This window comes from Mya arenaria, chromosome 6 (assembly GCF_026914265.1).
Source record: "Mya arenaria isolate MELC-2E11 chromosome 6, ASM2691426v1".
Taxonomy (NCBI): Eukaryota; Metazoa; Mollusca; class Bivalvia; order Myida; family Myidae; genus Mya; species Mya arenaria.
Window position 1 is genome coordinate 21,703,249 of NC_069127.1, and position 72,089 is coordinate 21,775,337.

The following is a 72,089-nucleotide window of genomic DNA, read 5'->3' on the forward strand; positions in this document are numbered from 1 at the left end:
TTTTTTATCAAACAAAAAAAAGTATCGTGTGGAAACATACATGTATCCCGTTTTCATTTATTTTGCGGGAACACGCTTTTTTGAATCTTGCAAGAAATTGAAAATAAAGCGTAAAAAAAATCAAAACAATGAAATACGAGGACAATAACACATGTATTAGTGCAATAGCATTATAAGACATCGATATCAGATAAGTGGACATAAACTTGATCATTTACCTATTTATGGACGGACACTACCACATTCGCGGAACTTAACCACGACAAGACATTTTGTCTGATGAGGAAACTCCTTTCACATTAGGGCATTTTTTAAGTAAATACACTTTGTTTTTTATCGGTGCATTTCATTTGTCTGATAAGCAATCACACTTCTTGTTATATGGGAATATATATGGTCTTATAAGCAAGTAATTTGAATTGTTATCGGGGCATTTGTTTCTTCTGATAAGCAAATTATCTTCGTTGCAAAAAGGGCATTTAGATGGTCTTAAAAACATCCGATTTCTTTGTTAGGGGTCTTATGTTAGGTCTGAAAGGCGAAAACACTTCTTTGATGCATTTTTTGGTTTGATAATCAATTTCACTTCTTTCTTATAACAGCGTTTGTTTGGTCTAATAAATAATTATTCTAATAAATAAGCATACACACTTCGTTGTTATGGTTGCATTTTTTGGTCTGATAATCAAGTTCAATTATTTCTTACAACGGCATTTGTTTGGTGTAATGAATAATTATTCTAATAAAAGCCAGCGCTTTTTTATGCATTTATTGTGTCTGAAAAGCAACCACTCGTCTTTGTTATGATGGCATTTGTTAGGTCTGATAAGGAAGCACACTTATATGTAATGGGGCATTTTTTGGACTTATACGCCAGTACAATTATATTTAAAAAGGCACTATTTTTAGCCGGATAACCAAATACACGTATTTGTAAAGGGGGGTTTTGTTGTGTTTCGCTTATAATCAGCAAGCACTCGTCTTTGTAATGGGAGCATTTGTTTGGTAGATAAGCAAAGACACTGGTTTGTTATGAGGCATTTGTTTTCTCTGTTATCAATCACTCTTCATTGTCATTGTGGCATTCACTTGGTCTGATGAGCAAAAACACTTATTTGTATTGGGAGCAATTGTTTGGCCTGAAAATCAAGTAAACGTCCTTGTTAGATGAAGGCATTTTTTATGCGTTGGATTGGCAAGCACTTTTCTTGCAGAGGGGTATTCGTCTGGTCCGATAAAAAGGGCATTTTCTTTGTTACGAGGGCTTTTATTTGATCTTATAAGTAATCACACTTCTTTGTTATGAGGAATTTGTTTGATCCGATAAGAGATACTCATTTTTGCCATGAGGGCATTTGTTGTATGTGATAAGCAAACACAATGCGTCGTTGTGGATGAATTGGTTTGGTCTGATAGTCAAGGACATTTCTCTGTTCTGCTGGAATTTGTTTGGTCAGTTTAGTTAGTATTCTTCGTTGTGCATTTGTTTGGTCTAATAACCAGATATACTTAGTTTAGTCTGATACGTAGAAACACTTAATATGGTGGCATTTGTTTTTTTGTTCTGATGCGTAAACACACTTTGTTGTTATGAGAGCATGTTTTGGTCTAATGCGTCATGAGAGCATCAATTCTTTCTTAACGTAAGACTCCGAATTATTTTTTTCTCAAGTAGCGTAAGGTTATAACTTCAAATAAATATTGTGATAAGGTAATGTGTTTGTAAATACTAACTTTGATAAAATACTTCAACCAGGAAAGAAAAGACACGACAGTTTCGCTACATACAAGAATGATCGCAAAATGTCACCACAAAAAGCCACTCATACAAAGTCAGGTCAGACAAGTGTATTTTCATGTAATGATCTTTTAATTAATGGCCCATACCGAGGCACACGCACGTATTAATATCGATGAATACTTTTAAAGTAATGAATTTGCGCAATTTCATAAGTCATTTATTTACAATACATAATCGGTTATCAACGTATTGTTCACGATATAAAGAGACATACTGGTTTAAGATCGCCAAATGATAGAGTACAACGGGATACTGCAGTCATCCTTGTGTAAGCGTCCGTGTTATTGCACCGCTAACGTTCAGGACTGATTTTAAAAAATCCATCGACATTCAATAAAAAAATAGTCAAACGTTCTCTTTCCGGATAATTTATGTTGTACGCTAGCGCTTCTTGTTCATTTGCTCGCTTGCCCTACTGCGTTCATACAGTGAAAATGCATGAAAAAATGCGATCAATACTTATTTTTAGATTTTAAACAATTATTGATTATGATTTAAAATTAAAACCTCATGTAACCGACCTTTGTTTAAAGAAATAGCTGATTTTTGTAACGTCGTATATAATTGGTTAAATTACGGTGCACAAATCCAATCGGAACGCAATATTGAAACAAACAATGACATCATATCTACTTGCGTGTTATACAATATGAACGTCGGGTGTTATCTCGTCACCTTAGTGCAATAACTCAATAGCTGCTTCTATTTCTATTTGCAGTTATTGAGTTATTGCACTAAGGTGAGGATCTATACCCTAGTATTGATTGAAATTGATTCAAAATACGTCTCATTAAAATTTGTTGTTTCGAAGTGATTACGCAAGCGCAAGGGTATGCATAAAATCCATGGTGTCCCTTACCGCCACCCCTTTCCCTTTCAAGCAGTATCAACGAGTTGATGGTATTTCATAAAATTTCCAAGGCCTATGAGATCTCAAAATGTAGTACTTATTTTGAAAACCTCTCCTGGGTACGAAATTATTCATGAATATGAGTTTTGAGTAAATATGTTCCGCGGATCATCCAGAAATTTGAAATAATAATAATTACAAAAAACTTAATTTTTCAAAGGCATTCTGACAAATTTTATAAATAAGACTTAGATGTGTCATTATGCGCAAATTATGTTTCACCAAGTTGTACTCAATATACACGTGTATTGTTGTGCTTATACCACTATAATACATGTAACTTTCCGTTTTATTACTTAAACCAGGAAAACAACAGATTGACAGAAATGCCACTGCTAAAGATGGGCAGAGGGATAAGATAGCACAACAGCCTTTCCGAATGAGCACCCGGAAAACACAGAGAAGTAAGCTCACAAATTTTCCTAGGCATTAATATAGCGTTAACAGACATACTGTTTGATAAGAAAATAGTGTTGAAAATACGATTATCGATAAAACTTTTAAAACTATTTTATTTACTAATATACGTTAATCTAAATCATGGTAATCAAGCAACCATACATGTTCGGTATTTTTAATAAGCCTACGATAAGTAAAAGAAGCTCAAGTGTTATCTACATGAATTTTCCTATAATTAGTGAGTAACAAATTAACAAATTAAAAATCATACCTTTTATGTATATGTGTTTTATAATCTAGGTATTCTGCTTGTGATTTAAATCATCAAAATTCTGACGAAATAACTTTTTTACTAGTTCAATGTATGCTTTACAATCATAAATGGTACTGTATAAACACACATACAATGTGAAAATATTTTATTGATGCAAGTGGAATTGTGTATATAGAGAAATCTCTTTCCGCGTTCAAGTCTGCGTATAATAAAGCATTGGTAGCCGCTGACGTCGCTATGTTTTATTCGAATTAAACCATCTTTGCTGAATCAAGTTAAACATATAAAACCACACATACTGATGTGTTGTAGTTGAAGCCAGTATAACATTTATTGATATTAGCGCATGTTTGATACTAAAACAATGATTCAATCAGTGATGAAAAATGGTCAATCATAACTGTTTTTCTTGTCGACAAGTAGGCTAAACATACCATAACATACATTTTAAACTTCAGAACATGACGAAATTTACTACGATAAATTTCATAACTATATCGCATTGCAAAACTAAGTAATTTAAGAATGATCCGCTATGTCATTGCGATGGCCGAATAGTTAGCGAAAAGTGAATAAGTGAATATTCTAGTAATCGATGTTATCTTTTCTTCAAGGTTTTGGACCAAGTGAACCAGTACTCCGAAATCGTTTTCAAGTGTTGGTGGACCCTGTGTAGAACAATGACTTTGTATTTCGAACTTTTGTCCTTCTTTTGAGAACCAGAATCATCCTATAAATGAATTTATATACAGTGGGAATTGTGTAAATGTTATTATATTATAGTAATGTGATTTAAACCTTTATGTATTAAGCTGCTACACACACACACACACATGTACATGCCTCTAATGAATAGTATTTATTTTAAAAGCGGATAAAAATTGAATATTAATATGTTTCCATTAATAATATAAATATTATGATACAAACCATCTTTGCCCTTGGTAAAACTCTTAATTTAAGTGTCTTATTCATAAACAAAACCACTTGGTCTACATAAGCATCGCATTTTTAGTACTATGTGCAACATTAGACTGTCAATTTATTTATCTAGTTGATTTTCGTTACAAAATAGTATTATTTATTTGAAGACACTGTATCATAATAATTGTGTGTATATGTATTTTGTTTAGTAAATCATAGTATTGGTCCGTCCGGATTGTTTAGTATCGCTTAGCTCCAATGAGGCATATATTTTAATTATATTATTATTGGTAAATGATGGGACTAGTGTAAAGTTGTGAGCACAAAACAATTTAAAATTACAGAGTAAACTCGTGTTCCAGTGAACTCGTGTTCTAGTGAACTAGTGTTCCAGTAAACTCGTGTTCCAGTAAACACGTATTCCAGTGAATATTTATTCTAACTAACTCGTGTTCCAGTTAACACGTATTTCAGTAAATTCGTTTCCAGTAAACTCGTGTTCCAATAGATACGTAGTTCAATGAACACGTATTCCAGCTAACTCGTGTTCCAATAAACTCGTATTTAAGTAAACTCGTGTTTCAGTTAACACCAATTCCAGTGAACTCGTGTTCCTGTTAAATCGTTTCCCAGTAAACTTGTGTTTCGGTAAACTCATGTTTCAGTTAACACCTATTCCAGTTAACACATGTTACGGAAAAACTCGTGTTTCAGTTTACACTTGTTCCGGTGAACATGTATTCAAGCAAACACGTATTCCAGAGAACTCGTATTCTAGTGATCTCGTGATCCAAAAAAGTCATGTTCCGGTAAAATCGCGTTTCAGTAAACGCGTATTCCAGTGAACTCGTGCTACAGTGAACACGTGTTCCAGTAACATCGTGTTTAAGTAAACAGTAACCTCGAGTTTCAGTTAACACTTGTTCCAGTGAACACGAGTTCCAGTTAACTCGTGTTTCAGTTTACACCTATTCCAGTGAACTCCCGCCAAAGTAAACTCGTGTTCTGGTAAACTCGTGTTTGAGTTAACGCCTATTCCATTGAACTCGTGTTCCAGTAACCTCGTGTTCCAGTAAACACCTATTCCACTGAACACGTGTTCCAGTTACCTCGTGTTTCAGTTAACACCTATTCCAGAGAACACGTATTCCGATGAACTCGTATTGTAGTGATCTCGTGATCCAATAAAGTCGTGTTCCTGTAAAGTCGTGTTTCAGTTAACACGTATTCCTGTGAACTTGTGTTCAAGTAAACTCGTGTTCTGGTAAAGTCATGTCTCTGTTAACACCTATTCCAGTGATCTCGTGCTACAGTACACTCGTGTTCCGGATAACTCGTGTTTCAGTTATCAGCTATTCCAGTGAACTCGTGCTACAGTGAACACGTGTTCAAGTAACCTCGTGTTTAATTTAGCACCTATTCCAGTGAAGTCGTGTTCCAGTTACCAAATATTTCAGTAAACACCTGTTCCATTTAACTCGTGTTTCAGTTAACACCTATTCCAGTGAATACGTGTTCCAGTAAACTTGTGTTTCAGTTAACAACTATTCCAGTGAACACGTGTTCCAATAAACTCGTGTTTCAGTTTATACCTATTCTAGTAAAATCCTGCCAAAGTAAACTCTCGTTCCGGTAAACTCGTGTTTGAGTTAACACCTATTCAAGTGAACTCGTGTTCCAGTAGCCTCGTGATCCAGTTAACACCTATTTTAGTGAACACGTGTTCCAGTTACCTAGTGTACCAGTTAACACCTATTCCAGTGAACTTGTGTTCCAGTAAACTCGTGTTTAAGTTAACAACTCTTCCAATGAACACGTTTTTCAGTAGACTCGTGATTTAGTTCACACATACTCCAGTGAACACGTGTCCTAGTAAAATTGTGTTTCAGTTAACACCTATTCCAGTGAAATCCGGCCACAGTAAACTCGTGTTCCGGTAAACTCGTGTTTGTGTTTATACCTATTCAACTGAACTCGTGTTTCAGAAGCCTCGTGTTCCAGTTAATACCTATTCCAGTGAGCAGGTGTTCCAGTTACCTCGTGTTCCAGTTAAGACCTATTCAAGTAAACTCGTGTTCCAATAAACTCGTGTTTCAGTTAACAACTATTCCAGTGAACACGTGTTCCTGTAGCTTCGTGTTTCAGTTAACACCTATTCCAGTGAACACGTGTTCCAGTAAACTCGTGTTTCAGTTAACACCTATTCCAGTGAATTCGTGTTCTAGTAAAGTCGTGTTTCAGTTAACAACTATTCCAGTGAACACGTGATCCAGTAAACTCGTGTTTCAGTTAACACCTATTCCAGTGAACACATGTTCCAGTAACCTGGTGTTACAGTCAACACCTATTTCAGTGAACACGTATTCCGGTGAACTCGTATTCTAGTGATCTCGTGACACGGTAAAGTCGTGTTTCAGTCTACACTTATTTCTGTGATCTCGTGTTCCAGTAAAGTCGTGTTCCGGTAAAGTCGTGTTCTGGTAAAGTCATGTTTCTGTTAACACATAGTGCAGTAAACTCGTGCTACAGTAAACTCGTGTTCCAGTAAAGTCGTGTTTTTGTTAACACATATTGCAGTAAACTCGTGTTCCAGTAAACACGTGTTCCGGATAACTCGTGTTTCAGTTAACACCTATTCCAGTGAACACGTGCTACAGTGAACACGTGTTCCAGTAACCTCGTATATATATATATAAATAAACGATTATGAAAGTGTTATGCTACTATTTACCTTATGTTACTGACAGTATTTGGTAGTGTTTAGACAAAAGTTACCTGATCAATGAGAACAAAAGCTTACTTTCATAGGAATATCATGAACAGTATTGATAAAATATTGACGTTAAATATGTCAAACTCGCTAAGGATGCCAGGTGTCATGAGCCTGTGGTCAAGGACGGAGAACAGCCTCATACCCAAAAATAATTAAAATGAACAAACAGCGTTAAAAAAGTAGGTAATGATTTCTATTGCCAAAAAGAGATTCAAGAAATATTCAATTCATTCCACCAACTGAGCTGATTGAATACTTTTGTCAGTTTCTCTTATCTGTTAGAAAACAAAATGGCGTTTAGTATTAACCAAAAAGTCTAACAAGCGTTGTAAGCTCTGTCAAAAGACATCTTAGATGTGAAAACACAAAGTTATCCGTTATTCATGATGTTTGCTAAAGTGAGACACGTCTTGAAAAGCAAACAGAAAAATCTGAATATGATGGGCAAAGGCAACAAGCCACTTGCAGCCGAGACTCTCACTGACACATATCTGTGCGGATGTATCAGGCCCACACTTTTGGTGATGCCAGTGCACAATCCCTCATCCATTCCATGTTTTTCACATGTACCACATTTTTTGTTATGAGGACTGGAGCGGAAATAGGTTACATGAGGTTGGGTGACGTTTACGTGGGTTTAGACCCTAACACTGGCCATGAGTTCATTGAACTTATTATTGAAAGACAAACAAAAACAATGACTGGTGAAAATGCTTGAAATGTTAGTTGCTGAGGTTTTTTTTCAAATACAGAACCACCCTGGTTCAATAAAAAGTGAATTAAATTTGAATAAAACAACAACGTTCAATTCATTTTTCAAAGATAATTATGCAAATGCTGATGCAAAGTTAGAAAAAACAGCCTCTTGTGTACGCCACAGAGGGTGAGCAACGCCGAGATCCTGTTCATTTATTCAAAGTGTATAGGGACAGACGCCCTGTGGAATCTCTGGACCCTGAAAGCCAGTTTCGTTTTTTTTTAATTTTTATTTTTATTTTGTGTATTTGTAATGGCCAGCAGAAAGGATTGGTCGAGTATTGAGCCATGGGGATCAACTCTATCAGCATAGTGACCAACGTGAAGGCAGATGCTGGAAGAGGGGCTCCTCGCATCACGCCATATAAGTATTAATTGCCCTTATCAAATTATGCATTATGTTTTAATAAAACACAATTTTTTACGATTTATTTAACTATTAAAAAATAATGAACTTGTCATTTTATGAATGAATATTTCATGGAATATACTGTTTTAATTTTCCCACTTGGCAGGTATCAGGTACATATTGACTTGGCCACATGCGCTAGTACTAGAGTTGTAGATTAGGTCGGGCCTCTCAAAGATTCAAAGCCTCAATGCCGTATAAAATGGCTTGGTGGTGAGCTCTTACAAGCTTGGGGGCTACAAAGTTGCCCCAACGGTTGTATCGTGAGTTATTTGCATCATCTTCTTAACTTGCTGCTGGCATAATTCCTTCCGTTTCAGTTCTCACCATTCACATCTGATCCTCCATGGTTGTCTGAGTTTGCACAGGCACGCCTTGACTTTCAGCCCTCGCAACTCTGTAACAACCCCTTGACCCCTTTTTTGTGATAAAGCACACACTTCGCGACACGGACTTTTTTGTTCCTCGGAATGCCCTGGCACTATTATCCTCGTTTGGATCAAGGGGAAATCACCTCCTCATCAATGTTATTGCTGACCTTATGTAGCTTCCGTGAGTCAGTTATTCGTATGTTAGTGGTATGACATAATAAATCTCACTTCTTCTGACACCAGAAAATTAGGGTAACTGCTCGTTTGGACAGCTACGCCATGCGGTTATGAATCTCCTTTATCAGTTCCAAGCTATGAAGATGCGTTTACCTTTAAACTTACTTTGTCCTTTGTGGTAGCTTTGTGTAGTTGAATAATAGAGACCAGTCGAATACTATTAACATGTTATATTGTTTACAGAGAATACAGTAGTTAACAACCGAGTGCAATAATTTGATAGTTTAAATCAATAAAACGTTATTTAACACACAAACATCGATTCCCCTTGATGTGCAAGTATCCGTACTTTTAAATTAGTAATCGTTAATTCAAGTATTAGATCTATCATGCCAAGGCATCTTATTTCTGAAACAAAAGTTTCAAAATAAATTATCAAAACGGCATATGTATTTGATCTAGTAGTTGCAGTAAGCGAGTTAACACGAGATATTTTCGTGCAATTTACTCAAGTTTGTTATCGCCCTTTTCCGCTGAAATAAACATGTAGGTAGTCGTATATCTATTAATCATTATATGTCCTAATTCATCATTGGACAAAAATAGTGTTAATGTATATAAACTTGCCAATATATAAATTGTGCAAATTGAAATAAATAATCTCATATTATAGTTTATTCTCTGTTAATTTCCAAAATTTGATTGTAAATCAGATTGTTAAAAAATGATATAATTATAATCGCACCAGTGGTAAGGTAAGGACTCATAATTAGACGTGTACACGTTAATGAAAGTGAGCGTTAAACGATTAAGTCGTTTTAAACTTATTAAGACCAAAACACACTAAAATTTGTCAGTGCCAGGTTGGGTAAAGTATTAAGTAAGTTTTAATTTTGGTAATAATAGAGTCAGTTGATATGTGTTTACCAATCAATAGATCGTTTGAACAAATGTCTATGGAAAGTGGTTAATATTGTATATAACTTTGCTTAATCGTTAAGTGTATTTTTTATAAATAAAGTAAATAAGATTGCTTACAGTAATTTCCTAAAAAAACATTTAAAAAAGAATGTCAGTATATCATACATGTCAAAAGTTACATTTTTGAGTCAAATCAATCGTAAATATATCGGAGACATATGACCTTGATACATCATCTTCTGACAAAAGTAAACACAGAACATAAGTTATCAGCAAATAAGAGTTCAGTTTGACAGGTTATAACAGATTACAATATATTAATACTGATGGGCTTAACACTATTTCCATCTTTATTTTATTTTTGTAAAGGACAAGTCTTGGTGGGAAGTAAATAAAAAACCTCAAAATTATTATTATTTGAAATATTTGTCTCATATGCAAGAAAAAAGGTGTTTGAATTTACACGTTCCCGTAATAACGATTATATCTCGTATAGTGTTAAAACAACATTATCAGCATTTTAAATATGACCTGCATGTTAATAGATACTGAAATATGCACTTAAGATGCTAAATTTTGCCAAAGAGCGTTAGTGTTGCTATTGGAAATTAGAGGATGTTCACATTTGAAAGCTGTCAGGATTTTTGTCACTTAAATTATTAAAAAAAAACAATATCAACAATAGTTTTAAAACCTTTGTGACCAGACCAGTATGAAATATATGTTATTTGAATTGAATAGAAACAATAACAATACTTATTACAATACATATATAACTATTCTTGTAATATAAACATAATAAAGTAAACAAAGAATATATGATATTACACATACGCCAAGTTATTGTCTAGTGGCGTTATAATGACATATCACAAACAATGACATGACAATGTACATAGCATGCATGTACACAGGCATGTACAAAACAGTTGACATCAATCACCTACCAAGACTGAGGGACTGAACTCCTCACTCTCAATTACACATGTCTCAGGTGAATGCCGCTCATGCTGGTTATAACTGAAAACACAAAACCATGAATGCTATATTAAAGGATAAGAACAATTAGCAGATATTGCTATAGTGAAACCAATCCTCAAAAGTCTAATACCATGAAAATACATAATTCAGCCTTACAAATCTACCAAATACATGATTACATTTGCAACACATTGCAAACGCAAATACAATAGTTAAAAGATTAAATTCAAACAATAGTTACCATAACAGTTTCCTTTACTTCGACCAAATCAAATTAAAAGATTCCACAACTTCTCAAACATTTTCAATACTGGAGGAAAAATCTTTGCAACGATGATAATTACAGTCACCTGACCAATTTCAAAGAAATCACTGAGATCATAGATCATGGTCTAAGCGGAACAATAAGCAATAACAGGAAAAAAAGTAAAATCAATCTGCACGAATTGTCTCCCTTAAACTATCAAAATTTCAACTGAGCTACATCATTGCAATACGGTGCATATAAACTGATTTGTATACGTTTGATATCGTTTCTCCTTACGTATATAGAAATATAATTGTCTTCCGAGAGTTCGATGAACCGAGCCATTCTTTAAGATCGTCAAAAGTGCCCATTGTTACGCGTTCATCTGAATGCAATTTGTGACAGTTCTACCTTATTGAAAAGATGAGATATTGTCAGTGAGTTATCTAAACAGTCATGGGTGTCCTTTCCATTTGGAACAATTTGAAGAATTTGTACATGAACAAACAATTTCAATAACACTCGGTGTACCTACGACAAACGTTAATTATGGATGTGTATACACCATTTAACCTTTTTTGTTAATTTCTGATCGCGTGATTTTATGATTTACCATAAGGGGGCAACTCAAATTGATTTGTAAGCCCGGGCGCACTGGAGTATGCCTTTGTACGCCCATAACAACATTGTGTTGCAAACAAAAGTCGCATGCCTAGTAGTCAGTCTTTAAATATTCTCTGAAAAAAATATTCGGAATCGTAAACCACAGCAAGATCTAACGTTATTTTATAAGCTTATCAGGTTTCATCCCACTACTAAACTATTCCTAAATAGAAAACCAGAGCACTGCAGACAAAATCGACTCCCACCACACGATGCGATGTCAAGTGCAAGAGGAACTTTCTACTCGGTCACCGGCTGCTCACATAAAGCACGAGGCAAAAATCACATGCACACCCGCAAATTGTAATAATCCGGCACTCGTTTTTTTACCAAAAAAGCTGTAAATGCATTATCTTGTAAAGTAGACCATGAAGATGATAAACACGTTCTTAACCTTCTGTAATACGTTAAACTACAAGGTAAGAATGATGCTTATCAAGGAGCCCGAATTTTGCCTTCGGTTTGAGCATTGTTTGCTCGATCACTTAAACCTGTCCCTGAAATCAACTAAGGAATTACTGATAGGGACTACTAGATATCGTAAGACTACTGCATATTCAAAATTGTGCAATACAGATCCCATTTCCTCTTTCAATATGGTGCAATCTATATGTGGCAAGGGTATATTCTTCAAACGAAAACAACTCCTTCGCTACCTCGGTTTTCTTATAATCCTACCATAAACTGACATCAACCTGAACCCCGGACCAACACAGTGCAAATTTAAGTTCCCTTGTTGCGTCTGAGAAACATGCCGCCATTGGAATCAGACGGACATACGCTGTTAATGTGAAACATGGTAAAACGCCAAGTAAATACAATCGAATATTGCTGTTTCTTACCTTTCGCTAAATCTGACAACGATATGAGCTTGATGTGTTATTGTGGTATCCACAACTTCTCTCTAAGCCTATTTGACTCTGTCTACATCCACCAGAATGACACAGATCAAACAAGTCCAAATAGAAGTCTACACTATGTTTTCAGCAGCGACATCGCGGATCGTGAGACCATGTCCAGCGTCATCATATTATACATATTCATAGTTCAAGGTCGACCAACAGCACCTCCACTACCGAAACATCCCGGCGTCATGCTCAAGTCCACAAAACACTTTCACGCACAAACAACGCGCCAACAACATCCGCGTTTGATTGAATAGAAGATTGAATATTCAAAGTGTCACCAGCTCAAGATAGATAAGCAAACTTTATTGAATTTTCTCGTGTTTGTCAACTGCAATATCATATTTGGCTATGTTACATGGCTAAACCAAACAATCTTTGACGCTGTAACAGCAACTTCACCATTCACCGTAAGGATAGACACCTGGGGGAGCATTACGGAAAGAATGTCAGTCAACCAGTCGACGTAAACACCCCGTGTGACATCACATTCTTGAAAATTGAATGTATCAATAATGAGACTCAGCTAACAGACCAACTAATGTTGACCTATATTGTTCAGATCAAGTTCTACAGTACCCCAGCCATCTCAAACATTTTTTACAAATTGAAGAACGCTACCATCTGAATTGCAGGTGTCTTCAATCTACAAGATATTGATCGGTCTAACCACTTCACAAAAATAGACATTAATATGGAACGGCCATAAATGAAAACTATATTCTATTAGAACCTGAACTAGGACTCACACTTATTGTTGTCTGTACAACTTGGCATACATCGATTGTAAACAGAAAGCTTAACTTCTAAATTACCACTTTACTTCTGTCTTCACCGAAGAAGATATCGCTCATCGTTCTTCTGTTTTACCACGCCGTCTACTAACTCTTAATCCTCTATCCACACAAAGGTCTGGGCCCAGGCACGATATCCACTGGAGTACTTAAACTTGCCTCAGCAGAGTTGTCCCAAGGCCTAGCAAAACCGTTTCAACTATCTCTGAACCAAGGTCAACCCACGTGACTGAAAAACCACCATTGCCCCACTTCAAAAAGGAAAATCGTTCCTGACCGTGCAGCTACAGACCCATCTATGTAATTTAAGTCTCCTGCAAGGTTTTGAAACGCATTATCTTCAGTCACATAATGTTTCACTTTGACTCGAACAACATTCTTTCTGACCAACATTGGTTAAAAAAACGCTCCTGTTATACTTAACACCGGATACCCATCAATGACTTCGCTAAATGATAGATAATAGATATTGAATAGATAACAACTATCAAATTGATGCTGTTCCGCTCGACTTTTCCAAAACATTCGTTTAAGCCACACTGTCGTCTACTTAGGAAACTGGCCTATTATAAAATAAGAGGCACAACCCGCTCCTGGATTGAATACATTCTCTTGTCGCACACACAACAGGTTATCCGTGAGGGCTCTATCTCAGCTACCATACCTTTCATCTCTGGCGTCCCACGTCCTTGGCCCTCGTTTCTCCTGGCCTACGTCAATCATCTATCCACCAAAGTCAAATCTACGGCTTGTCTCTTCGCCGGTGATTGCCTCCTGTATCGAATCATCCGTAGCCGTGACGAATCACTCGAGTTTAAACATAACCTTGTAAGTCTCCATTCCTGAGAGAATGATTTGCAGATGCCTTTCAATCCTAACAAATGTGAAGTTATCCACATCTATACAAAAAAGGAAACCTAAACCTATAGTATTAACGGCAAAGTACTCAAAACCTCCGATCATGCAAAATATCATGGTGTTACCTTTTTTTAATCCTCTCCGACATTGATAGCATCACCAAAAAAAGCTGATTACACCATATCCTTCATCAGGCGAAACGTACGTTATAGCTCTCAGAGCGAAATATGATGTGATCAAGGCGTACCTTCGACCTTCTGTTTAATACGCCTTATTTGTCTGGTCAACTCATTCAACCAACTAGAAATGGTCCAACTTCGCGCTGCAAGATTCGTGAAACATGACTACGCCCGAACATGTAGTGTCACCGACATGCTTATCGACGTCAAATGGAACTCCTTCCAACATCGGCGCAATATCAAGAGATTAACCATGCTATCCAGGATAATTCGCAGCATTTTGGATAAAACACAATCAATGCAAAGTCTACCAGAGGACACAATCAACGCTTCAGCCAAACTTAAGGCCGCACTTCCATCTACCAAAACAGTTCTTTCCTGCAACTATTGTACCTTGGAGACAAATGCCCCAAGACGTTGTTGTTAAGCTCTGGTCAGCCGACATATAAACTAATAGAAACTCGGATATGTTTTTATTCTTTTCAAAAGTAATTGTAAATAGTCGGATTGTTTTTGAAAAAAAGAAAGTCAGTCCTACCTGCTGCATATGTTTATACGGTTTTAGCTATTTGCGAGTATACTTCTTGCGGACTGATGCAATCTCTTGAAATGATGATAATGATGATGACATATATTTTAAAGATTACAAATGCAATGTCATGCTTTTACAGAGAGGTAATTCAGATTGCACATCAACTCTTAGGATTGTATTGAAAAGAAGGTTAATCGTTATCGCCTCTGCTTGTCATATCTTTTTCTATGCTTTGCCATAGAGACCGTGGCTAACCCATTGGACGTCATCTTCTGGAAAGCTTTCCTCAGCTAATCAGTTGCACAATTGATGGATTTATTTCGCTCGGATTAAGGAATTTAGTATAAAACATTTATCATATGCATAAGCTTAGGCCGGAATAAATCACTCAGCAGCGCCGAAGATTTTAACGTTATAAATATATCATTAAAACGACTTTTGACTGTCAATTCGTGTATTATTTGAATTTTGTGTAACTTTAGTTCTTCTTTTCTCGAACCAATGTTAATACTCCAAGCCCTTATATTCCCGTAGGAAAAAGAGTTAACTGAAAAGTCTGGTGTACATTTCTTCCTATTAGTTGAGCTATGTATAGCAAATTTGGGAATACAGACAATTTAGAACACCAAGGTCTTATTATCATAACGTATCGCGCAGTTTAGTCAGATTGATACTGTCCTGTCTCATCATACACGCGTGTGATTCAACCGATTGCTGGATGACTTATAATTTACCATTTGTTGTGATTGAGGGAATTTTAGATTTATCTTCAGGTTTGCGTACTTGGATATTTTGCTTGTTTACTTTAATTTCACATCTCATAATACGGTAAAACTATTCATACATTTTACCGGGGTTTTATTCTAATGTTACATTAAAATAAACACCGGTAAAATGTATGAATAGTTACATGAATTATGTACATTAATATTAGTTCAAAGATATGGATTTTTAGATATACATCTAATTCGATTATTAACATGTATTGTGGAATTGTTGCATTGTTTTTTTTCTTCTTTTTTTATTTACTTACTGACTTATTCAGTTCGATTACTTTTTGTATTGCTGGCGTAAACATGACTGTTTTGGTCAATTTGCACTTCATTTTAAATACTGTGACACAGTGGTTTGAGGATAAATGAGCAATTTTAGGCCAAATCATAGTGTATATATCCTATGTACATATAAATCAAGTATAGCAATATATGACAAATGGCAATATATGACAAGAGTCAAAAATCATCTAAGGCTGTTTATTAGTAGACACATTATAGTTTCAGGAGATTTGGGACTTGAGACTTAATCAATTTTCAAGTTTCGTGAGTGCTTATGACTTACAAGATCTGATTTATGTGTAAAGGTGTATACAATATAATTTGAGTTTTTACCATTGATTAAGGCCTCCAATTGCTCTCTTATCATCAATCAACTGTGCTGCAATACATTATTGACCTAAATTATACTTGTGTAGTTGTGGTACAGCGCTTGTATATTTATGATTTTTTTTAATCTAAGAAAGTTTGATTTGAAGTTTAAAAATGTCGTATTTGATTTTAAGCTCACCTGACCACGAATTGATCCAATGTTGTATTTCTAAAATAAATATGCATAACCATGCTGTATTGGTCAAGTTAGATTATATGTCAAATCTTAGTACGAGGGTTGTCCGGAAATTTTTTGAGATTGGTTTCATTAATCAGAGGGACATGATGGCCATAAAATGCTCAATAGAGTTGTGTTTAAACATTTTAACAACTCGATAATGTTACACACATAATATCGTATCTCTAGGCCTTTCAGGTTCAGGTCGTCATGATCCTCGGCTGGTGTTTGTTTGCAAAACTGTACACATGGTCCAAATGTCATTGCTGTAACTTCAAACATAAGAAAGTATGTCTAAGGTTTAGAGTCAATGCCATTAAAAAACTTTATTGTTATTTGTTTTGAAAATGATCACATAGTCCAAATTTTATTTATGTCGATTCAATATTAAAAAGTAGTTCAAAAGGTCACATTTTAACCCATGCAATAATATCATTGGTATATTTTTTCAAGCCTGTATACATGGTCCGAATTTCAGTGTTGTAGCTTCACAAGAAAGAAAGTAGGTCAAAAGGTCACAGTCAAGGTCCTTTTCAGAAAATTAATTTTAAAAGTAAAAAAGTTAGTCAAAGGATCAATCAAGTGTCAATATCAGTGTCATCCGAGGACAACTTCGATATTTGTTTTCAAAACTGTACACATAATCGACGTTGTTTATCTGTTGCTTTAACGATATAACGTATGTCAAAAGATCAGAGACAATGTCATCCGTATGCAAAAAATATCACATCTGATAATAAAAACATTTCTAAAATATATTGCGTGATAAGCTTCTTGATAAGTTTTGAGAATTATTATCGGTTGTAACTTAATTTGAACGATATTTTTACAAAACGTCGGAAGCATTCATTACACATTACTTATAAATATATTGCTTATATAAAGTGAGGTTAATAATTGTGTTTGTCAATTGTAATTTAAGGACAAGCAATGACAATAACCCTTTTATTAATTAGCCCATGACAAGTTAAATAATCCAGCTGTTTCGAATGATGCAATACTGAAAATCCCATTACCAAACATATACACACACCTGGGATTCCACTTGAAGTTTCCTAATTGTATTGGCTGTCAAAACACAGTTCAGTTCGACTTAAAGTGGAATCCTTGCTGAGTTTTGGAGAAGCTAGAATTTTAGATTGATCTGCAGTTTTGTGGACTTGGATATATTGCTTGTCTTCCTTGATTTCAAAATTTCTAATACAGGTAGAACTATTGACACTGGTATATTTAACTGGTTTATATCTGATTAATTCTTTTTTCATTTAAGACATGCTGGGAAATGTATTTAATTTTATGATATACACGTTTTATGGATTCGTAGCATTCTTATCTGATTTATTTGGTTGATTTTTTTATTTGTTGACTTGTTTGAATAAACATGTTTTGAATGTGTAAACCACGTTTCAAGTTGAATATTAAATTCAACTTGAAATACTTCTTTTTTTCATTTGAACTTCATAACTTATATTCAGTGACACATTTGTCAGAGGACGGTTGGGCGATTTAGGGCTTTAACGACACTCTTGAAAAACCGAAAATCTATTTTAAGTACACTGACACATAAATCAAAACAAGACATGCATAAACATTGGCTAAATACGCAATTTGATTGAGACAGGGTATATTGGGTTAAACCAGTTTAAGTAGTAGTAGTTTAATAGTCATTGTGATCTTAATAGACATTTGTATTCATAAACCAATCAAATAACATAACTCTATCAGATTTCAGCTGATTTATCAGTTCATCGTTAACCACAAGAGGGATCACATGAGTTTAAATTGTGTATTCAGGCGATATTATTAGTAACACATTGGTTTAAAGCAGACGACAGTATTTCGGTTGATCGTTTCATAAACCAACCTGCCTTCCATGTGTTTGATGTAAGTTGAAATTTCTCATAAAAACAATACTAAACAAATATAAAACTACATTTTCTATTTACAAATTTTGTCTATACGAGCATTCAATATACCGTATAGTGTTAAACAATATTAACACACTTTACATATCGAATATCACTTTATAAACTTGATCATATTCTCATAAACTGCAAAAACATGTGCCCTTATTAAACATTCGATATCGATGTCATGCTTGTAAACATGATTTGATGTTTGCAATCCACAGATCATTCTTTTATGTACAATCGCACTGTCGATAAATAGGTTATATACACTATTGAAGCCGTGAATGACTATGAAACATTAAACTATTGGTTGGTTGTTTTAACCTAGATGTGTGTTTGATTCTACTAGAATCCAAATATTACAAGAAAACTTCTCCATTTTACAGCATACATATAGTACTGCGTAGGGACACAGCTGTATCATTAATGCTAAAATTAAATAGCGCTATGCCCATTTTATTATATAAAGGTTTAATAAAGAGTAACATTCAAAATTTAAGTAGTACTCGTAAAAACCTGCGGGAAAAAATATTTGTTAGAAATCCGATAACGTCATGCACGAGCGATTTAAAAAAATCTATTCTATCTGACTTACCCTCCCGGCCTTGACTGCTTATGTAGCAGTCTTAACGTAAATCTGTTCTCCAAAAACGTTCTCGTTAACCCCATTGCCATAACGGAGAATTTGAGGATACAAAACTGTTACTTTCTCACCTGTCCGATACATCATGCTCACATATATAATCTATTTGACCAGTTATCCGTGTTCAGGCCCATGTCTCTCCAAAACACTATTGGTTTTAGGAAACCACTCGTCATACATGCATACTGATATTCAGACAGATTCAGCGCTATATTCAAACTGAACGATTTTGACTTCCTCCAAGTAGAAGAAAGTCAACGAATCGACCATTGACCTGTCCTGGCAACTCCCTTTTCCTTAAATTATTCCATATAATCAAATACTCCACTTCACCATTCTCTTGCCTCATATCCTTCTATCTCATTTTTGGTTAATATTTTATTAAACACAACAGCCTGTACTAATAATATATGTCATGTGTTTCCGGTCCGGATAGGAAAATCTGAGCCGAGGGTACCTGCGTTGCCACGCTTGCTGAGTTACCGGCTATGCGGCGTGACCGAGGGTCGGATTTTTTCATCCGGACCGAACACACATGATTGATATTTTTCAAGTTTTCCTTGATTTACTTTTTTGTGAAAAAATAAATAGAAAAAAAACGTTTTTTTTTTGCATTTCACAAAAAAAGCTCGTGCGATGATGTTTACTGACGTCATAACGCGAATATAGAGTTTTCCACCACGGCCGAATTAATCTGAAATGCCTTAACGGTGTGCCAGACATTATCAGGAGCATGCCAGGATGACAGAAACGAGACTTAGTATGAGCTTCTTAGCTTTTGTTTTATTTTGTATATTCATTATTTTTTTTCATATAATGTTACCTAGGTAAATAAGTTGTCTTTCTGCTAATATATATTGTTTAAACCAAGGGCACGCATTGTATGGCCTTGATTTATAGAAATATACAACTCAACTTCTGAACACAAAAGGAAGTTTATTTTTTATCGAAGCATAACAAATCAAACTCAGCTTTATAGGTAAAGTTTGAATTAACGATGTGTGGGGTAGAATAAGTACATAAGCTCAAATCATTGAAATATATAATGAACACAATATCAATGTCATGGCCGGATTTGCATATATTAGGTGGGCTTTGCTGACACATAACAACATTCTGTCTTTCAACTAATAAAGGCAGTTCCATATACAGGTCAGAGTTCGTTTGACTGGAAACGTGGTGAAAAAGGTAGTACAATGTGACATTTACGTGAGTGTACAAACAGACATAATGAATAATAGAAAGAAATACCACAGGGAAACGCAAAGTAATCATGAAATCAAATATTGACCCTTCTTAGAGGCACAAACTACACTGAAATATCTGTATCGATAAATGAAGGGAATATTGCCTTAAGCCAAATTAAAATCCTGATAGTTACTCTGAATTTAGCTGTGAATAATGTATGATCTAAATGCGGGCTCAATTTATCTGTTGCAGGTCCATTTTCTGAAAATCTAATAATAATATGTATTTCACGTTCAAATTTGATGTAAAATGACAAAAGAAACTGATTGTTTGTTAAATAAATTGTAAATTTCTGTTAATGTTTTGTTATCTTCATTTAACAGTGTTCAACAGAAAGAGTACATTTTCAGAACCTGTACCCTCTTTATACCGAGAGTAAAAAAGAATGAACAAGTTCAGCATGCTCCTTCAGTTGATCTTGGTGAGTATTAACCAAAACCTTATATTAGAGATTTTCATTATACCTACCATTACCTAATGTATATTCCTACTAATCATGTTGCATATTTAGCATACCGACATAAACAATCCATTTAACTAAACACCGTTGAGTATCACTTAATGTCAAGTACATTGGACGAACAACATTGCCGCAAAAATCGTCGCTTCTACGGAGAAAAAAGGTTTGCGTTTTATCTGTATTTAGGATTGTTGGGATAAGATTGTGGTTTGTGCACATAAACTGTTTTAAACCCCCAGTAAATTTACATTTTACTGACAGTTCCATGGCGGTACCCAAAACTCCTTGATAAACATACCTAGTTTTTAGCTCACCTGATAATAATAGCTATTGTGATCGCCCTATGTCCGTCGTCCGTCGTCGTCCTTCGTCCTCGTCCATCGTCCGTCGTCAACAATTTGACTGTTAACACTCTAGAGGTCACAATTTGGGCACAATCTTGATGAAACTTCGTCAGAATGTTACCCTTCATAAAATCTTGGAGGAATTCGATATTTGGTCATCTGGGGTTAAAAACTAGGTCACCAGGTCAAATTAAAGGAAAAGCTTGTTAACACTGTAGAGGTCACATTTATGACTTTATCTTCAGGAATCTTGGTCAGAATGTTAATATTATTACTCTCTAGAAAAAGTTTGATTCTGGGTCATGTGCGGATAAAAACTAGGTCACCAGGTCAAATTGAAGGAAAATCTTGTTGACACTCTAGAGGTATTATTTATGACTGTATCTTCATGAAATTTGGTCAGAATGTTTATATTAATACTCTTTAGGTCAAGTTTAAATCTAGGTCATGTACGAATAAAAACTAGGTCACCAGTTAAAATCATAAGAAAAGCTTGTTAGCACTCTAGATGTTACATTTATGACTGTATGTTTATGAAACTTAGTCAGAATGTTTATTTTGATTAGCTCTAGGCCCAGTTTGAATCTGGGTCATGTGCGGTCAAAAACTAGGTCACCAGGTCAAATAATAGGAAAAGTATTTTAACTCTCTAGAGGCCACATTTATGACCATATGTTTATGGAACTTGATCAAAAAGTTATTGTTGATGATCTTTATTGGATCAGGTTAGCGTTTCAGGGCCTTCAGTGCCCTCTTGTTTATTTATATTATGTATACACTGAGCTGCTTGTGGAGTGCTGTGCTGTTCTTCCATGTTTCTTGTTTGTGATTTTATGTTCTATGTCTTTGGCGTTTACCCAGTGCCATTAAACCGGGTTTATGTTTAAACGTTTTGCTACTGAGCTTGTTTCTGTAGCTTTTGGCATAAATGTTACTAATGATTTAGGATTGTTGTTGTATTTTTTTAAAGGTCTGCCCGAGCATATTGCCTGCTTAATGGCTTGACACCACCGTATATGCACTCACGACTCACGTTTATTTTAATACTCAAAGGCACATGAGTTATAAGTGATTGCAATTTCTAGTGATACATTTGAATTTTTTGTAATAGTTCAACTGAAATAATCTTAATTCAAAATGTAGTCTTATCTATGAACTCACCATAAAATGTTTTACATTTCTTTGGCCATGGCTAGAATTACGGATTTATATTTTTTTTATTTTCATATTTTGTATGCTTAATTTATCAATGACTTACGATCTTCAGAATATATTGTTATATAAATATCTTAGCTGACAACCACCTTGATCCTTTATACGGTAATAAGAAAAGGTAATGGTTTATTTTTACTACATCAGTTCAGGAAAAATATAAAAATGGGGGAAAAATGAACAGAAATTATTTTAGGGGATTTGTGACATATTAGGCACCACATTTGACATACTAAAAGTAAAGAACAATCACACGGTGCAAAATGTGATTTTCTATGTAAAATGTTTGAAAAATTCAATAAAAGTGAGAACTTCTTGAATTTGGCAAGAACGGTGTTAAATTTTGCAACAAAATTACCAGAATTTCTTAATTTATTAGACATTATATTGCAGAATAATATACATTAAGACTGGTATAAAAACACCGTATTTTGTAAAATATGATTTTTGGGGACAATTGTTTGAATAATTAAATTGAAATGAGAAGTTTCTGGAATTTGCCAGTAACTTTGTACAATTTTGCAAAAAAGTTACCAGAATTACCGCAATTATTAGGTAAAATAGTGCGGTATAATACCCTTCAAGTATAGAAACTACCAGATGTTCTGAAACGTGATTTGTGAGGTAAAATGTTTAAGAATTAAATGAGAATCTCTGAAATTGGCCAATAACTTTGTAAGATTTTGCAACAAAATGACCAGATTTGCTGAATTGAATAGATAGGACATTATAGTATAACATACCTGAAGGATAGAACCGTCGTGTTCTATGCAATTTGTTTTTGAGGGTTAAACATAAGAAAAACATTACAAAAAATAGAATTTTTGGATTCAGTCGATATCCTGTTCAATTAACATACGGGTATACAACTTTCACAATAGTTATTTAAATGTATGTTATATTGCAAATTAATTTACATAAAAATATGTAAAAACAGCTTATGTGGCTGAATGTAATGTAAGATATAACAGAAAAGAAATGATAAAAGAAATATATTTGCAATATTCTGGTATTTGCCTATACCTGGATCAAGAAATGCACCAGACAATCAATGTTACAACATTATATCTAACAAATCAAAAATAAGTTGTTTGACAGGCATGGTGAGACTGCCACCCTAGACATTGACTTGGTCAGATTTATTCGGTCTATAAGCCTGAAACATCTGCATCCTAAAGAACTTTCCCTGCTTCAAGGGAGGGATTTAGATATGTCTTAGTATTGGGTGAGTCCCACTTGCCTTTGAGCAAAACCAACACTCACAGGTGTCTTATAATAGTCTTGTTTCAGCGGAAACATACTATTTGTGCTATTATCACTCGCAATATATGTGTGCTAAATGTGTTTGTGGTTTTATATTTTTACAGGCGGTTGCTTGCTTCAAATACACAAATCGACCTTTGCACATTTTCATTCATTTGGTGTATACATGTGCCTTTTTGTATCTATTAACAGATGTTGGCATGTATGGTTTTTGGAATTGCTGCTTCTGCTTTTTCGAAGTTTGGTAAGAACTACAAGTACCATATTAAACAGTGTAAACTGCTTGGCGATTGTAAAAGCAATTTCTAAATTTAAATAGAAAAGGAAGACATATATTCAGCTTCCAGCCCACTAAATGTTCAATGAATTATCTTTTATTTTTTGCTAAGTACTTAGTACATTTAACATCATGGTAAAGGTTTTTGGCTACTGGGTGCTTCCATGCAGTTTCCATTGGGTTACAGTATCATACATATGGCTGGCTGTATTTGTGTATAATATTTAGATACTTTGCTCGTGTATTTATAAATCAAAATATAACATATATAAGTACTTCACATGCTTCACAAGTTAATATCTCAGTTTAGTTCTCAATTGATTTTATCTAGACATCACGTTTTCTGTTGGACTTTTATTATATATATATATATATATATATATATATATATATATATATATATATATATATATATATATAAAAACGTACATGATATAAAAATTATCTTTGATGCTCACACAACATCAATGCCACCAGGAACATCCTCTTCGCAGTCTGCAACGACCCCATCACCATATTAAACGCTTACTGAGAAGGCCAGTCCTCACAGAAGGTTACATAGATAGTTCTTATACATTTGGTTCACATTGTCATCATAATTATAACATTGACTTGAGTTAATTCGTTTTTCCTGAGCCAGAATTGATTTCATTGTAATATATATGTTAAAAAGATTTGCTCAAAGATTGCATTTTTTTTAGAAATGAAAGCTGATGTTTAAGATGATCCTTTCAGGGCCCATTGTATTTTGTTTTCAATAACAATTTTCATTCATGACTCGGCACTAACCCTGAAATTGGATGATTCTGCTGTTTTAACTAGGTTAGCTTTTCTGATGAGCCAAATGTGTCTATCATGATTTTTATATTGAAAGACTGAAAGACTAACCACAATTTCGTTCAACGACATCGTAGCAGTGTTGTTTTCGTAAACGAGAGAAAACACCAACACAATAAATCCTTAAAATGATTCATATCTCATACACATCAAACGCATACATAAGAATACATTAACAAAGATTGTTTAAACTGTCATCAATCATTTCAACATTCTGCATCAAGCACTTTGAAGAAAAAGAAATTCAACAATTTCCTAACGTATTGCATTAAAGAAAACTCCTAGTTTCAACCATTTACCAAGAAAAATTACAAAAACTGAAAGAATTAAACACATGCGTTTCCACTACCAATCAGATTGCCCCTTCAATAACCTTTTTATGCGTAACGCAATAGTATCGAAGAAAAATATGTTAGTTCTTTATATACTCATACTTATAGTTTAAATAAATTGCAAAAAGTATATACATATAAATCTCGCTTGATATAAACTTACCATGCTGCATGGTATACGTCCGACCCCTTATAGATGTGATAGCAGATTAAATAATGATTATTGTAGTATTACTTAAGACCGAGACCGCGTGTGTAATGTAATGTATTCACCGGTGTTGAATGTACTGGATGATTATTAGTTTAATCCCTTTTAGAAACACTTTTCTTGTACATCAGATATGAAGTAGACACGTATTGGCTATTAAAGCACGTTTTTAAACTTTAAATATGGCTATTGAGAATACATATAAACATTATCAAATACATTTATACACAAGCATGATCATGGGCAAACATTAATTTAAACAGTAAAATACGTGAACTGTACACGTGTAGGTGCGGTGTACTTCCGCCCGGGTTTTAGTTATAGCAATATGAAATAAACTTTTCTCTTTAATAAGGTCGTTAACGGTTCCGAGTGAAACCAGATTCCGTTTATATGGAAGAGCTGATATATGGCGGACGGATACGACAGTCGTTGGATTCTTTTGTTTAGTGGACACACTTTTGTGTTCTCAGTAGCACTCTAATCTTACCATTTAACTAGACTACATATTATGTCTCTTACTAGAAACCTTTCATCAACATCAAATTTGTAATATTTGTTTTAACTGTTTTTCAGATGAAACAAACTGTACCGTGAGAGTTTATCAGGGTTCTGTGTTTTTTAAAATAAGTTCGTCAGACCCAAAAGACATAATAAACATCCAGGCAAATGGGAAATGGGTAGCAGACTATAACACAGAGGCTGTACTCAGGGACGAAGACGATAAAAAGTATTTTCATGTGTCTTTGACTCCTAGCGGAGCATGTGTTTTTATAATTTATAATTTCGATGGAAATATCTTTAGTGTTAGTATTACATCAGCTACATCGACCTTGACAGAAGTCTCAATTCAAGGAATACCTATCACAAGCTGCTTCAGCCCTTCGCTCGTTGCTTTAAATCTGAAAGGTAGGTTTTACGCAACGATCTATGCACATGTTTTAATACCATGCCACATACGCACGAAAACAATTTATAAATACTATGATAAAGAAAACTTTTACTGGTTATGTCAATTTATAAGATGCGCTATTTCGGCGTTTAGAGTTATTTTTATTTATTTTTTAGTTTAAGAACAGGAGTATTGTTAACAATTATATAAGTCGTGCCAATTAAATCTAGGATCAAACTTCTGAAGACTGTATCCAAATTTCTGCGAGAAAGCTGTTTTTGCCAGTCCCGTGAATAAACATTGTGTCTGCTAAAAGTAATATTTCCGATCTATTAATTCTAGGGAAAGTAGAGTGCCACCAAAAGAAACCCGGAACGATGACGGATGACGGATTACCAGTTTGGGTTATAGTTCTGCTTGTATTGCAATTTGTGGCAATACTTATTTGTATTGCAATTGTTGCAATTGTGGTTTATAAAGGTTAGTTTTAAGCTTTGCTTACTTCCAATTAACTAAATAACAAAATGTTTACATGAACGTTTTATAATAAATAAAATATTGTGAAAGGACTGTATTCGTAACGATAAAAATACGGCTTTGTTGAGTTATTATCGTTTTCAAATGATGTGTTAAATACATTCGACAAAGAGATTAACATCCATTTGAGATTCTTATAGTGACATATCTCTTTTACTGTCGAAATCTTAGTCAAAGGTTCATAAATATATATCCTAATTTTTAAAAACAAAGTATGACATATGGTGTAATCAGGCTGATTGATTTGCACGAAATAAAGTAGTCCCATATAAAACATCAACAATAAGAAGCATAAATCATTTTAAATTTTTTAGAGTCACTGTCGCTAACAGTGCCGTGGATTATTCCTGGACGATAATTACATCAATATTGCCATTTTGTGAATGTGCACATGGATATTACCCTCGTAAATACGAGTAATACATACAATGTTGTTAAAAAAAACCCGTAAAAGTGAGATCAATATCAGGTCGAGATTCTTACATTCTGCACCATTTCTTTCATAGGCGAGTTTAATTTATTGAAGCCTACTGCATTTCTTTTGAACCAATTATCCCGAGGCCTAGCTAAATGAAGACTTGTTACAAAATGCTACACGGATGACCAGGGCCTGTGGATCCAATACGTCATTTATAAACATTGATGTTGTACTTTTTGACAGAACATAGTTCCGGTTTTGTAGTGTTTGCCCAGTCGATGTTTGCTTTTAGCCTTACATTCCTTAGATTTCCTCTGACATTGTTTGTTGTATTGCTGCATACGCTAGATATTCAACACATATCTTTATATTTGACTGGAAACCTTTTCATAATGCACCGGTTCAACTTGTTTATTGAAATATCTGTTAAAAAACTACAATACTTTTGACTTGACATTAAAGCACAAGGTTTATGAAAATTGTGTCAACAGTTACTCTGCGGAGTGAAAGGCAACGATATGTCTGCATTTTTCAGTCGAACAAGGGGCACAACTTGACAATTTTAAAGCCAGATTCATAGACCTAATTATACATATGCTTTAGTGTGTTGTATGATGTATATACATACCAAGTGTAATAATAAAATCCTAAACGATCTTTTAAGTTATGGTCATGGTTACATATTTGAACAACGACGCCGACTAAACCGACGCTGACAGCGAGAATTAAGGTGACACAATACCTCTTTTTGTTTCTTCGACTGGTTTTGTATAATGATTTATGATACCTAAATTAATGCCGAACTCTTTGTCGGAAAAAATAATTTCAAATTGAGTATAATTACCAATTGATGTTTTGCAAGCAAAGCCTATGCCACGACACGGAGATTACCCATGCGTATCGTGCTTTCAAAAGCGTACATGTAAACCTAAGTATAGGGATTGAAAAGATATAACTTACAAAACAAAATAGTTTGTTTGTTTTTTTTCATTCAGGATAAAATCCTCAAAACTCTATTTTATTCTCACCGCCCTCTTATTTTACTAAATAAAATGTACATAAAAAAGCATAATCCTTTTGAAATCATTTCAGTTACAACTCAATGCCTCTTTTCCATTTATTGACAGAAACTTTAAACAGACGCCCGACGCATTCTTAGTTAACAAAATTTGACATTGTGTAAGAATGTATCATTCTGTGAAATTAATACCAAATTTGCATATGTATCATACAACATCTTCATTTACTTAAAATCTAAATTTTAAGCATGCACTATGGGTTCGACTGTAGTTATATTAAGATAAATATTGTTTTTATATTGTAATATTTCAGTTTCAAAATGTACTTTGAGTATCGATCAAATACAGAAACTCTTGCCTTCGAAAAAATGAAATAATTCATTTAAATTTTGCAAACGGCTGTTAAATGAAAAGAAAAAAATACACGCACTGCAGGTGTCAATTATAGTAGATATATTCTGTATGAACATACATTTGCAAACATAATACAATATTGATAAAAAGTTGTTTGTAGTTGTAATATAACACTACGTAATCTATATATGCAAACAGTATCCGAGTGCATTAATGGAAATACTAACTTCGTGTCAAATGAAGTGTTTATTATTTTGCTTCTGTATTTGATGGTGCTTATGTAACGAATGTGGAGTTATTGTTTGTTTATTCAAGATAAGAGTAATGGATTTCTTTAAAAATAGCAAAAAAGTCCACTTAATATCCAAAACTTAATCTTTTAATGTGGCTTGGAAAACAATGTATATTGTACAAGACTTACTCCATGTATAAATTATCTGCATTGTTTTGTTTATTACTCTCATAGGAAAAGAAGGGAAAGACATCAAATCCTGTACCGAGGATGGCCTAAGGAAAAATAAACAACAACAACCTTTTTTAACTGAAACCAACCCGAAAACACAACACTCAAGTAAGCAAACACATTTCTAGCAGCGAAGTTCATCCAGTGCATAAACGTATCATAATCACACGTTAAGATTATGTACTTTGGTAAAAAGACAATCCAACTGGCCTGTTTTGAAGAACACGTCGATAGTTTTATAAAAGCGCTGATCATGTGTTGATTTAGTTGCCAAAATCTATAATATTGTATTTGCTTTTGCTCTAAATCCGTCAAAACATTACGATTTATCTGGCAATCTTTAAACCCTGGTGTGCATTTAAATGGTATGATACAACGTTAAAGCAATGGCAATTGTCGAGTAGTAAACGCATCTGACCTTTGATAAAAGTATACATAACAGTATTTGGTTGTTTTACGACCAGAGTGTAGATCAGAGATTCCAAAGTTCGATCAATCATTATTATTAAGTATTTATCGATGCTATTTTTCTCTTCAAGGTTCTCCAACCAGGAAACGCATTAATCATAGGAAGCGGTAATTTAATTCTTTGTGAGATCTTCCTTATTGAATGGACAAAAACCAGCCAATCAGTGTTTTTATTCACAGTAAACCTATTACACTTGCTCTGTACACATGTTTTTCAATACGCGAATCTACACTGTGTATTATTATCTACAGTAATGGAAATAACACACAATTGTATGGCATATATAATAGTTAGATGACATGAAGTAAATTCTTAATGAATAAGAAGGGGCGGTGTGATCGTAGCGAACGAGTTATTCTTTTAATCAAGAAACTACGCCAGGTCATTTAATTAAACAGACTTAGAATATAACCTCATTGGCTGACACACTTTCAACGCATAATCTGACGCAGGGATTGTGTATCGGATGAGTGGCAGTAGGCGGACTTTAAGCACGCGTGAAAGGTTAATGCATAAGTCTAGTACTTCATGTAGGTTGTATTTTAAACCATAGTGATGATTATGGGCTCTTAGTACGAATAAGACGACCATTTTGTTCTTTGTTCACTAGTATACTCAATCTGTTAGGTTTTACTTATGTATTTTACTTTTGTATTTGAATTAAATATGTGTGTATTACTAATGCTATAAGTTGTACTAAGTGTTTGCTATTTTATAAGTTTTCTTAATAACACTTTTAATCGTATTGTTATTAAAACCTTCGAACAATGTGATATACAATCACATATAAATTCCTTAAATGGGTGTTTTATTTAATGACTGATTGAATTTGAACATTCAAATGTTTTCATGACGAATATGTATATATTTAGATAATGTTCACCTTTGCGTAGCAATGATATTATAAACAATTAAATTTAAATGGGCATCGCATTGTATTATACTATGTGCAACACTAGTCTGTTAACTTATTTATCTAGTGGATTTTCGTTGCAAACTATAATTCAGAGATTATTCAGATGATGACAAAGTATTTTAATGATTGTGTGGATGTCGTTTTAGATATTTTATTTTTTATGCACTATCAGTTCTCTAGTTTTGGTCCTTCAGGATATGGTAATCGAAAGAATTCGTGATTCACTGTCCGTCCAAAAGCTATCATTTATTGATAAAGCTGTGGTTTTCTGTAGTGTTTGTAAGTTATTTTGTGTCTCTGGTTCAAATATATGTTTTTTGTTCTAGTAGTGTGCATTTAAACAGTATTTATCATTCAATATTGAACTAATGGACTTCTCCAAGTAATTGTCATTGTATAATTAGTCATTCTTGACAGTTGGGCCATTTCTTTGCTGTCTAGGAAGTGAAACCGAAACTACCGGTACATGTCTTTAATATAGTTTGTGCTTAAAATATTCATAAATTTTTAACGTATTAAAATATTGTTCGCGTTTTAATTACAGTATCAAAGACGAAAGACATGGAATCACTTAAAAACACCGTCAGTATTGCAACATTTCTAAATATACTTTTTTGCTCAACATTTACAAAATATATGTATACATCAGAAATATATTGATATTGACTAGAATGTATTAATGTTGGTTTAAAAAACCGAAATGGTACACTTGAAACTACTCATTTTGAATGCCATCTTAGATTCATATTTATCAATCATTACTGTGTTTTGTTATAATGGACAACATATAAACAAGAGATAGATCTAGCAAAACAAAGCCAAAATTAAAAACGGTTTCGGGGTAAATATTTACAATCAGATGAACTAGTGCATGTTCAAGAGGTAATTGGTTGTGTTTATTGTACTTCTATTTAATTAACAAGTGTTGTACATAAACATTTTTAAACCATCAATTTTCATTGGTAGCTACACGTTTATGTCATGGTATTAAATGCTCAGCACTCCGATATAACAGTATTTATTTACTAATAATTTAATAGTTTTGTAACCATTGTGTTTTTTAGTTATGACTTGATTCATTGTGTCATTATGTCTTTCATGAAAATGAATGTAACTTATGGAATTTTTATCATCAATAGTTTGTCATTACGCCCATAACAAGGCTAAACTACATATCAGTAATGAATGAATATAACATGAAGTAATAACACTTTCATACACTGACCATCTCAGAAAATAAACGTTTACACTTACTGCACAGGTGCTCGTCACATCGCCTGGATACAGTAATATATATATATTATTATTATTTTTAGTCAAGATAATGACTAACGTTTTCTGTTGCGGTATTTCTACTTTCACTTTGGACAACATTTGAATGCTTTTCCAATTACGTCATTAAAACCTGGAAAGTCGATGGTAGCCGTCAAATGAAAACGTTTCTTGCATTTAAGACAAAGCCGAGTGCGCGGTCAAGATCAAAATTGCAAGAGGGTGATTTGAAGTGAAAGTAGAAGTACCGCAACAAAAAACGTTCGATTTGGATAAAAACGCGTCTTATTCAACGAGTTTTCAACGGTTGGAATGATATTTTAAGCTTCTCTTTGTAATACATGCGCAAAGTTTGCATGTCAGTGTATTTTACGTGTTTTAGGGGAAAAAATCCGTTGTTTTTCAACCTCCCGGTTCTTTCGTAATCGCAAATTTCAGTTTCTGGTCGGTGCATTTCGTTTGAATATGCCGTAAAGGTCAATCTAACTAGCATAAAAGTTATATTATTCTTATATATGGGAATCTTACCTTATCAGAAGCGTAACAAGAGCTGTCACAGTATGTGACGAATGCCCCCGAATGTGACATTGACCTATGAAAAAGGTCAATACATGAAAAGTTGATCTTGCCTTTACGTGTCAAATACATATGGCAAGTTATTTTAAATTGCCTCTAAACATAAAAAATACCACCCATACTTGACAACCTACACTGTTATGTCCTTATAAGCAGCATTCCACTGTGAATAAACACTTAGTGTGACCTTGAACTTAGAGGTAGGGACATGGGTCTTGCACGCGACACGTCGTCTTGGTATGTCTGACACAAGGGGCAAGTCATTTTTAAATCTGTCCATACGAGAGAAAATTACAGCCTGGACACGACAACCTATACTCTATGTCCTCATATACGCAGCGTTCCATTGTGAATAAACACCTAAGTGTGACCTTGACCCTAGGGATAGGGACACGGGCTTGCATGCGACACGTCGTCTTGGTATGTGGAACACATGTGCCAAGTTATTTTAAAATCTGTCCATACAAGGGAAAGTTACAGCCCGGACACGACAACTTATACTCTATGTCCTTATATGCAGCACTCCATTGTGAATAAACACTAAGTGTGACCTTGACCTTAGAGGTAGGGACACGGGTCTTGCACCCGACACGTCGTCTTGGTATGTGGAACACATGTGGCAAGTTATTTTAAAATCTGTTCATACAAGGGACAGTTACAGCCCGGACACGAGTTATTGAGCCGGTAAATTATGTTTTTGGGCACATCTTTATTGACTTAACTGTACAAATAAGTTTTGTTACTATTTAAAGTTTATATCATTATTTGAGCAAGTAAACTATTGAACCTGATTCTCGTGCTCCAGTTTTTATGGTATGGCAATTTCAAAGTATAATACTGTGAGATATGAATGATACTAAGCATAACTCCTCTCTTTGCAGACGACAGTTCATAAGCTGTTTCCGCCCTTGACGTTAATATGCAAAAATACGTAATAAACCATGATTAGATCCTAGGAATGCCTTAACAATCGCAAGTTAACCTTAATCCCGCTTAAACAGAGGCAATGTTTCTGACCTATCGTCAAAGAAATCATCCAATACTTCTTTTCGTTATCGCCGTTGTTCAATTTGTTGTTTACCAAAATCATCTTAAGTTGACACTCAGAAATGAATGGAACATATAACTTATATCATCGCAATAACTTCTGGAATTATTGGAACAATGCAAACTGTGAACTTTAAACGAAACAGAAAACACTCAACCACATATCTTTGTCGAATCTTCGTCAGCATCTAGAATACGTATAACTTCGTTGGGAAAAATTTGCCCACTATAAAAAGAAAACGATATATATAATTCAATATAAGGCTGACGAATTGTTACCGGTCTCACACGATCTGTAACAATAACTGATCTACTAAACTAAATTGGCTTGGTGTCCCTTACGGATAGACGAACAATTGAAAAGCTGACATTAAAATATAGATACAAACACAACATGATATCATCTTATCTACTTCCTCAAAGTTTGCAGGCGTTAAATAACAGAAAACTTTCAAGCGTTGCCTAAAATAACTCAATGTTTTCACATTCTATATGTTTATCGGTATTGAGGGCGTGGAATTATCTTGACACCTTCGTAAAAGATGCAATATCATTGCCGGTCAAAGGTAAAATGGATTGAATATATAGTGTTCCCTTAACCCCTACATTTTATATCAACGGTGAAATATCCGCTTCAGTTCCTCATGCCCAAATGCGTATGAATTGCAGCAACCTAAATTCCGATCGTTACAATAATCATATCGAAACTTCCTCAAACAGTGCCTATGTCACAGAAATTGAAGATACTAAACATCTGCTTTTTAAATGTAGTCGTTTCGCTATCCAAAGGCGTCAGTAACTCCTTCAAACTAAGACACTTCGACATTTGCCGAAATAAAATACAGGTCAATGATGTTCGATGGTTGTGATAATTGCGCCACCTGTAAAAAGAACAGTATGTTTGTTTTTTAACGAAAGCAAACATCTGAGGCAAACAAATACTTTCAACAAAAAATTTCTTTTAAATTAATAAAAAGCTATTAGAAAAGAATTTGAGTATTAAAATCATAATTAGAAGAAGAAGAAGAAGAAGAAGAGGAAGGGGAATAATGAATCAAGTTCAAGTTCAGCCTGGTCATGCCCGAATTCAGGTGAAATCCCGAGTACGACTTTTTCATCTTAGTGTCGGAGATAAATTTGAAAAAAATGTTTGAATATGGTTCGTTTAATAGAGTGTTTCAAATTAAAAGTATCTGGACAGTGAAATGTTTATAAATTTTAAATAAATTTGTCTCTGCTTGTGGTTGAGTTGACAGTTAAAGAAACAATGCACTTTTGATTCGATGGGGCCACATTGACAGAATCGATCTTGATCAATATTCTTTAAAAAAATTCTCTCTGGGTGCTACAGTAATTCAAAATGCGTAAATGATTACTCTTGTCCTTTCGAGTGCCTTTGTAGTAAAACGACGGGACTGGTCAGTTATAAAGAAGAGACAGTTTACGTTTGAAAGTGAATCGGATTCTCTGACATGTACAGGAAGCTCGTTCTAACGAGCAATTGTTGAAGGAATAAAAGAGGATGAAAATAGTTGTGTATTGCAAAAGAGTTTTTTTTAGAAGAAGGGTTCCGGGGGGTATAGAAAGTAGCATAACGTACTTGGTCTTGGATAAGGAATGAAAGATATGTAGGTGTCAGTGATGTTACCATCTTGTGGTAGAATATAATTATATGCAGTTCCCATTGTGACTTAAGTGATTCATACCCAGAATCTTCATGAAGTTTTCCGTGAGAGACAGGTTTCGTAGTTCAAGTTATAATTATGAGTGCTTAGAGGTGAACTTGTCGGAGTAGATATTCATGTCGTCGGGTAAGATTTATTTAGACGAAATCACAATATTTCAACGTTTGGCAAACATATGACTTATACAGTATTTCAAGTGACTCTTGGTCGAGTGTGTACATCAAAGTTTTTAAGGCATGAACTTTTTAGCCTGTTGTTTTCTGTTTTCTGTTGTTTTCCGAATATGTTCGTGCCAGGTGCCGTCCATTGAAACATTGAGACCAAGGAGGTGTATATGTGTGATAGCCATGAAGACTTAAGGATGAATCGGATTGTTTTGTTTGCGTGACATGATAAGAAAATCTTTGTATTTGTGGATTGAAAGAAAACCAACTATTTTTCTGCTCATTGTGAATTTTGTTTGTGAATGTCTGCATTTAATAATGACGAGGTGGTAACAGAATCGTCGACAATAACATATTAACTAGTATTGTCCGCGAAGAAACGTATGTGGATTTTGAGCCATAACACTTTAGGGAAATCATTTATATTCGTTGGCATAAAATTTCCTGGTTTGCCGTGAAATTACAATGTCATGGGTACTTGAAACTGCGATCGTTCTAGATCGTCAGCATTATCCCACGCGCTGGCCCGTGATATCCGTCTTCTACGTCACCCGGTTTATGACACTCGCTAGAGTACAGTACGACATGCCAATTTGTGCATATACCCATGTCATTTATCGAATTAATTGGAAATTAAGGTCATAAACGAAGATGTACCCTGATCATAAATACAGATAAGCGAAGCCATTGAATGCAAATTAAGAATTTTTCTAACTGTAAAAACACCGAGAAGGTCCGTAATTTTGAGTAAACAATCCCTAAAGATTGCTGATGTCTATAGTTTCAATCACTTTTGAATACCATCTCATTTCAATGTTTATTCAAACGTTTTTGTTTAATCAGTATATTGAACGAGTTGTTTTGTACATTGTCACGTTAGGTGCTCAGTGACCTTCAATGGAATCGACTAATTATTTAAAAAAATCGAGAACCGACACTCATCACTCACATCTTTTAAAGTTGGAGATTTTCATGGACAGCACATATATAGGCACGTGCTTCAGTCATTTGGTACATAAAAATGCATTACAATGATTTGGTTTATTATTTGTTAAAGGCTGATATAAAATATTTACAAAACAATGATAGAAAGATATTCAGTGGGACGGATATTTACGCTCTATACTGCGGCCTCTGTAACGAATAAACTAGACTTAAATTGTACATAACATGGCAATTGAAAACGTGAACAAAGGGTTTATATTTCGTGGGATATTGAATTCGTGGATCGCCGCACCCACGAAAACCACGAACATTAATGCCCCACGAACATTAATGATTTTACAGTAGGTAATTTGAAAAATGACTAAGAAGAGAAACCAGAAATGCCATTCGATTCGAGTTTAAAAATGTAAAAGACCCACATGCGAAACTTGCTACTACTCTTACCTGTTATTCTTCGTCAAGACCATGACAAAATACATGGTATAGAAAGTATATTTGAATAATCTTTTCAAGGGACATACTGATTACCGAAAACAATGAGATTGGGCGATATTTACTTACGTCATGCGGATCATTTTTTTTCCAAAGATTGCACTGACAATATAAGCGATCTTCTTTTATGTCGGATTCGACATGTCGAGAGTGAATGGATAAAGATACAGTTTGATAGTAAAATATTTATTTTTTCCTGGTTTAATCCCCGACCGAGTCTTACCGAAATATGTATGCATTTGTACTAGTTGCTTGCTTGCTTAGCGCAGGGTAAAAGAGGGTGGTAGTCAGGAAATTACGAGAACGCTGGAATGTGGTCCACTAATTTATCGTTGCTGTGTACCTTAACGTTAAAGAACAAAGAGGGCAATGCGGAAAAGCTAAGGTATCGCGCCGAAATGGCTTGTTCTCACTCTGTTTCATTAACTCATCTGATATCCAGATCTTATTTGAAATTGCTAGCTCGTTTCACACGAAACACAAACCACACCAACATATTAACAATTGATATCTCAACAACAATTGATAGCTAAGATGGGAGAGAACGGCAATATTACTCTTTCTCAATTCTCAAACAGTTGTCTTATTACTTTCTTCTTCGAAACAAATCGAAATTTGTTGATGGATTGATGGATGGGTGGGTGGGTGTTTTTTAGGTGGGTGGGTAGTGGATGGATAGAGCAAACGTTTTTTGAAATATAAGTATCCTTATTTTCAATAACACTTAATACCTGTTGGTTTCAAAACAAGTGCAAATGCTACTTATCAATTTAGGAATTATTGTCTGTCACTTTCATTTTATATAACAAGATACATGATAACCTAGTTGATAACTTGTTTCCCTTGAAATTACTATAAATAGAACAACCTCAAAAACCGCTTATCATTGCTTTGGTGGTTGAGTGTCAATAAATATCACGTTAACTGATATGATTTGTTCACTACTTGATAAATATACTTGGGATTCCACTGATTAAATTCCGTAGTAAATCTGATTGGTCGACTGTGTTTGGTCGTCTACAGAATATATAAATCATTTGATAACGGGTAACTAGTCTTATAGTTATATTAAGTGTTGCTTGTTTGGATATTTCGATTGTATGCGGTGATTTGTCATCAACTCTATTAGGAACTATTTATTATAATTATCTTTTAGCAGCAGGCGGAAGAATAAACCTGTCCGACCCGAGCTTGCGGAAGCCGTTATCAAAGACCATTCGTTCCATGATAAATACGCATGAGAAAATGTTTTTCTTGGTTATGTAAAATATTGAAAACAAGTAATATTTGACATTGTTCATACATTTTACCAACTAGCGCTTGTCACTACTAGCTTTAAAGTCATCATGTGTTTTTATTTTTGGTACACAACAAGTATTTTCTAAGAAATTTCGATGTTTTAATGTTTACCTTAATGTTCATAATGTTGCGATTGAGTATTGTCACTATTTCGTTTTATTTCTGTAACCTTAGAACTGTTTTAATGATTACAATTACTTTGGTGTAACCAATGTATTGTGGTTTAGCAGGTTTTATTATAAAGTAGTGGTTGAAGATTGTTTTCGTTACACTCATAAATATCAATACGAATAGTTTATTTTGTAATACAAGGCCTTCTGTTTAAATCATTTATAACTTCATTGAATTAATTATTTAAATATTATAAGTATTTCAAAATTACATGAACATGATAAATATTGGCGTAATTGTGCAAACTCTCTTACGCCCGGGCTTACAGATCCATTTTACTCCCAGAAAAAGCAAGTGCTTCAATCGCAAAATCAGGGGTACAATTCAAGTGCTACATAATCTATTCATATGCGTCTATTAACATTTCATTCTCAAATATTGGATAACATAAAATTGTCAAAATGGCGCTGTTTTATTTGCAGTTATTTTAACATATCCATACACATTCCTTTTATCCTTTATTGGTGCTTTTAATGTTTCTCTCTCTCTCTCTCTGTCTGTCTCTCTCTCTCTCTCTCTCTCTCTCTCTTTCTCTCTCTCTCTCTGTTTCTCTCTGTGTCTCTCTCCCTCCCTCTCTCTCTCTCTCTCTCTCTCTCTCTCTCTCTCCCCCCCCCCTCTCTCTCTCTCTTAATCGATGGACAAAATTCTACATTTTTGTCACTTTGATATGTGTGAACCGATAATTGATGTCTACCAAACGTGTCAAATGCGTATATATTTTACTTTCAAAATTCATAATCAGTACGGTCAGCAACGACTTGTCTCCAAGTGTGTGTCTTTGTTTTGTAAAGTGGCTTAAACGGCTTCGCTTATCTATGTTATCAATCAAACTTGATCCTGTATTTGTTCACAAATATTCTCGTAGGCTGTCATATCTTCCATATTTAAGTGTTTATTAACCCACCGGTCGAGTCGACTGCAAATGCTTACTAGCTGGGCCACAGCGTACAACATCAACATATTAAACCAATACCCTGTGTATTAAAATCGTGTGGTAAATTGTTTGTAAAGTTAAGCCATATTGTAGGATTAATGCCGGTAAATTACTTTGGAAATTATATGAGAATTATTTGAAGCCTATGTCATCCAGAGTGGCCGTCTACGCTGCACCCAACATTTGGCTTGCACGATTATATTTCGTTTTAATCTGGTTTCATGTACTTTCTAATTTACGGTATAAATATGAAGCGAACAAAAGAAGTTATTACGACTGAATCATAATCATATTAACTCCGTTTCGGCACGTTTCAATTATCAGACGGGTGATAAGTCTTTCAAAATCTGAAATCCCTACCATCATCGGGTATGTTCTCTTGAAGGTTGGTTATTCTGGCCTCAACTATTATCAGTGTCGACGAAAATAAATCGGACATGACACACAACAGATTTTGATGAAGTGCATATACAATAGCTTGCTTACCATCAACGGAAGATGTTCTGTTCTGACGAAATATATGTAAAAACATTAACATGATCTCTGTTACACACAGAATTTAAATTTGCGATATGAACAAATGGCAAAATCTTCAACTTGATTAAATATAAGTGTGCAAATCACCGCAAACACCACCTACTTATCAAAACGCTTGCTTGCTTAGTTCAATTGATAATGTACAGTAGAAATGTGAAGAGAGACAAAAATGGTTTTAATATCTTACCCAAATCAACGTAAACATTGTTGGACATTCTGGTTTATATATATATATATATCTCAACATCAACCATACAGTTCAAAACTGATCATGCTCTCAGTATTTCTCCATGATTTGCCATCCATTCCCTTGTTAATACCATATACATAAATTTGAAATACACCAACAGCAATTCAGATGACTTATTATTTTTATAATATGCATTTGCTCGATAGCATTGATTTTACATAGTTGCGTACTTCGTCCGTTTTATCATGGCACATTAGGACTCCCATCTTCTTTGAATATTGAAAGCCACTATGCAGCCCGAGCACAGATGCAGTTTTGGCTGTCCGAAAACCGCTTTTAAGACCAAGTGTGTTCTTGCTTAGTTTTCACTGACCATGGCAAGGCAGTTAATCGAACACTTACCAATGCCGATATACTAGCGGAAAAAGTAAGTATGCATGATATGACATTTGTCTAAATTCAGCAAAGAGTTTTCGGTTAGATTAAGTTGCTAGCATGCATTATTTATCACATCAATGCAGCTATGACACAGGGGTAAACGTACTCTTATTATCATTTGTATCGCTGGGGAGTTCTTAGACCCAGTATGTGTTCGCATTCACAGTTACATTATTCTGATACTATATTTTGATTTTTGTTTAATATTTGTTGTCTTTCAGCGTAGTGTTTCCTTGTGTTCTGAATGTTTGGCCTTGATGCAGTAGAGGCTAACATTCGTTTCCGAAATTTCGCATCATTCGTTCGTAACCTGCAAATGAAAAGGTTACTTATACTAAAATACGGTTATATATACGAAGACGAGTATATGCACAAATCACGACAAAACGGCGTTCTATTGTATAAACATTACTCTTATTTCATGTCTCTTGTCTTTTCATTCTGGTGACCAATTTGCTAACCTAAGCTCAATGGAATTACATTTTGTTATGCGATGAAAATACTTCAACGCGATTTCCGTTGTAGTGCCAATGAGATGACGTAAACGGTGAGTATGGTCTCTTAGATCTCCTTTTTAAGGGGTTTAAGCGAGTTAATTAGAAACTAATTAGGGAATGGGGTTCCACATTTTATTTACTATATGTTATGTTAAATGTCAAGGTTCTGAACAAAAATCAAAAGTTGATCGCCTACAACTCGCATTACTTGCTAAAGCGTTTTGTTCACAACGTAAATATCTCGATTGTAATGAAAGGCGTTATCATTCCGTAGGTTTTAGCATTTCATCAAATATTTCAAGCTATATTTAACAAAAGGTTGTCTCGTTATACATTTAAGAACTTTGTTTGATGTACTGGGTGCAAAAGGCTCGATTTTGTGAAAGTTGTGGTTCCAACTAGATTTTTTGTGGGTCGGATTCCTTAAAACGGCCATCGAATTCTTTCACTTGGCCTGAACATTTGGTTTCACCACCGCAACATTCATGTACCATATTCCTTCTAATTTAAAGCGTTAATGGAGTCAACTCCAACACGAACAATAGTAAGTATAGAAAGTAAAACATCATTTCAATTCATGTGATGACTTCAGGTACTCAACAATCAGATACAGACATCATCGGTTCAAACATAAATTTGAAGCGCCATGACGAACATCGGAGATCAACAGATATCTTGCGATGAAGAATAAAAGTATTAAATATAGATGTGATGGGTCTTCGCCAAGACAGAACTGGTTCGACGTTTTGGATCTTGTAGAAGAAAAAAATCATAGTTTGTAATCAACAGGGGTGTATACTTACAGAAAAAAATGTTTATGAAGATATAACGATTCAAACAAGTTGATGAAACTGTTTCATGTTATATTTCAAAAAGAATTTTCCAATAACGTTACCTTTCCTCAACATATATTTAAGTAGAACATAAATGAACACATAGTCTCCTTTAATATAATTTCAACTTTTACAATTTATCAAATTAGTTAAGCTGTATTCTAACAAACATTAGTGAACCAAAAAATCATCAATGACCGTTTTTGCAGATATCTTGAAAATTGGCAACTTTCTGAGAATAAGACAACGCATACAAATGTTGAGCAAAGAATCGATTTAAAAAGCCTTATAAAATACTAAGATCATTGCACTATCATATTAACATAAACAATACACATGCAATTAACATCCTCAAATAGCAACAATTGTTCCACTAAAACATTCACTATGTTTGTTTGTATTTCTAGGGAGCGCCGCTGCACTATCAAAAACATTTTGACATTATAATGTAGATATATGTTTCTCATAAGAAATCAATGCTTAAAACTGAAGGGAAAGCCTACTAAACGAATTAAAAATTAATGCATCACAACGCAAGAACTTATTCAAATAAAGCAAACACTAGATAAATTGCGAAGCAAGCTATAATGGATAATGGATATATTTTAAGGCAAAAAACTTTGCAGAATGAAAATAATGACACAAAAATATTTTGCAAAACTGGCGAAAAACATGCATCAAAAAGAGTATTCTAATTAAAAGCGATAAATGATTTAGTGACAGTTGTTGAAAAAACAAAACAAAATAATTGAAATTTTAAAATTAAAATATAGCATAGACACTGACATAGACGATGGCATGAGAAACTTATTTAATAAACATTTCGAAAGTTATAGCAGCCAATGCGAAGGTCTACCTTCGATGTATGAATGCGGAAATACTTTAAACGATATGAACAAAATAAGTCCTGGTTCAGACGATCTTACTTCTGAATTTTATCAAACATTTTGAACGATATCGAGAATGTTTTAATAAGTCTCCTAGACTCTTTTCTTAATGGTCGTTTCAAAAACAGTCTATAATTTCGCTTTTTTATTAAAACCCAACAAAAGTTCATAACACTTTTTTAACTGGAGACCTATCAGCCTGCTATATAGTGATTTAAAGGTTGTCTACATTCTTTGATTATATTTGTAATTTGTTTACAATTAATGTCAAACTATATAGGAATAAAGGTCAGTTATACGGAAATTAAACGATCACTTTTCGCTGATAATGCTACTTATTTTAACGATGGTTCAGAAAGAATCTTTCGAATTCTTGATTTAAGCTTTAGAATCCTTTTTAAATGTTCCGGTCTTAACCTAAACACAAATAAATCTATAATTCTTAGAGTGCTGGATGTGCAACGTTCGGTAATACCTTCTAAAATAATAAACATCAAATAATCGACACAAATATCAATAAAAAGTCGAGAGAATTTCATAAAAAATAAATGTAGTAATAGTATAGTTCCTGTTGTGAAAACTTATTCTTTACCAAATATAATATTTTCATTCTATGTCCTAGCAAACCCAAGCAAAATATTTGTCAAAACCATTAAGAGTTTTTTCAAATCCTTACGGGATGGTATGCCAGACAAAAAAGAGAAATATATTGAACCTAAACAATGAAAATTGCGGCTGAAAGATTACCGATATTGAATGGTTTATCTTATTCTTTCTCTTGTTGGGTGTTTTAGTAAAACGATATTTGGTCGAGAATTAAAAAAGATACATTGGAAAATCTTAAACTAAAATCGTATCGATATAATCCTATATATTTGAAAGTTAAATGGACAACAGTTTGATTAATAAACTTTTCTGAAAATGGTATATTATGAATGATTTTCTTACATCATGGAACGCATTAAAACCAAATCATGATTCGTATAGCATAAAAAAAGTCAAAACAGTGCGTTTCGATTTCATAAGATATCAACCACTCATACAATTAATTCCCGTACACACAAAGTTGTAGCTAATCAAAGATGGAATAAACACCATTGATCACACTACTCAAATGTGAAATATGTACAATTAAAGCAAACTAACACATGCTTAAACTTAACAACAGTATCGCCATTTTCTTTGAATGGACCGAAGCTCAAACGAACATATGGAATTGGTAAAGTGTTTGGTAATATATACAAATCACTCTTCCGAAATGTCGACAGTGTTTTTGATTTCGTTCACTGGAATACAAAATAGTTTTAATGTTACTAGAAAAATAAAATAAAATCTTGTTGGATAAACACCAATATCTTTAAACAATCATGGGAGGGCGATTGAATGTCCGTTATGTGCATCCCTTAAGGTCAGTGCTGGATTCGCCCCCGGTGTACCACATGCATTTAAACAGCAGTATCTCCATTCCGCATAAGCCTGAAGCACAAAATAGTTTATTAATATTTTTTTTTAATAATAATTCAGAGTTGTATCATTTGTAGACAATTAAGACAAACGGAATATTGTACCATAACTGCCTTTCCTTTTCAACGATTTGACATCTATATGAGTTGTCCGTATTGTTAAACTCCAAACCAATAACATTGGATTATAGTCAATACAATAACTCTAACCTTAAATGTTTCTTTTGAAAAACAAATATCAATGACTTCTGATCTTACTACAAAAACAACAACAAATAAATCCTATAGACAACATCAAACGACCACTATAACTTAAGAAAAAGGACAAATTATGTACTATTGTCTTAGGAAAGAAACAAACACTGCTCTCACCGTTTGGACCTGCTTGTTTTCTTTCTCTGAAAAGACAAAACAACAATTACAGTTTAGTATATATTAAGATGCTTTTGTGTAGATCATGCTGTTTTTAAGCATAAATAATAATATATGGTTTCCTTTACATAAACCGTTGAATCTGTTTGCTGCTTACGGGTGTCCGTGGGCATGATAAGAATTTCCAGCATGGCCAAATTTTTGGATCTCATTATCTGAGGTGGGAGCAAACAACATCGTTTATTGCAAATATATTTCAAAGGCCTAAATACCGGATTGAGGGATTGCTTTTTAAACAATATATTGATGGACAACCAATCCAAGTACTGTCCTTCTCGACACCAATACGATTCCTTTGCAATGTCCTTGTTTTTTTATTGCATTACAATACATGACCAATTTCCTACACCTCATCAAATACAAGCTCTTGACCGGCACAGAAATGATAAAACCCACTTACGTATGTATAACTTAACTCTAATTACGTTTTAACAGAATCATCTAGACTTTTTGATCTTACTGTAATAGTCTAAACATCGATACTCTGCGGCAACAGGTCCAAGATCGCGTTCATAGTCATATGATGTTAATAAATACCAATAGCTGTACTAATCAAAACGATACCTTTGAATAATCTTATTATAAAGAATTATATAAAAACCAAACCAATGCAAAATTCAAATGATTTGATAAAAATAGTGACAAACCCTGAAGCCGAAATACACGGTACCCTTGTTAAATAGTACAGGTATCTATTGTAAGAATTAAACTGAAAACCAGCATTTAAGCAGGAGAGTTTGTCAAATGAAAAGTAAAGAATTTCCGCAATTGCATTATCCAGAAAGAAGGTAAGCAATAAGTGTCATTCAAAACTCTCTTTGCTGTCAATTGGTAAGTAGATGCTCGCTCGCAGCCCAAAATTTAGCAAACACTTATTCATCTTGACACACTAAGTGTTTAAGGCAGTTTCCTTTTATGATCAACTCTTTCAAAGTGGCAACCAAAGTAAAGGTTCAACAAAATTTGATGGCCGCATAACGTCTGGAGGAAATGACGATTTGTTTATACTAAAGTAAGTATGGGTTATGTTTGTTATTTTGTGTGTGCTATCACATTTAATATTCATTTTCGTAAGCAACTTGTTTATTTTGCTGAGATATAAAACATTTTCTTCTTATTTTGCTCAATAAAGTGAATTCTGTAATATCTAACTTGTTTCGTTGGAGTACTCTCCCTTGACTTGAATACACAAAAATATGTGCAAGTCATTACATAAGTGGACATTTGACAAATAACGATAAATTTAAATTGAATTGAAACATAAAATAAAGAAGGAATACATATTTAGTATATAACAAATGAAATATAACGATAGGACGCTTTTCTTGTGACCTGCATCACGTATCTCGATCCAGAAGTATACGTGTTTATACACCGAACTCAAACTGATACAGGCAACCAAGAAAGAGTCCTATAATATTTCCCCTATGTTTTATGTACGTTTGGTCCTATAATTTACATATTTGCCATCAAATACGTACATAGATTCCAAATTGTGCTGGGTGACCAGGCATCAATATTTGACACTTATAGCAATGTAGCTTTTAGAAAACTAGCGTATTTGTGTGTCGGATGCCTTATTTGTGTTTGAAAATTGGTTGGTTTAAAAAGACATCAACCGCCACTGAAGATAACTTATTGTCAAGTACAAACTATAAGTGAGGTTTCATTGTCTTAAGTCAAAGGTATCACTATTCTTATATCTATGTGCAAGCAAAGTTAATTGACAATCTTTACTCTAATGTTGACCTCAAAACTACGGATTAAGAGAACAGCTGAGGTCATCTAGTTGTCAAGGGAATTCACACGACTAATGTGTTATGGCTATATGTGGAACTCAGTTATTGTGGGGACATGACATGGGCTACTGACCGACCGACAAACTGACCTACTGACATTTACAATCTAATATTTGCACCTCATACATGTAAATTGAAAAATTATTAATCTGTTAAATTGTTAGTAATTGTTTGTTATGTGTCAACAGGCCACGAAAAACTTAAAGTAACAGGTTGGAAAGTGTTAATTTATGATATGTTAAATGAAGTGTTTTCATTAGCGTTTCAATTTCACGCGTTGTTTTGTTGTAGTATGAAAACTTGTTTCCGGTTACGGTCGGGTCGATCTATGTACATATTGGATGAGTACGAATAACTGTAAGGTAATTTTAATTGAATTGAAGTTATATTTCAACAATTCTGGAAAGAAATAATGAACAATTGGTTTAAATATATATGTAATGAATGGCGTGATTGATGTCATCGGGGATATGATCGCAGTTAGGATGATTAAAGTACCCGTGAAGCCTTTTTAATTCATTAATTTTAACCAGCCCAACTCATTCAAACCTTAGTAATGCCATAAATACCGCAATTTATTTGGATTTCCTGAAACATATATGCCCCAACTTCTTCAAAGGGCCATGAACATTGAAATATATCGCTTATGATAATAATACATATTTTGATTATCGCCATAGAAACTTTGCTTAGCAACACTTCATTTTGTAATCTGTTGAAGTTGTTAAATGCCTTTTGTCTTAGTGTCTCTTTGGTCTTGCTCCTTGTGCCTTTAAACATGGCAGTTGCTAATTTTGAGGCTACCGATCGACACATGTATACGAGCCTTTCAGTTTAAGATAATCAACAGAATTATACCAACAAATAAATATCTATTTAAATGCAAATTATCCAATTCTAGTTTATGCAACTTGTGTTCCAGCTTTGAGGAAACAATAAACCACATGTTCTGGGAGTGTTATATCATACAATACCGGTGGAATGACTTGAAACGCTTTCTCCACTCAAAAAATATTAAAACTGAACTAAATTAAAAAAATGTTTCGTTAGGAATAAACGTTGAAAGAAATTATAGCTGCATTAACTACATAGTAATACTTCTAAAATACTACATTTTCTATTCAAAAAACAGAGAAACAATTCCTTACTTCCGAAATTTTGAAAAATACTTATATATTTTAATCAATATTGAACGTGAAATAGCTATTATGAAAGATAAACTAAAAGCCCATTTGCAAAAAATGGGCTTTTCTTTTATAATCATCACATATAAAATATTTTAGAAAGGCAGTTTGTCTCTTTTGTTTCTATTTAAATCGTTTTATGGGCATTTTCTTTCTCTTTTTTTTCTTTTTTTCGCCCAATACCCCCCTTTTTTCTATATCAGAAAATCGCAAAACAATTGGTTTCTTCATATGAAAGATACCTTTTTATATACGTGTCAAATATTTTCTATGTATAGCTGTAAAAAGTGCTTTTTGTATACGTTTGTATAAAAAAATGAGGCTACCGGACTTGTCACTGAAGTTTCCTATCTCATTTACAAAATGTTTCACTGTCTCGACAATGCTTGTTTTAAACTTATGTTTCTCACGTTTTCATTAATGCGTATGGTTAAAATAACAGATACACTCAAAATTGATTAAGAAAGAAAATCTTCGTTATGAACATACATACACGTTCACACATTCCTTTCTTTGTTGCTGTCCGATATTGTCTGAGACATACACCAATAACCGCCCCAGCCAATACCACTGTTCCCAATATGCTTGCCGCAATAACACTCGGGCTAATGCTAGTGTCTGCATCATTCACTACAAATATCAGAAATTCGTATCAGTGTAAATGTTACACTTAATGAAGGAAAACACATATATTGGAGAGTTAAAACGGGTTTTATTATTTATATGCGGAATTGTAAACCATCAGATTTTTATTTTAAATTTAAGGTCGAAAAACATGTTCCTTATTCTCATCACGACAAAAAGGATCTTAAATCAAGAAATTGTAAGAACATTATTGTTTAAATGATCTGTTATCTGTTGAAGTATTTATTAATACCGCAATGCAAGAACATGGGCTTGTCTTAAATGTAGATAACCATGAGTTAAATATGATTGGGAATAGTAACGTTTTCTTCCCTTTGATTTGTAATGCATATTTGTATATTTGCTAATGAAAATAAATAAAAATTCTTTTAATATTGTACCTTTAAAATAGATCCATAACGAAGAGGCATTTCTGCAGTTTGCTGCTAACTTTCCACTGACCTCTACCTTATGTATGTCAGTACCTCTGATCATTACTTTAAAACCGGGCCTGATGAACTGTTTGATCAAAAGTTGACACATCCCACTTCCAGTCAGCAACGGTGCATACAGGTTAGAATCATTGTTGTTGTAGAGGTGAGATTCATTGTGTATCGGAACATAGATAGCAATTAGTCTATCATTTACCAAAACATCCATGATTTGATTTAATTGTTGTGTTGTCCATCTAAATACGGCTTCACTTTTTTCGTTCACTTCTACAAGACACGATTCATCTCCTTTGCCTTTGTCATGGTCAGAGTATTGAGCACTCACTTTTGAATCAGAAACACACTTATATCCAAATTTTACGTTTGCTATGACACATTCACCTGTTTCACATGGGTCATATTCACAAGCATTGTATTGATCAATGCCTACCAACATTTCCGCTTCAAAGTTCACCATGTCACCGTGAATTTTCATTTTGACAACCACACCTATATCAAAGAAACAAATCTCGGTATAAAACTACTGAAACGACAGTACATGGCCACTTTTTTTTAAACCAAATTGTGATTTTCAACAAAATAATACATCGGTAAACAAACCCAACCATCCCCATGTTTGTTTTGGGTCTTGGGTAACTGCCACTCCTTAAGTTATGACCATCCATCCAATTGAGTATTCCAAGCAAACGTTATACCAATATTTACCATTACTTGATATGCCCCTTATTACCACTGCATCCTGTTTTAATGCCAAACTATAAAACAAGCCATACCTTTAAATCCTTTCCCAAAGATTGCAACGTTGTCGTCCGGGTGATTTCCAACGAACAGATTTCCAGTCAGGTTTTGTGACATTTCAACGCCCAGAGCCTCACTTGCGATCAGGTAGGTATTATTGTCTACATAAATTGTACCTGAATACAACACATATTTTGGATTTCTTCAATGACATAAATCAATAAACTTTTATCCCATTAATAAAAACTATTTTGTATGAACAAACTGTTTATTTAACCTGTAGTTTCATATGATAGTATGTACATCTACAACTCGCGATTTATGATTACTCAGATATACAGTAGTATATTTTGTTTTACCTAAACTGAAGGAATGGTTTACCTAAATCTTTGGTTATGACAAGATTAAAGGAATGCCATGCATATGGTTCCAGCACTCTTCCAATTTTCATATGAGAAAGTTGAATTTCAGAAACATAATATTTTAGCACAGGATATCCTTCTTCCAGACCAAATGACAATGTAAAACTTTTACCATCTTCCATACCCTGATAAAGCAACAGTATGCCTGAAATGCATTCAATGAAATAGGATATTACGTACGTGACAGTTGTGTTTATGCGAATGTGTTTTTAACTATAAGCTGTAATAATTGTTTCAAACAATTACCAAACTATAACAAAAATAACATATATGAAATGAGTATATATATGTATTACGCTTGCTTCAAACATTGTTTTGTTTCCTTCACAAAAACACGATCCGATACATTTGCGATTCCTTGGGTAATATGTATGTGCTTCATAGGGTAATTAACATAAATGTTTTGTCATTTTGAAGCAAATGATATATCACTTACAATTATTTACTTCCGGCAAAAATATGACGCCGACTTCTAAGCTTGAGTATTCATTTTGCAGTGATAACAGTATGTAAGATATTGGGTCTTGTGTGAACCTTGGCACGAGTGGTGATACGACTTATCTACTTTTCGAATCCTCATAATCGTCAACATGGCAAACGTATGTTCCAGTGTCATTTGGGTATACACGACTGATGACCAAATCTCCGGAAGCCACACTGCAGGTTCTATAAATACAATGAGGTACATTTTAAGTGTGAAACGCTCCGAAATGAAAACACAATCTGTTATAAGTAAAGTTATATTGAACAGAAAATTAAATAGGAACATCGGTTACAAGCAGGGAAAAAACCTGATATTCTTTGAGCGCATTTAAGAGAACTATTTTGAGCAATTATAATAGCTAGTTTTGGGAAATGTGCAAGATTTAATTGATTGTCAAACCTTCAGAAGAACAAAGTCTTATAAATGTAAAACAGATAAAATGCACATACTCAAATAATGTAAAAATAATCAACGAAAGAACACGAATTTTGATAATATTTCTGAAATGCAATCGAGCAAGTCATCGTTTTCGCTTTGCTAATATTAAAATGCGATGTTTAATCGTGTAATTATATAATTTATGTTTCACAAATGTAACAATTGTCATAAACATAAAACTAAAACTATTTTATCAAACCTGGGCATCGGTCCATCCTCTTTATACCAGGACTTTTCACCTTGACGAATTTCATGCTGATTACATGGAATTGTTACACTTTCCCAAGGTACAGCATTCACAACCAGTGGTAGGGTCTCCAAAATACGGCCTGAATCAAAAGAGGAACGTTAAAAATATTTAAGGAAGAAACTGATAAATTTTAGAGCTTATTTTGTAAATACACGTTGGTGGAATAACACGAAAATTGTTCAAAAACATTCCTTCGGGTCATACCGTTAAAGATTTGAAAAAAAAGTGAAATCGAAAATGCTTTAAAAGCTATACATGTGTCCAGTATGCATGCTCGATAAGCATCCAGAATGGTATTTTGTGCTGAATTTTACAATATTGAGATTTTCCATCAATCTTAAAATGTTGATCTATTTCCGTTTAAACCTCATATGAAGATATATCTCATTGGGAAGAAGCTTGGTGAAAGGATAATAACTATGTGTGCAGTATTTTTGAGTAATTGCCCTTAAGTTTGTTATTTTCAATAGTTATTTTTTGTCCGGAGCAACTTGAACATACTTTGAGGTATTGACTTAAAACGTTATATACATATATACAACAGTAAGGAAAAGTAAATTGCACATGAACCATAACTCTGGCTGCAGTATGTTTTGATTTATTGTCCTTTGCTAATTTTCATTCTTATTTTATAATTTATATTTTATTTGAAACTTCACATACAGATATTTCTCATTTAGGAAAAGTGAAGTGCACATAAATCACTACTCTTTGTAATGTTCTTTAGTTATTCTATTTTGTTAAATTGTAATCGTTTATCGAAAGATAAAGTTAAGGCTGTTTTGAATTCGGCGGGGAATATGACACTCTGTGACTGCTCTTGTTATATATAAACCAAATTATTCCATCCATAACTTTATATGTGTTTGAGGTATTGACTTCAAATGTGCAACATAAAATTTGTTTTGTAAGAGGTCAAATACATTCAAAACTGTGGCAAGTTTGTTAAGACTAAAAGAACAAGTGCATGCTATAATGCCCAGATGTAATAGTCCTTATTTTTATATAGTAGGATCATCAACTTAATTGTCTCATCGACAAGGGAATGCGATGATCATGTATAACTCCCAGTGATACTTCTTATTACAAGACGGTGGTGAAGTGGGATGTAAATCACATGCAATGATAGCTCTAGGTATAATTTGTTGATGCCATAATTAACAAATTCTCAATCTGTTTCTTTAAGTCTTCAAATGTCTGGATTTGACTTCGATTTTTTTTCTCATTCCACTTATGGCAGTTAAACACAATTTAAGTCGTGTTGAAGTCACGGCGGGGTCAGGCCATAATGAAACAAATGGGTGCGGGCAGACCTTGATAAACACAAATGAACAAATATTTTACAAGACGGTGGTGTAGTAGGGTATAAATCACATCCAATGCACCAGTAACGGAACATTGTTAATTTTCTGTCACACAAGGCATATTCTATCATAAATAGGACGGTATTTATTTTCGATTTACGCAATGTGTATTTGTTTCACTATAAAGTTAAGACGATCTCGTCTAACAGGGATTAACCACCACAGATGGACACACAATGAGTCATGCATAAACTTGATGTGACGTTTGTGTTACCATGGTTACTATGTTTGCGTTGAGGAAATGTTCTGTTCAGACTAGTGTGCTTTTGTAAATACACCCAATAAGAAACGAGGACCGTTACATTCATGTACTTGAAAAAACACATCTTATCACTTTTTCGATAAACTTACTGGAGGCTTGAACATTAAAAGTAGTTTGTCGAATTTAATATAATATAATATGCATTAGCAAAAAACAAAATATTTCTTACCTCAACCTCAAGCTCTATATCGGCTTTTACCATTTGTACCATTTTCTCTTTAGTTGATAATGCTTTGCTTATGGTATATACGTTGTTTATTCTGAAAAATAAAGATAAAAATTAAAATAAATTCAGTGAGAGTAATATATGTTTTAAATATTTAAACAATGCTTAAATCAATTGTCAAAAAATAGGTTCTTCGACGATATTGATACAGTTGAGTAAAATTACTAGCTGTAATTACAACGCAAATTCCATTTCAGATTGATTAACATTAAAGAACCCACAGTTATGTATTTTAAACCCGCAACAAAATGAAACATTAAAGATGCAAACGCTAAGGCCATACTATTTACCTTGTCTTCTGATACAATCTGTTTATAGATAAAGAAAAGGGCTTATAAACTATCAGGGTCGTATGACACAACCGGCTAAACCATGTTTCTCAAATTCCATATACAAATAGGATATAATTAATAAAAAGTAAGCACTTGAGCGTGAAGGAAAATGCATACTTCTATTCGCAATGATCAAACAGACCCCCTGTAGTCACTCAACAATGCATTTGTATATTTAGACTTTCTCATAATATTACTGATCAGAAAATCTATTTAGAACAAAACCATTAAAATAATAACATATAAAGTTATTTAGTGAGTGATTTGTGTATGTACTGTATATATCGCAGTATATAAAAGCATTTATTACATTAGGAACATGTAAATAACAGTCAATTGTTTTATTCGCTCTGACAAAGCACAAACTATCGTAGTCGGAATAGTTTTGATGAATATACTGAATTATTTTGTTGCACAGCATTCTTATTAAGTTTTTTTACTTCGTAACCGATTAAGGGACAAGGTATTGCCAATAGTTAGTGTACGCGCTTATTTGTGCATCAATGAAAATAAGTACTATTTAAACTTCCGCCTTTTCATTAAATGTTTTGTTGATGAACATATTATGTTTAATGAATTCAGTGATACAAGTTTCCATACTAAATGTAAGTGATAAAAGTATGAGAGCATGGTGAGGGATGATTCAACGACCAAACTGTCTTTGTCATAATTTAAAGGGCAATAACACTTATTTGAAAATGGCTACTCAGTATTACACTTGGATTTTTATTTTCTAACGCATGGTAGTGAATAGAATCATACTAACATCATCACAGAACATTGCCTACTTGTTTATCTTCATTGGTTTTGAAACTGTTGAAAATAACTGAGATTAAAGGTTTTGAAACTGAATGGTTCCTCATGATTTGCTTAACATGCTTGATCTACTTGATCTATTCTGTATTGTGTTTTAATGTCACCGCATTTAATGTTCGAAATAAGATTTTGTCCAATTGAAAGAAGCATTTTTTAAATCTGCCGTTCATTAATTTGGTAAAGCAACCGTTAGCTTATATTGAATTTAAAACGATGAGTTTGTACATTTTAACAGAAGCTAGATCAGTAGAGTAAAGTAAAGTATAATCTCATACACTAAGGTGTTCAGTATTAATTCACTGATCGATGGTTAATTTGCGACTGCCTAATCTCGCATTAGACTATGTAGTATGGTAGATACATACTAGATATCTCGCATTAAACCATTTTCGGTACATTTGTACTAAAAGCTATGTATTTTACCATTTATTTTTGTACATTTATAATATTAACCTCGCATTTAACTATTTATATCGGTACATACATACTATTTTCCTCGCATCAAACCATTTATATTGGTACATACATACCTTTACCCTCGCATTTTACTATTCATTTAGGGAAACACATATTTATAACCTCGCATTAAACCATTCCTGTTTGGTAAAAACTAATGGCTTTAGATATTTACTTATATGTCAATTAAAAAAAATAACATCAGATTAAATTGAGGTTTTACTGAATGTGTTTTGTTGTTCTTTCGGCATAATTGTTACAGATGAGTAAATTTAAAAAACGCATCTAAAACTCAAACCTTATTGCAATTGTATTAACATCAATACTTAAGGGACTCGCTCATTAATTTCGAGGAAATGTATCTAAAAGCACTTATATAAATTATTTCACTCTTTGATACCGAAATTGCAGTAAAAATAGAATTAAAGTATCAAAATAAAATGCACTCAGAAGCGAATCCACGCCGCTACAGTCAAGATTTATTTTAAGAAAACTGTACCATATCCACTTACCCGCAGGGACTCATACGAAGCTGTCGGATATTTTAACCATTATTTAATACATTGATAGCATCAAGTGATAAAGTGATAATCAACCCATCCCGCTACAGCATTTTTTGCTAAATGATGGACTTCAAAGACAATATTTGAGCATATATCAACATTTGTTCAAACGTTTTAGTCGTCAGAATCCAAGTTTTAACTCAAAATGGTTTGCCACACTTTATTTCGTAAATAGTCCCATAAAAGTCTAAACCCCGCTTCAGTTGTTATTCATTATATTGTTATTGCTCGACCAAAACTGAACAAGATTTTAAACGTGGAGTTAATAGCATACCTGATAACGAGAAACGTAAAAAGAGGTATCTGAATGCAAATTATTGTATTGATGATAGCGCTAACGTACGGTAATTTGATAGGAAATACCTGGTATTAAACAAAACTTATAATGTTTTCTGATTTGTTTTTAATCGCAAGGTTTTGAAATCAGTTTATCTTGCTTTTTGTGCATGGATAAACTATATGTTCAGTTCAACCCATTTCATAACTTCCTTTTACCAGCAATACTAGTAGCATGACTTTACACAATTGCGGACTCTATCTATTGACCTTTGACTCTTATTTCGCAGCACTTATAATATGTGTACATTTGCCATTTTTAGTTACTGGAATTAAACGTTTGGAATTCTTTAGGTCCCTGCTCTTCCTCTTAAAAACTTTAATGTATTTATTTAATGAAAAAGCCTTTTGTCGATACCCTATAGAGCCCATCGAGGTTGAATGCCTTGGGAAATGTACAAATTAACCCAGTTATAGTTACACTTAAACTGTTTATCTTCAACATCTTTATACAATCGCTTAACATTTGTTTTAACAGTTAAATTGCTGATTTATAAATGAAATTAAAAGCTGTATGTAAATGTACCTTATCACCAGTTTTAAACAAATGAAAAACTTTGCTAATCCATACATTTAATCACTTTTGCACACTCTTCTAACTTAAGTCCTGTATTTAAGATCGGCCAAGCGTGAAGGACAGCAAAAATCTAAAAATAACAATTATGCTTCATAAGGCTGTCTGGAGAGAGAATATGTCACGTTTTGTTTATTCCATACAATAAAAATAGCTTAGGCGCAAACAAATATATACATACAAACGTTCAACTAACACTTAAAGTCACAAAAACTGCAGACACAATATCCTTCAATGAAAACACATCAAAACTGAAAATGAGGCTACAATCAATAAGGTATACTCATCCATAACCACCATTTTTCTATTACACTAAATGGTGCAAGCAAACCTTGTTGGAACTTTATTAATTGATGTTTTAATTATACTGTCTTTTTTGCCATTTCGTTAACAAAAGCATGAGAACATTTCTTTGGTTTAGTTGTGTGTGTGTGAAATATGACTGTTAATTGAATCTGCCATTTTATGAATGAAAGTCACGTGATTTTAATTTACGTGATGGAATTCTAGCCTTGATACGCTTAGTCACTTTAGGCGATTGTTTGTAACATTTTGTCAACGTAAACCATTCGACTATACAATTATTTTCTAGCGATATATTTTCTTTTTTGTTAAATAAATAGTTTAAAAAACGATGTAAAGGGAAATATTGCTTTTATAATAGTGTATAGTGTATTGTTGATTTAAAGGTCATAAATAAATTTATTGCACTCCGAGTTGTATTCTTGATAAGATTGAATGATAATGCTGGCAAACAATGTTTTACGTATAATTATAGTTTTTACTATCAAAATCCATGAGAAACATATCATATCGAAGTCGTCCTGATGCTTTTTAGAGTGAATTCCAATGTTGAGCACATGGAATCGCTGCATACTTATAAGCCGTTTTCAATGGGATCTGTGGTGACACGAAATTTCCACACTGGTTAAAGGTATCATTCAGTTTTATTCTTCTTGTACCATAAGTACCTCGAAGGCAGGTTATTGTCATGATACTAGTTAGGAAGGAAAGGTTGCCTTCTAAACCAATGTAAACAGGAGAATCTGAGTTCCTACGCTTTTTTGAAAGGTGCCAAATGTTTTCAAACTTTATGAATGGAATTCAATATGCACTTTTGTGTATCGGTAACATTATCTACTATATTTGGATACCGTATTTACGTTGTAAATTTCCCACGCTGGGTATCATGATATGCGCATGGTGAAGTTCAATGAGTGTAGTCCTTTATGTTAAACAAGACTATGGTAAACGTTAAAGGTCAGATATTGTCTATATACCGGTTGGTTAAGTACCTGAAAACTCCTTAAACGAGCGAATTTTAAACCAGCCATATAAAGATAACACTATCGATGTTTTAACATGATTATTATAAGACCTTAGATAATGATAGCAAAGAAGGATAAATCTAATATGACAGAAATAATACAGCAAACTGTTTTTATCTTTCGTACTTTTTTCGATATTTGTATTTTTACTAGTTCAGGGTTTGAGAAATAATTGGTACACAGTATGTCGAATTTCGATAATATTAATTCCGCACAGGAATTCCCATCTACAGTACAAAATAAATGTGTAAACATGAATGTCAAGTAAAAGCACCCTTGTTATTGTTGTTCCATATACAAAATGAAACCTTTTGTCGTAAAAAGGTTTGCTAATTGGCTTAACTAGTGGTTATTTTTACCCTTTTCTTTGGAATAATACAGGATTCCATTAAATAAAGGTATTGAATTTTGTTTAAAACTGAACTACATTGTGTTCCAACACTAAGCTGTTTCACTTATTAGCTGTCGGTGACCAGAGAAAACAAGTCCATAACACACACTCGTTCAATCCAATTGTTATTTGAACTTGAGATTTACTTAACCGCGGATATGCAACACGCAAAGTACTGGACTCTTACATTTGGATATCTCAACATTTTGGCAGCTTGTGTATTTTCAGCATAACTTTTATGCTATATTTACGTTGTGAAAATTCCCACACTGGTAAACATGATATGCACATTGTTAAGTTCAATGAGTGTATTCATTTATGTTTATCATGACTATTATGAACGTTTAAGGTTTATATTGAGATAAATGTTATCTTATGTACCGGCTGGTTAAGTACCTGAAAACTCCTTAAACTAGCGAATGTGAAACCAGCCATATTAGGATTAAACTATCTAGGTCTTAACATGATTATTATTAGACCTTAGATAATGATAGCAAAGAAAAATAAATCTAATATGACCGAAATAATACAGCCACATGTTGTTATCTTTGGTACTTTATTCGATACTTTTATTTACTACTAAAGTGTTTGAGGAATCATTGTTACACAGTATGTCGAATTTATATATTTGATATTATGAATTCTGCACTGGAATTCCCATGTATAGTACAAACTAAATGTTTAAACATAAATGTCAAGTATACACTCTCTTGTAATTGTTGTTCCGTATACAAAATGAAACCATTCGTCATTAAAAGGTTAGATTATTGGATTAACTAGTGGTGTATGTGACCCTTTTCTTAAGAATAAAACATGATTCCAGTAAATAAAGGCATTGCATTTTGTTTACAATTGAACTACATTTTGTTCCTTCACAAGGCTGTTTCAGTAATTAGCAAACGGTGACCAGAAAAAAACAATTCCAAAACACACACTCGTTCAAACCAATTGTTTTTTTAACTGGGGATAATTTGACCGCGGACATGCAACACGCAAAGTACTGGATTTTCTTACATTTGGATATCTCAACATTTTGGCAGCTTGTGGGTGTATTTTCGGCATAACTTATCTGCTAGTCTCTTTCAGTTGTGCAATTTAATACTTAGATAACTTATTTTTCAACACACCCAAATGACGAGAAAAATTGCAAAGGCAGCTGTCTGAAGGTACACGGTTGTCCAGGTGTGTAAACTAACTCTCTTTCTGGTACATGACGAGCATTACGGGCCCACCATTAGGAACATGTACATACTATTGAAATAAAAATGTTTTGATCAAACGCAACGTTCAATCGCAAGAAGCAATAACCTAGTAAAGTCGATTGAATGTCGTACCAAGCTGATCTAGTTGTGAATGGTAGTGTGACTGTATTGTCTAAAATGTCTGAAATAGAACATAGGCACTTGCGGGCAGTAAGCATGACTGATGTAACACCTGGGCTTTCAGTGAATTCGTCTCGATTACACTTGCCGCTGCTTGTACACAAGGCTTGTTATCTGTCAGTTCTCAATTTGACCGATTCGACTGTATTTGATCAGGGCTGACATTTTCAACTGTGGTAGCATGGCAAAGTGCTTCGATTTCACAAGGTAGCCTTTGTCATTAATGTTCGTAGTATTGAAGTGAAAAAACATTGCAATTAAAATCCATTAAAACGTGGCCGTATACCGTGATATTTAATACAGCCAATTGCCATAAATCACAACTTTGTTAGAGCATTCGGTATTATTGATATATGCCATAGTATGACATCTTTGACTATCTTATTAATCGCCCATATAACTTTGTCAGATAATGCGCCATCAATTGAGTTTCATCGAAAGGGATATATTTCTTGTTGCGTAAAGTAAGACAAAACTCAAGGAAGTTTACCTCCAAAGAAAGTGTCGCAGACTGTCAAGATTTCCGTGGCTGGGCCTATGCCGTGACACCGCCTTCTTGAAACATGCGTAGGCAGGGCACCTTTTGAAGCCCTACATACCCTTACTGGTGTAGATAATGTGAAGTTCTCCACCTTTCAAGCATTTTGCATACTGTCTGCTAAGAAAATTTATCCACATCTGAAGTTCCTCCGCATATTAGGCTAACTCTATCTTCCTTAGGGAATAGATGGCTTGAGTATCACCAGTGTAAAAAAACAAAATGATAAATGGAGAAAAATGCTGAAAGAATGCTCAGGAAGACCAAACAAATGTACATGTTCAAAAAATAATACACCACACTTACCTGTTCGCGTACATTTTCAGTGCTCATCTCTACACCAACTGGAATAACACAAATCGGAAATGTCGCCTATCTGGAGCGTCCATCATTACCTACCAAAATTTAGAAGTAACATTTTATGCGCTTTTTACAAAAATAAAATAAAATGTAACTTGAAATTAACAATTGCATATATTTCTCTCATGTGCTGTTGAAGTTTTGAAGGGACTTGTTCAAATTTTATACGTTCAGACATCGAACAAAAAATGGGCGGGTAATGTAAACAAAGGATTGCAACACTGATAAAACATAATCAAACGTTCAAATAAGAGCTCAATGTTAACGTGTATTGAAACAGGCACTTAAAATCTATATTTTGACAAATAGCACAAGTATTTCTATAGAAAATTGCGTTTAATAACGTTTAGATAAGTATCTGCATGTGATTGTTAGAGTGTTTGTTAATCAAATAAGCTCTAAATCATCAATATCAGGAAAGTTACCATTAAATAAAGTTGATCAAAGACAATGAAGTCATGCGAGTGTAAAAGATTGTAGCGATATAAAATAAGTATTACAAGTATTACAACCACAAATTCTGTAAATAGCACCAAATCGTTTCTTGGGTTTTTAAAGAATATTTTGTGGGTGTTAACTCACCCTTCACCACCGAATATCCTTTAATATCCTCACCTAATCATGTTTAAAATTTCCAAATATTAATATCATACACTTTTGAGAGTCTGCGTACCGAATAATGCCTTATTATGAGTGTATGCGTATTTTACTCAGAAAAAGAGTGATGGGGCTCGGCCTCATTCCTATGTCTACGGTCCCTTAAGCATATTTAAATTTAAAATTGTTTTTATAATACTTTTTGATAAAGTGTTCGAGCCTTCTTTTACGAATGCGTACGATACAAAATAGTAGGGTCAGTCGTATCGAGCTAGAAATTAAAACCTGTCTTAATTTGCCTTAATTGAATTAAACTTCAATTGTAACCTTTCCGTACAATTCATTTGTTTTAACAATGCGATCACACCACAAGCAATAATAAAACATTTCAAAACACGATTGGGCGATAAGGTTGATGATAAAATGATACGCTTCTTTATAAATCTTATACAATTATAAGCGAAGTAAAGACTTGTTTTATAAATTGTGCACACATCATTCTCCTTTATAATGGTATGAGCGAATGAACGTTATAAATTGTAATGCATATACTCAAGTTGGCCTTCTTTCATTAAATAGCTGCATGATCGTTTTAAATACCCGTAAATTTCCTATTAAGAGCGCTGGGTGCGGGCCATTTAGATCATAACAAGAACCAATTTTACCCATTGATCAAACTTTTAAACATCTACTATATTTGATGTCGAGTCATGTATATAGTAAAACGATATTTAATATCAACTGCACTCGTCACAATACATTAGACCGTAGGAGGAATCGAAAGAACGCGAACGATCAATAAGCGATTATGGTGTGTAAATAAATAGAATTGTCTACTGAACACTTTAATATATAGATAGACAACTTCGAAAGAGTGTTTGTTTCGCTTAACGGAAACAACTTATTACAAAATGCGAGAGACAAAGCAACAATTTTATTTAAAAAAATCATAGAGAAAACTGTCCAAAATTTGAAGTTTACTTCTTTTAAATGAAAATCTGACTCAAATTGATTTCTTATCACCAAGATCGATGGCACAAACACCAAAATAACTTCGAATTGTTGTCGCCTGACTGTCCCCCCCCCCACACACACACCAAATCGGTGTATAGTACACAGCCTCTGTGTATTGATCTTAATCTACTTGCCTTGATCCATCTTATCATATATCCAATCTGAGTATCCTGCTGGGCAGTTTTGGTGGTTTCATTATAATATTATGAAGCCAATAAACCAAGATGAACAGCAAGGGATAATCATGCAAAACATTTCTTAAACTAGGCCTTTAAGAGCTAAGATAAGTCTTGGAGAATCGGAATATAGACCAACAAAACGACACCCGGCGCGACTATTAGGGCATGCACGTTTAATAAGATATTCATGATTACTCTTGCTTTTTCATTCCATTGAGGTTTAAGTGCTATAATTATCTTCTTTAAATGATCGCAGATTTCGGTGGACATTTCCCCATACTAACTGTTGTTCCATATTTGTTAACAAGAACACTTTGTGGTTGAAATCGTTTGCAATTTGTTGTGTTTGCGGGTATCTAGAATTTTAGTGTTTTCGTCAGTGTTGTGAACTTGGATATAAATTGTCCGCTAAAATTTGTCATCTTCTGTTTCAGGTAAAAACTAAATAATATGATAATTATGTTTCACTGGTGTTTAATATTGCTTCAACATTTTACAATATTTTCCTTGTGCAAATTTTGGGATATCTATTTCAATCGGGTCGTTAATGTTTAATGATGGGCTTTTTCGAACTGATTTATTTGTTTGACCTTTTTAAATGACTGTGTTTTGTAAACGGCGTTTCAAGGTGAATATTGAACTCAATTTTTTTTTATATTGCATAAAGGAAAACTGCATAATTACATTGTTGTCTTTAACAATAGTTTTAATAAGTTGCGGTAGATGGTTATCTATATAGCAACACAACTCAAAGTCAAGATAAAATGTCCTTAATGTAATGAATAATGCTATATTTAACATTGCTACCAATGCTAACCCTGTGAAAAAGAAACTGTATGGCCATAAAATATTGGCCAAGTTCGATTATGGGCCTAATTGGACGAGAAGGTCAAGCGTTAACTTGACGTTAACTTAACCAAAATCCTAGATTAAACGTTGTTATCATTCAAGCACCTTCATTTAAATACCAATTCAAATAATATTCAAATCGAAAACGTATGACCACACTATTTCGTCTATTTCGTTTATGGGTCAGATCTGATCAGTAGATCAATATTTCTCGTTCTTTAATTATATTTGTGTATTTGTTATGTTGACATTCTAACACCATTCCTAGCCATATAAATAAAGAAAAGTTTCCTCATAGTTTGTACAATGCATAGTGTTTGATATCCATAAATTTATCGTATATTTCTTTTATTTTATAAAACTATTTAAACTATCTCCCTCTTTTCTGATTGTAGGAGGCCAATTCCATTCATTTATACGACTTTATAAAATACACAACTATTCAAAATTAAGCAACTCCAGAAAAAGTTAAGGACTTCGTAAAAGTATTAACAAGCTCGTGTAGCCACTGTTGTTCAATCGTATGTATTCTCTTCATATTATGTATGAACGAAATGAGTAAAATAAAATAGTTTATAATTGGCATTGTATTGACAAATCGGATAAGTTGGTTAAGAGTTCTATGTCATTGGATTATAAAACAATGCATATTTAACCTAGTTTACACTCTAAAACATCTATTTGTTCACCACTTCCAAACATATTTAAAACGGAAATATTTGACAATATGATTCCGGTCAGGTTTTATTATTTGCAAATTCTGACCAGATGTGGCATGTGGCCTTGATTTATAAACAAATGGGATTTTCAGATTATTGACAAACATCTGACCAGTAGGTCAACACGAGTATAATGAAGTGTTCTTTATTAAAATCTCAAACAAGCAATATTTATCATTGTTCACACTCTTGCACCTTTATTTTCTTGCACCTTTATTTTCTCATTGATCCTAAAATTATTTAGAAAGTAATAGGTATGACCATTAAAATTCGGTCATGTTCTATATTAAAAGCTATATTGTATCAGTTGGTTTATAGTTGCAAACAAGTCAATCGAAGGAAAGTAATGTGGTAATGTAGTTTACTTTCATCGTATTATAAGAATTATTGTCTTTATCGAGTCTATGTTTAGCTTGGTTACAGAGTAGGACACTAGGTCATGTCATAGTAATTTCTTACATACACAATAGAAATTCAATGTCCAAAGTTCGATACAATAGGTTCGAATTGCAGACACATAATAACGCTTTTGTTTTAAATCACTATAGGTGATTCAATATATATTCAGTTGCGCTTCAAGATGGCAATGATGTGGCAGTACAAACATAAACAATGAACTATTACGAAGAAACTTCAGGGAGAAGCCCAGTAGTCCAAACTTAAATACAAACCATATTTAGATGTACAATATCGACCTTGAACACAAACGTACAAATATCACAAACAGGCCACACCTGCAAAAAAATAACTGTATAAATAAATTAATGGATCACTGCCATGCCTGCAAACTTAAACCAGGATGAATACACATAAATCAGCCAAATACTTTCTACCTGCTATGGAAGGTTTATGGCCTGAATGTAAGCTGACCTTAAATAATGCAGGGATATACCCATGTTCTGCAAAAACTTTTGAAATTAATAATCCACCTTTTTTACTTAAAATGACAAGTATATTTATTGTGTGTTTACAAATGTGTCTGCCAAATACATTGCAAATATTGACTTAAAAGAGATTAAATTGAGAATATTATTGTCAATGAATTCCTATCTTTATCGAACAGTGTTTAACTGCAAAGTGGATTTTCAGAACATCTGCCAATTTCATAGTGAAAATAAGGACACAGACCTGGAACAACAACAACTGGAGAATGATACTTAGTTTGCTGATCTTGGTAAGTATTGATCTACATCGTCAGTAGAGTGACCATTGTTAAAGTTGATTTGTTAAATATGCCTATTAATTATGTTGCAAAACTAACATAACGACATACATTTCAATGCATTTTACTTAAAGTTATTATTCACCGAAATGTATCACATGATGACAAATGTATGACTGAAAATGGGTGATCATGTTTTAATGTGTATGAAGGACTGCACGTGCGTCTTGGCTGCATTATGGCTTAACCCGAACGTGTGTCCCTTCACGACAAAAAGTGTATTCAAATTCTAAAATAGAAATAAGTTGTTATTGGTTGCAATTCCTAGTCTAATTGAGAATAACCGAAGAGACATTTTGAAATTTTAATAATACTAGTTCTCTCAGTGAGTTTGACAGTTTTCCCTGCTCCAGGAAAGGAATTTGGTTAGCATGACCCCGTGGCACAGAATAATTTTGTTTAACAAGTATGATAATTTGTTCGCTAAAGCCACGAGTCACACATGTGTATTCTTTTATATTTCTACTGTCTGTTGCGTGCTGCCAGTTCACGAATCGATAGTCTTACCATTTTATACATATGGTGTATGTATATATATTTTAAAGGTACCAATGGTGGCTTGTTTGGCTCCTGTTGTAGCTGCTGCTCCCGCTTTACTTCATCCAGGTAAGAACTGCATGTATGAAAGTATGAAATGCAAACTGCTTGTCGATAAGTTTCTTAATATGAAATTAAAAACACAAACAAACGGCGGAAATGATCCCGCGATATTAACAATAGATTGTCCGTTATTTAGGGAAGGACCAAATACATTTTACATATACTATAGGTTAATGTCTTAGCTTTTTAGCTTCTCTTTGCGGTTTTCATGGTTCAATGACACGGATACGACTGTCTGTATGTCTTTATAATCTTTAGTTATTATACATACTCGTGTATTTATAAATAAACTGTTAATTCTGAATATTCGTACTTAACGTGATTGTTGATATCACAAGGTGTAATTCTTGTATTTTATCTTACAGTCAGAATTTATGTAAAACTTCTCTTAACCTTTCATGATATAACAATTACATCATTAGAAAATTGGAAAAATGGATGCCTTTTTCGCACTTAAACAGCCGATTTTCGGCATAAATTTGACAAATACGTTAATTATGCTATTTAAAGAAGACGACAGTGAGGGCTTTTGTGTGCTATTGAAAAGATATAATTGCTTAGTTTGCCCTATAAGGGTTAAGAGTTATATCAAAAGATACAATTATTGCTTTCTGCTTCAATAAGAATCAATTTAATGTATACGAGCGTAATATTTGGCGCTCGTGAGATGTCAATATTCTGCAGTTGCAAAATGAAAAGCCTTTACAAAGCCTTTTTTATTATAATTTGAAAATGGTTATTTGCAGTTGAAAAGTGAGTTCATTGTAATTGAGTAAACTAAATTTAGTTAGTGTTATAAAACGTAAAAACGACGCCATAACAATGTCGCAACAGTGTTGTTTTCGAGTATAATAGAGTGAGCTCCAACGCATACACGAACGATATATATATATCTTTAATAACCTTTTTTTGTCTAACCTTTTTTTCGTAACGTAAAGACAAATAGAAATACTTAAATTAGACATTACAGGTCTACATGTCAAATTATTGATTTAAATTCCTTTCAGTTTTAGTATTTCAAATGACGTGTCGGTCTAAAGGCCTACAAATCTGAATGTTTAAAAGCAGAATGATTGAATTTATTTGTTCTCTTATTGTAGCGCTGTGTTCTTCTCCGGCATTTGGGGGAACTAAATAAACTATTAAAATGTTCAAGACATGTGTATTTATATCAGCACACTTCTTCATTTTTTTTCAAATGTGGTTTAGAAAAACAGTTTTGCAAGATGCATATAGCCAAAATAAAACAAAAAAAACTGGTATATGTTTTGCTATATCTGGGACATTTACTTACTTCTGAGCTGCTGTATACTGCACCTAGACTATAAGAATATGCAGTAACGAAACCTGTTACAAACATTAAATGTACCCGATTTCAATAAAAAGATAAAATAATAAAAATAACTTTACTGAAAGTTTACTCATTTTACGTACACTTTTCGTGTACGGCAGATATGAACTTCATAAATGTTTATTATAAATAAATGTAATAAAAAGCAAAAATATTTATTCAAACATTTAGACCCCAAAAGCCCAATTTGATACACATACAAATGTACACTGGGCAGGTATTCTATATTGGTCTTAACTGGATCTAAGAACGATGTAGCTAATCAGAGTGCTTGTTATTTATAACTGACCAATACAGTGAATGTAGTCAATCATGTATGACCATAAGATTGACTTAAGTTACATATTGAATACCACCCCTGATCAAGTGTACGGTATGGTGCACGTCATGCCGCGATTTTAGTAACAGGCAATGAACATCATTTATTTTATTATAAGGATGCGAACGGCTCTAAATAATACACGACCTGATTTTATTTATATAAATTACCGATATATGTTGAATATATACGATTGTTAGTGGATCCGGTAGTGTTGTTAACAAGTTTTTGCGTACTTAGACGCATATACATATTACCTTTAATGCCGCGTCTGTGATGCCTTTGTCTTTAATTATATATTTTTTTACAGATGAAACAGGGTGTACAGTTAAAGCTTATCAGGGTTCTGTTGTCATCAAAATTAGTTCGTCAAACCCCCAAGACATTCTAAACATCCAGGCAAATGGGACATTTGTAGCATACTGTGACAGAGAGGCTGCACTTAGGCAATCAGACCATGAAAACCATTTTCATGTTTCTTTGACTCGGAGCGGATCATGTGTTTTTATCATTTATTACTATGATGGAAATAGACTAAGTGTAAACATCACATCAGCTACATCAACCATTACAGAAATCTTAGTTCAAGGCAAACCTATCTCAAACTGCTTCCGCCCTTCATTCGTTTTCCTGAATCTGAAAGGTAGGTTTTAAGTGATTTACTTCTCGTTGTTATTAAAGACGTTGTACACAGCATGTAAACATTTGATATATGACTCTGTAATCGTCTACTTATTATAACTGTAACCCAATGCCGTGGCTGCTAGAGTTGCGTACCTGAAGTTTTCAGTTTATTTTAATGAAGCAGATAAGTTTCTGATCCATTCTTGACACCATGCTTTTTATAGAATAATACATATTTGACCATGGCTTTTGGTTTTAGTTAATAATTGTCCCAGTGGGAAGAATAATTGGGCAATTATCAATCCAAGGCGATGGTCAGCCTTGTCTTATCCTGTAGAATACATAGGTTACGTAATTTGTCAATGATGTTAACCGGTTTTGTATATTTTTTTAAATAAATTGTGGAATGTCATAGGATATGATGAGCTGCATCATTTACTTAATTAGCATGAAGTGTGAGAGGTAAACATATAAGACACAACAAATTGGTTTAGAATGACATCAGCTATTTGAAAAACCACGACATTACAAATTTAAATAGCAAACCTTTTCTCACGTGTTTTTGGACTAAGATGGCAATATTTCCTTTCTTCAATTCTTTCCTGTTTTTAAATCGGCTAATTTTGGCGTTCATTTTAATATGTGAATACAGCTTGGGTAGACCAAACCTAAGAGCGGGTGTATAACAATCTTGGCTGGATTGACCCTAGCAATTCGCTAAATAACATTTCTCAGTACTATAAGTCAAAAAACCATTTCAACAGAACACTGCCAAGTCTCATAGGCTTCTTTATGACCTTAACCGAAGATAAACTTCAGCATTTGCGATTTTCGGTAGTGTTTGTTACTGACACATACAGCGTGGCATTAATGGTAACACTAATTTTACTTTCCTTGCACCGATTTTTCGTAAATATTTTGCTTACCAGGTATTCGTCTGCCATATCATGTAAATTGCGACACGGTAAACGTTATTCGCCGGACAATTATGTTATAATCGCTCTAACGTACCGTTATTATCTCTCGGGTGTAAACGATAATCGTTTTTGCGGGAACAAATTTCTATAGTAAAATATTACTATATATAGTAACATATGAATTATGAATGCACACATACACACACAAACACCAACCCACCCACATACACACGCACGCACGCACGCACGCACGCACGCACGCACGCACGCACGCACGCACGCACACACACACACACACATACATACAGACATATACTGAATTGTAAACTACTATGAAAGATTCCACGACTTTCAAATTAAGCAATATATACCGATGATTCTTCGTTCAATATGAGACACCTTTTCCTGTTTATGTAAAATTATTAGATGGACTATATCTGCTTTTCGACTTTTTAAAGTAGTTTAAGAGCTGCTATATTTTTTAAATATTTATAATGCAGTTTCACCTAAATATAAAATAAAATTATTGTAGAGTTAATACCAACTGCCGCGATAATGCTGATTTTGGCAGTCACGTGTATTGACAATGTATCAGTTAACAATTATTCTTACCATATATTACCTCAAGGGAACGAAGAATGGCACCAACAGAAACTCGAGGTTCCAGTTTGGGCTATAGGATTGGTTGTAGGTACGTCTGCAGCTATTTTAGTAGCTGGATTTGTGTACGGTTAGTTGTATTGTTCTTAACTGTGCAATTAGTATTTTAACTAAATGAGATGCAAATTTTATGAAACAAAATAATATTTAAACGGCCGTATTTTAAACAATATAAAATACACGTGAGTCTGCTGATTGTTGTGTTTTAATGACATCTTCAATAAATTCGATCAAGAAATTTACGCCCATTTTAAGATTTCATGATAACACATCTCATCACTGTCGAAAGGTAATTTAATACACATTCCCATTCCAAGAACCAAACATTACAGAGACTGCTAAATTATTGATTTACACGAACGAAATTAGTTCTAGATTAAAACACATATCTCTATATGTTGATGAAAACATCAGAAGGCACCAGTTCAGGTTGTTAAATGCTTGTATTTTTAATGCCAATTTATGACTTTATGACCAAGGTTGTCTTAAAGGTATTTCTATAATGATCTATGGTATCTAGATAAATGCGGATTTTTTGTTGGTCAAAATTATTTCAAATTAAATGTAAATATTAATTAATATTTTGAAAGCAAAGCCTAAGCTACTGTGATTAACCGGTTTTATCGTGCTTTCAAGGGTGAACATGTAAACATAATTCAGCTGGTGCGGAGCGGAACAGAAAATAAAAGACTTTACACTTGTATTAAAAAGACAGTATTTTTATTTTTTTTAATGGGAAACAAAGATATTCCTTCAGCCTGCTGCAACATTATCCATGATAAATACACTGAAAGTCTTTTGAAATGCAATGAACTCCAACCATCTGCCGCAGCGGAGCTAAGCTGACATTCTAACATGGCGATATTGAAAACAAAGCTTCGATTACCAAAAAGTACATTATACATTGATCAACAATGGATCATAACGACACTTTGAGCAAAACTCTACCTTTCACTCGATTGGTTGAATTTCCTGGACGCATGACTTCCACTTCAAATCTACATAAACGTTTGAAATTATTTTGTTACAAACAAGCCTGATACAGCCTATTTACCCCTGATTCATTTATTGTGGTTAAGAACGCCTGTTATAAATAAACGTTTTATCCTGAAAACCTCTCATATAGGTAAATACTAGAGGACATTCTACACATTGACAGTGCTCTTACCGGCGTAAAATTATATGTCAACCTATTATTCAACCATTTGACCTTGGGTCTGATATTGCAAGATGTAAGATCTTACCAACAGCATGACAAAATACAATTTATAAAACGATAATTTCAAAATAATTAATCATTTATTCAATGACTTCATTCATTTGAGATAATTTAAATCGGTATTATGTTCAAACAGTGAAACAAGTTCAGTAACAACGCCATACCCCTTGACCGTCTGCTGTCACAAGTTCGTTTACCAGACAGCAAAGATTTTGTTTGTTAAAATTTTTTGACTGCGCGTAGAAAAATATTTTTCTGAGTTTATGTTGACCAAATTGCAAAGTAATTACAATACATGTATAATTATTGGGAAACTTAATTATGACAAACAAACCAACAGTTTATATGCTAGAAGGTCACCAGCCCATGCAAACATCACACAATACATAAATGAAAACTACTTGTGCAAATTAGTAAGCATTGATTAAATAATAGTATCTGTCAAAGCATAGATAAAGTACAATATGATACAATGACATTGATAACTTATATATACAATCTACAAGTATGTAATGTTTATTCCTGGAAAAGTGAATTACTCTTTTCAAAAGCTGAGTATATATAGAGTGCAGTTTTTATCGCAACATTTTCAATATTACAAGACATCAATATATTTAAGCAGTTTTTATCGCAACATTTTCAATATTACAAGACATCAATATATTTAACTTAATTATATTTCGGTTCTCATAATATTTTCTTTCTATATATTCTTTTCTAAAAGTTTCATATAAAGGACACACCCAAAGAAAATGATATTCTGTCTCTACATCTTTACAATAAGGACAAAACCTTAACTGTCTTTCAACATTCGTATAACGGCCACGTTCAATTGCTAGCGTATGAGATGAAGCTCGAAAACGAGCTTACACGTTCCGAAACTTCCAAACACAAAGAAAATGTACATACGCTTCAGTTTAAAAATTGGATTTAAAGCCGATATATGCTTGTAATTTTGCACTATTTATACAACTGCTACGCCATGACTGAAGATATTGATCTTTAAGTCGTTGTAAGTATGCTGCCATGTATGTAATACACTGGGCTTCCCAAACATAACCAAAGCCATTTGAAAATAAATATTTTCTTAAGTGGGTTACCCAATTCACATAACCAACAGTATCAAAATATTTCAACATCGCATAACATTTGTACACATATCTATGTTTTGGCATACTTTTTTGGCAAATTTTTAACCAGTAGCATATAACACGAGATAAAATAAATAAAACAGGAATCGACCACAGTCCCCTAAAACTGGAGCATAACATGTAAAAAGAAATACAGAAAGAAGCCTTTTACAGGCATAGTTGTGCACTCTTTCGACACCTTCATGTCTATGTAATCTCCAAATTTCTGACCCGTACAGTAATATAGGTACAATTTTTGAGTCAACAAATTTGTGAAAACTATGTTTTTCTAAAGGCTTTAAATCTTACAGGGAATTTGATAATGATACACGAACCCGTTTGCCTTTCATAACCATGCTGTCGGCCATTTTATTCAGTGACAGAGTAGAAGTTAAATAGACCCCTACATAGTTAAAACCGTTACACATTCATTTTTTTCATTGTTATATTACCAATGTTCGTATCTAGAAAGACAACCGCCATTTTTAAAAACAACACTCTTTGTTTTGTTAACATAAACAGTTAGTTTCCAATTTCCGCAATATTCATACAACAGGTTAAGTTGCGATTGTAGACCTATAATAGTATCGGACATAAGTGCCAAATCATCAGCAAATAAAATCATGAATATTTCAATAATATCAGGTGAAAGCTGTATTCCGCGTACTCAATTTTGATGTAGAAAGTCATACAATTCATTAATAAACATACTTAATTAAAAAGGACTTAAATTACATCCTTGATGTAATCCTAGAGGGCAATTTATACTCTCACTTAGTTCATAACCATTTTTGATTTGACTTTTAACAGAGACATATTAAGCTTTTATTGCATTGAATAGTTTACCTTTAATTCCGCGATTAAGGAATGACATATATAACTTACTACGGTCAACATAGTCAAACGCCTTTTTAAAATCGACAAAAGCAACATACAACTTACCACGTTTTTTAACATAGGTATTTCGATATAACAGTATTTAAAATAAATGCATTATCCATTGTCGAGTAATTTGCTCTAAAACCCGCCTGTGATTCAGTTATTTTGTTAAACGCGTCACAATAAAAAGCCAAACGCTTGTTCAAAATGTAAATGTATATTACTAAATACGTCAATTAAGGATATTCCCCTATAGTTATCGGGATCATCTCTAGCTCCTTTCTTGTGTATGGGTATCATCAGTGTTGATGTCCATTGTTCAGGAAAGTCTCATGATGAGTATATACGACT

General features: G+C 33.6%; 3 protein-coding genes and 2 long non-coding RNA genes across 14 annotated transcripts in view; 4 read left to right on the forward strand and 1 right to left on the reverse strand.

Annotated features, from left to right (window-relative positions):
* LOC128239064 (uncharacterized) overlaps nt 1-4,535 on the forward strand; it is a 13,099-nt gene extending 8,564 nt beyond the window's left edge. Inside the window, exons 9-11 of the mRNA XM_052955505.1 lie at nt 1,757-1,837; nt 3,017-3,115; nt 3,999-4,535. Of these exons, the coding sequence (XP_052811465.1) occupies nt 1,757-1,837; nt 3,017-3,115; nt 3,999-4,060 (242 nt within the window). The 3' untranslated portion in view covers nt 4,061-4,535. The remainder of the gene's footprint in view (nt 1-1,756; nt 1,838-3,016; nt 3,116-3,998) is intronic.
* Nucleotides 4,536-17,542: 13,007 nt separating this feature from the next.
* Nucleotides 17,543-31,422, forward strand: LOC128239249 (uncharacterized). Of its 6 annotated transcripts, none has more exons than XM_052955809.1 (7): nt 17,543-17,682; nt 20,628-20,698; nt 23,749-23,800; nt 25,787-26,119; nt 26,445-26,582; nt 28,897-29,001; nt 29,433-31,422. In XM_052955809.1, exons 2-7 carry the CDS (start codon nt 20,663-20,665, stop codon nt 29,471-29,473), a joined length of 705 nt encoding a protein of 234 aa, XP_052811769.1. In that variant the 5' UTR covers nt 17,543-17,682; nt 20,628-20,662; the 3' UTR covers nt 29,474-31,422. The 6 variants fall into 6 exon arrangements, 5 of the variants coding, with proteins under 5 accessions (XP_052811769.1, XP_052811768.1, XP_052811770.1 ...); XM_052955808.1 differs by lacking the exon at nt 23,749-23,800 and adding an exon at nt 18,202-18,360 and having other exon boundaries at nt 17,577-17,682; nt 20,601-20,698; XM_052955810.1 differs by lacking the exon at nt 17,543-17,682 and adding an exon at nt 18,161-18,360.
* Nucleotides 31,423-41,390: 9,968 nt separating this feature from the next.
* On the reverse strand, nt 41,391-55,733 carry LOC128238873 (uncharacterized). Of its 5 annotated transcripts, none has more exons than XM_052955171.1 (10): nt 55,657-55,733; nt 52,327-52,417; nt 50,481-50,610; nt 49,894-50,025; nt 49,319-49,504; nt 48,973-49,113; nt 48,149-48,688; nt 47,617-47,753; nt 44,081-44,106; nt 41,391-43,721 (listed from the first exon to the last, which is right to left on the reverse strand). In XM_052955171.1, the coding sequence occupies exons 3-10, from the start codon at nt 50,533-50,535 to the stop codon at nt 43,691-43,693; spliced, it is 1,248 nt and encodes a 415-aa protein (XP_052811131.1). In that variant the 5' UTR covers nt 50,536-50,610; nt 52,327-52,417; nt 55,657-55,733; the 3' UTR covers nt 41,391-43,690. The 5 variants fall into 5 exon arrangements, with proteins under 5 accessions (XP_052811131.1, XP_052811130.1, XP_052811128.1 ...); XM_052955170.1 differs by having other exon boundaries at nt 55,642-55,711; XM_052955168.1 differs by lacking the exon at nt 55,657-55,733 and adding an exon at nt 55,413-55,506.
* Nucleotides 55,734-61,561: 5,828 nt separating this feature from the next.
* On the forward strand, nt 61,562-64,643 carry LOC128237168 (uncharacterized). Its single transcript, XR_008261514.1, has 3 exons — nt 61,562-61,683; nt 63,907-63,991; nt 64,585-64,643. It is a non-coding gene; the product is annotated as an uncharacterized LOC128237168 (long non-coding RNA).
* Nucleotides 64,644-68,462: 3,819 nt separating this feature from the next.
* The window catches only part of LOC128237040 (uncharacterized), a 7,354-nt gene continuing 3,727 nt past the window's right edge, over nt 68,463-72,089 (forward strand). Inside the window, exon 1 of the long non-coding RNA XR_008261486.1 lies at nt 68,463-68,541. This is a non-coding gene — a long non-coding RNA (uncharacterized LOC128237040). The remainder of the gene's footprint in view (nt 68,542-72,089) is intronic.

Excerpts from the sequence above, each read along its gene's own strand:
- LOC128239249 (XM_052955808.1), top strand. Across the intron at positions 20,699-25,786 it reads TGCTCCTTCAGTTGATCTTG|ATGAAACAAACTGTACCGTG; the intron begins GTGAGTATTAAC and ends ACTGTTTTTCAG. Across the intron at positions 26,583-28,896 it reads TGCAATTGTGGTTTATAAAG|GAAAAGAAGGGAAAGACATC; the intron begins GTTAGTTTTAAG and ends TTACTCTCATAG.
- LOC128238873 (XM_052955171.1), bottom strand. The coding sequence starts at position 50,535 with ATGAAATTCGTCAAGGTGAAAAGTCCTGGTATAAAGAGGATGGACCGA. Across the intron at positions 49,505-49,893 it reads GTATCACCACTCGTGCCAAG|GCATACTGTTGCTTTATCAG; the intron begins GTTCACACAAGA and ends AATGCATTTCAG. Across the intron at positions 49,114-49,318 it reads TGTCATAACCAAAGATTTAG|GTACAATTTATGTAGACAAT; the intron begins GTAAACCATTCC and ends TGTTGTATTCAG.